Genomic DNA, 72089 nt, shown 5'->3' with positions numbered 1-72089 from the left:
TAATTTTCATTCCACTAAAGTGCTATAAAACTAACCTGATGAATAAAAAGTATTAAAAAAGGCTAGAAATGGGTATTGTTTCCTCTCATATCATTAGAGGAGCCTCTTTACAAGGCAGACACATGCTAGAGGAGTAGCAGAATTCCACTCTTCAAGTGTGATGATGAGTTGTCTGGACACTGAGAAAGCCTGAAAGACTGTGTAGAGCACATCAGCTTTTGCTTTAGTGTTTCAGTATACCCTTAGGCCTGGAATACAGTTATTTTCCTCAACTAGGAGTTCATTACTTTTGTTGGATAAGCAGCACAACTTTTACTTCAGTCATTAAAATAGTTGAAAATAATAAATAACTAGTTTCTATCTGGTTGCATTTCTAGTTTTGTAGTGGTACACACTGTTATTTCTCACTTGCCATCCTGCCTGAATAATTAAATTTGTGAGACTGATCTGATCTTGAATCAAACTAATGGCTTGTGGCTTCTGGGAGCTAGGGGCAGAGGTAGACTCTGTGTAGCTGACCTTAAAATATTCATGATTACTCAGGACTCTTTTGAGGCACAAGAGGAAGAGTGTGCCAGCAGGATGGAAACATTATGGATGTGGGAGTGAATGCATGGAATATCATTGTTATCAGTGTATGTGTATCTCCCTCTCTTTCTCTGTATAGATGCATTACCTTCTGTTCTCATTCATTCTCAACACTGACTGATTTTTTTAAATTCTTCTCTGAATTTATTCATACTCTCAATAAATCTGTCAGTTGAAAAGCTAAAATAATCCAGACAGGGAAGAAGAACGTACTAAATGACTGATATATCCAATTAAGATTTCTCTGTGGAGATATAAGATACTCAAAATGTAATGCTGGTAATCAGTCCACAGGGCAGAACTTAGTTAGATGAAATATTATTTTAATAAATGAATTCATCTTAGGAACCCTTGATCTAATGGCAAACTTTTTTTTTTTGTCAACAGGAAATAAGGTGAGATTAATTGAGAAACATCACTCCTATTTAATGCATTTTCATTTCTTTCTTGCTGGGCTTAAAATAACAGTTATTATATTATTTATTCTGTGAACTTAATTTTCCTGTCAGTTGCTTCCCTCTTCTCCTGATCTGCAGCTTTTAATTTCTTCAGAAAAAAAGGTAAATGTTCAGTTTCCTCATGCTCCTTTCAAACTAGGCACATTCTGTCCTTGCACACTTTGTGAAAACTGTTTTAAATATCTCAGTTTCTTAAGTATTCATTAGTCTTCTGAGAAATGCATGCAAGATGTTGATAAGAGCTGCAAATAAGGATGATGAGTCAGACACCTGTGCCACTGGATTGCCATCGAAGTGGTGTGGAGAGGGTTAAACTCAGAATTTCCATATCGCAGACAAATTAGTCTTTGAAAAGTAATTTATTTTGATTCTCAAAGAAAATCAGTCTTTTCAATAGAAAAATTTTGAAGGCGTTTAAAATATATTAAAGAAGACTCTTCCTAGTTTCCTTTTATTAATAACACATAATAAAAAAGAATGGAACTCTTTTTGCTATTCCTAAGTCGCTACTGAACCTCCAAAGGCTGTCTAGACTACCCCAAATTCACTCAATTTCCAAAAGCCAGTGTCAGCTGAGAGTCTACATAAGTTAAGGAAAACAGTTTTAAGACTGCAATCCAGGGGTCCAGGTCTCTGGAGGTGTGCATGGATAGCCAAGGATTGCTGTGTCTCATGCACCTCTGGGCACCTGGTGAACACTGCTCAGTGCATTGCTAGTTCCAAGCTCATGATGTGAAAGTTAACTTTAGCATCATGAAGTCCTGAAGTTATGAGGCAATCTTCTTGTTGAAGTTGTGGACAATAAGCAATTAGACTTTTGAGGTCTTCTCTGGATAATCTGGTTGGAGCTCATTTTTCAGCACCCAAGCCATGGAGGGGAGTTAAGTTCACAGGGCCACATAAAATATAGTCTGAGGTAAATAAGCTTGAAATGCTTTAGTGTAGGCCTCAGTTCATCAGCACCAGCAATGTAGATATAGCCAAAAGTACAATTCAGACTTGACTGAGTTTAACAACTGCATTCTGTTCCTATGAAGAAATCCTCAGTAAACTGAGGATGAGAGGTGATGAATATCACCACTCCAAAGTACCTCTGGCAGAGGGTCAGAATTAAACGGTATTTGTCATAGGGATTCAAGATTATTGCAGGAGTAAATATTTCAGATCTACGTGCTGAGTTCAGGGACCATGGGGAAAAATTTGACTTTGGTAGGAAGACTTGAGGTGGTGATTTTTCCCTTCTAACTTTGGAAATACTAAATCAATACAGGTGCCTTGTCTAAACCAGTAATTCCATCTCATCAGCAGATACCTACATAAATTTTTGAAGTTTAACTAATATACTAATCTATACCTATAACTTATTTATCAAATTCCAGTTTTGACTGATGTAGATTTGTTTGTTTGACAGAGGGTGACTACAGAAGTAGTCTCTTTACAACTGGCTGTTGTTGGTAGCCTTCTCTTTATACTGAGAAGGAAATTCTTTCATTTTTTCCTTAAATTCCCATGTCTTATTTCTAACTCCTGAGGACACAACGCATTTACTGATTATACTTGCTAACAGGTGGGGCTAAACATTCTTATGAAGTGGAATTGTTAAAGTTCCCTTCTTCCTTTTCTAATGAATATTTATTAATGTTGTTATTAATTGGTCATTAAGTGTTTTATTTTCATTTCTTATGTAGTTTCATTTGGAATGTTGAGAGACTTATTCAGGATTATTTCCCTGAATGCATATTTCCTCTCCTTATCACCTCTATCTGTGCTGCCGATTGTAGTGATCTTTTTTGTTTTCTTCTTATCCCTGCACTTATAATTTAATGTGAAACACAGAAACAAAAAGTGTATGAAATTGACTTTAGGTGCCCTTCTCTCTTATTTAGAATACAGTGATTAAATAATAATTCACAACTTCAATCAGGTATCAAAGCACTGTGACATACAATGGGTTGGTGACAAAATCTTTCACTCCCCAGTGGCCTATCAGTTTCTGTGTGTTTACTGTTAGAAATATGATGGACCTAAACTGAAAATACCTTTATCAGATTTCTATCTGAGTGCACAGCATTTGGAATTCAGACTTGAGAAACCTGGAACTGTTATTGTTTGCCTGGGCAGCTCTTGGCAGATTGTGTAAGGAGAGCTTATGATTCTAAAAAAAGCATTTTAAAAATTCTTTAAAGTGACTTGGTAGCACACATGTCTTATTTTGAGGCTTTGTTTACATATAACAGTTAATGCAACATGCAACATTGCTACAAGGTAAGACTTAAAATTCCTGTACTCAACAATTTGCTTATTATATTTCAACTTGTTGCATTTTTAGGGAAACAGAAAAAGGGCTGCCCATTCAATATGAAGACTGTTTATGTAGCTGTTTCTAAACTACGTTTTCTGACCCTTATTTCCATCATTTTAGATGCCATGTTCATTGTCCTGTGGAGGCTGAGCTTCCCTTGTTTCACTGTCAGCATGCCTTTGTTTTAGACATATTCTGCAGTGCAGTGAGTTACTGGCATCAGGACTTAGAAGAGAAAACTTTAAAACTATTAAATGAAGATCCTGTCCTTCCTCAAGGCACAAAATAGCTTTGTCTTACATACGCTTGGTTACCCATATGAAAAAATTCCTTGATATTTGCTTAGTATCATTGACTAGACTAACCACTGACAGACTAATTAAGGGCTTTGTCAAAGAAAAGGAGAAACAAATTAATCTAAAATAAATCTTACTTATTATAAACACAAAATTAGAACAGATAACTGAAGCTGTAACTTATAGACTTTGGCTTTCTTTTTTTTTTTCTTTCCTTCATCTGTTTCCTAAACTTTCTGCTTTCGTTGTTCATTTTCTTATCCAAATTTCTATTTATCCCTTCTATGAGGTTACATTTATCCATTCTATTCTGTTTTTATACTGTATTTTCAGACATGCAACTTTTTCCCTATTACACCAATTTGTGAACTCAGACAATAATGTTCTCTGATGAAAAAATAAATAAATCACTGTTAGTGAAAAATGTTAAGACAAAATTACAGGCAATAATTTAGGAGCAGGTGTATCTTTTTTCCTTGAGAGAGTTCTTGAAACCTGTTCTCAGATACTGGTATTGACGCTTTTTTATGTAGCAGAATACAATGAGAATGAGTTATGAAATAGCATTCATTTATTTTAGGGCAAAAATGTAATCAGTAGCCAGGAGCATCTGAAAAACAAGCAAAACAAACTAACTCAGACCTAAAATAGCTTTGATCTTCTGCCATATGAATATTATGTATTTACGAACAACTTCTACTCTAATGTATTTTCACTTGCTGTCCAAGATTTTTCCTTCTTTTTTTTTTTTCACTCTTTTTCTTATTTTGGCAGTTGTCAGATTTTTTCTTAATTTCCTGTTGTAATCATATTCCCATTCCTAATCTTTCTTTGTACTTTGAATTCTATCCTCCTGTCTCTTTTCTTTACATCTTTCTGTTTCTAATACATAATGGCCTTAGGCTTTCTGTAGCTAAGGATAAAGACTGCCTTTCACTGTAAATTGATACTTACAGACTGGAGATCTCAGAATACAGAACAGATTTCTCAGTGCCTGTCAAAAGTGGATATGAGCTGAAAGCTTACAACAGTATCTGATGTATCTGAGGAAAAGCACATTAGTGGTATGTGAACATTAGGTTCAATTCCCAGTGAATTTTGGTCTCATAGTTGCTTTTCCTTAAAAAGGAAGGCTGCATTATGATTATCCGAAACATCTAATTGTAAGGTAGTCAGCACCATCTTCAAGAAGTGACAGAGTTAGTTTGTAATGTTAGTTGGTAAGGACAAAAGTTCCGGTGAAGTGCTGTTTGCTTTCAGCTAAAACATCCAGCAGGTGAGAGTTTGACAACCACTGAATGCCTTCTGTGCCTCTATGCTCATATATGGGAACTGCTGAGTCATGGCCTGAACCACTGATTGAGCACCTGGAGGAAAGACCCAGTCAGCCCTGGGAGCACAGGTGAAGGCAATTCACCTGTGCAACCAGAAGAGGGGGCTCCACCCCTCTTAGGCCCCATTTAAGGGCTGACTGCACTTGAGGAAGGATCTCTTCCTGGAGATTCCTCTTTGGTGGGAGCCTTTCTCTGTGAGCGCAAAAACTTCCGATCCGGCTGAGTGCTGTATTTTCCTTCCACCTTTTTGTAACGCTATTTCCATCGCATTAGTCCTTCTGATCGCTACACTATTGCGTTAGTCCTTCTGATCGCTACAGCTCACCATCGTGGTTGAACAAGTGAGCATGAAGCAAAAAGCACTGAGAAATGCTTTTGCATGAATTATGATTCCTGAAGGATGTGCTTTGACAGTGCTCATATGCAGGAGGCTTTAGGACAATGATAGATACAATGACCTTCCATGAGCTCAACTCTGGTGCGCAATGATGAGTTGGAGATTACATTCAAAATTGAAGGTGATGGGATGAAGGAAGAAGATGCTTGATTGGCTGCAAGAGTCTCACAAAAACTGATTTAGACTAAACTTTTTCTTTCATCTCCTGCAGGTTCCTCTAAGTAATGTGCTTGTCTGATGACAGTCCTTCAGCTCCCTGAAGCTGTTTTAGAGCTGTTTGGTCCGTTACTCTCCGATATTCTCATCATGTATTTGCGTGAAGAAGGACTGTTAATTCATTTCCTCCTTCATGTTGTCTAGGGATCAAGAATTTGGGTTTTGTGGGGAAAAAAATAATACTTTATGTTCTTCCTTGCTCCAGGATGCATTTTGTTTGACTTTGCATTTAAACTCACAGCCCTAGTGCTCATTATAGCCCAGATCTCTTGCACACCTAAGCTATGCAGAACTACGCTATTAAGTTACAGATTAATGTCATGGTAATTAATTATTTCTCTTGCAAAATTGCAACATTATAGGTTACTTTTTTTTTCTTTTTTTTCTTGCAATCTACTTTTTATATGCTGATACAGTAACAGTTAGACAGTGGTAATCCTGGTGAATGAAGAAATCTTTAAGTCTGGCTTTGTTGCTGTGGAAGTACTTAAAATACACTAAAATACAACTCTTGACGTATATTTTATTGACTAATGTCAAGAGAAAATAGTATGACTTATTAAAGTACAAATTTCTTTAAAGGCATGTCTTCTAGCTTAAAGAATTAATTAAAAATTAGGTGCAAAATAACACAATCTATTTTGTGACATTTCTAGGAACCTGATTAAAGAGTTCTGAAATTGAGATTTATGTTATTTTTGTTTTTCAAGGGTTGTATTTCTCAGTAGCATGTTGACATAACATATTTCTTAAAAACAGCTGAAAATGGGAGATATTGTCAACAGAATCCTTCTGACAATGATGAAATCTAAGCTTTTCTTCCTCCCTGATTCTTCAGAAACCTGGTGACAAATTGTCCTATTGCCAGGCTAACCTGATGCTAAATTGCTCATGTCATGTCTTAACTAAAGATTGTGCTGAGGCTCAAGTCACATATTTGAAACAGAATTTCCTGGTGTCCATGAACATGTGTAAGTTTTTCATCCTCAAAAATACACGGTCACATTGGCTGCTACCACCAACCACTGAAGGACTGAGACTTCAAATCTGTATCTATGTCCATATCCAAATTTCACAGGTGAGTTTAGACTAGCTATTCTGATTCACAGCTATTTTTACTCTAATATACTGTAAAGCACATATTTATTCCACATTCTAGTCTACCAAATATACTGCACCAGGATTACTTCTTTTCTTGCTATGCTGACCATATCTCATTCTGTTTTTTTAATCCATTTACTGACTTTCAATTTTTTTACATCAAGTTCAATCTCACGCTATGCCTTTATCTTCAACATTTCATCTATTTTTTGCTCATCTTACCTATCTCTTCTTATAACTTCTTACACTAAAGAGTCTAAATGCTTCATAGGTAAGAAAGACCTTTGAATGTGAGACCTAAGAATGGATAAATTTTGTCATGTGATTTCAGTTTGTGTTTGCATAATTGATGGTAATAACAACACTCAGCTTAAAAGGTACATTGAAATCTAGATATGAAAGGGATCATACCACTTTCTATTATTTAATGTATAATTTCAGTTGCAGATCATTCATCAGAGTGATAGTCATAATACTAGGCTTGTTCTAATTAGGGTTATATATAAGGAGACTTACATGAGCAAAATTTCTTTATCAATGAATTTCACTATCTTTCATTTCTTGCAAGTTGTTCCATTCTTTCTTGTTAAGAAGTTATCATAGACAGACACGAATGCCAAGAACACTTACTTTTCCTGAAATGACATATTTGAAGGTGCAAAAAAGAGACAAATAGAAAATCCATCTATTTTGAGAGAGGAAGTCACTCTATTATCTTAGTCTGACAGAAAGCTGACTGGGTAGAAACTCATGCCTCCTTGAAGAAATAATCAGGACTTCTACCTAGGTTTTTTTGTTTGTTTTGGTGGGTTTGGTTTTTTTTTTGTTTTTTTTTTTTTGCTTTTTTTTAAAAAAAAAAAAAAACAATTTTGGGTTAAGTCCGTTTCCCTCAAAAAGCTCAATATTCTGGGTTTTTGTAGGGATACTCTCATGGCACCCATATTCTCAAAGGACATCTATATTGATACTAGTGGAGATTTGCAATACTGATGGACATTAGAGTTCTGAATTACCTCAAAGAATTTAGAAATTCAGTTTCCAAATTCCAAGCATCTGATTACAAATTTGGGTGTCCTCAGCTATGGTAGGGAATGAGCATTTCATTTGGTCCTCTGAAATACAGCACTTTACTAATCACCACTACCAACAGAAAAACAAGGGAAGTCTCAGGAGGAGGAAGAGGTCCTGTAATGAACTAACTGTATGACACAGAAAAAAAGAATTATGGCTTTTTTTCTTCTTTTTTTTTTCTAAAACTGTTTTTCTAAAATGAAAAAAAATGTTCTGTAACTATATATTTTCTCATTTTGTAACCTAGAAAGTTAAAAATGCTTGTGATAATTTCTCCACTATGCAGTTAATGATAAATTCTTAGAACTGTTTTTCTGTACAATTAAACTGTGTTGTTTTATATTTTCTCTGTTTTCTAGTTAGGCTTTTCAGCACAGTTGTATGTATGTGAAAGTTATTCACCTGCAGTAACTTGTTGATGTTTTCTATGCTGAAATGGCTTAAAAAATGTAGTAAGTCTCCAGGGGGAGACATGTCCCAAGTCAATGTTATGTATGCAAAATATTTACACAATTGACCAAAATGATTCCTTTATTCCCATCATGGCATTTTAAAAGCACTTTCTTCTTTATTTGCATAGCTGGCCAAAGCACCTCTGAAGCCAGGGTTATTAACTGAGTCAATAATTACTATTGTAAAAAGTCATTAAGTAAAAGCTACCTGAGCCTTTGGAGCAGTTACCTTTTATTCCTTATATGCAAGTCCTACAGGTAAGTTCTAACTGCACAATGTCTCAGAAGTTAGCAGTACTGATTTTGTGGTTTTTTTTGTTTGTTTGTTGTTTTTTTACCATGGAAGGAGTCTGTGATTTAAGTAAAAACTATCCAAATTCCTGTAAAAACCTAATGCTGTTTACAGCAGTGGTTACTGTTTCACTCAACTAATGAATGGAGTGTTACAAAAAGTGTCTTCTCTGGCTTTGCTGAAGAATAATCTGACCAAAGCAAATGAAGTGTATGATATTTGATGAAAATATACAGCTGGGGTGGGTGCGAAGATAATACCTAAACCTCTTGCCTTGTAAAAGCTGAGAAAAATAAAGAGCAGGAGTCTAAAATTGAAATGAATGCATTGTAGCTTGTCTGTGTTACAACTAAAGAGAAAATCAGTTCTGAAAATTGAGCCAATTTTTTAAATGTATAGTAACTGCTATTACCAGTTAAAGCTGTATCTGTATTTATTTTTGCCAACTTGGCATGCATAAAATGGCAGCATTTAATATTTTATTTGAAAAGATAGATGTTATTAAGGATACCCTGTCTTGTCCCTTCTTTAGGTGATGAATTTAGTATATTCATTTCTTGAGTTAAGGGCGTTTCTTTTTTTTCAAAGGATTATGTACTTGTTTTGTGAGGTTCTCCCTGAATTAAACATTCAGTTTACAGCAGCTAGTGTCTATACCGGGTTTAGCGAGAGAGCTGCTAGAAAGATGAACCAAAGGTTTTACAGTTTTAGAATTTATGAGATACTTGTGAACAAGATCTGTGGAATTTATAATCATCATTAACCAAAGCTATACTTGTATTAGGCTTATGCGGCAAGGGTTTTTGTGGGTGGGAAAAGGGGCACGGAAAATAGGAGGGTGCAGCCATGGAGGAGCGCATGCTGCAGCAGTGGATGAGGCCTGAAGGCCGCAGCCCATGGAGAGACTCTGCAGGATCAGGCCTGGGCCAGAGGTGCAGCCTGTGGGGAGGGGCTCCCAGTGTGGCGAGAGGGCTGGGGGAGCCTCTGCATGTGGGGAAAGAACTGGGGTAGTTCCTGAAGGGTGGGTCCCATGGTATGGAGCTGTGTTGGAGCACTGCTGGGAGAGCTGCAGCCTGTGGGAAACCTGCACAGGATCTGCTCGAGAAGGATGGCATCTGGTGGGAGGGACTCACGTGAAGCAGGGGCAGAATGACCATGGAAGAGCGGCAGAGGAAGTGTTGGGGGCTGACTACAGCCCCCATTCTCTGTTTCCCTGTGATGGTCAGGAGGAGATAGAAGAGAGTAGATGAAAAGAAGGAGTTTTTAGTTTGCTTTTAGTTCTCACTGCTCTAGTCTGTTAGTAGCAGGCAATAAATTACATTAATCTCCTTATGCTGAGTCTATTTTGCCTGCGACGGTACTTGGTGAGCGATGTCCCTATCCTTATCTCAACCCTTGAGCTTTTTTTTTTTTAAATCATATTTTCTCTTCCTTTTGAGAATGGGAAAGGAAAGAATGTGCGGTAGAGTTTAGCTACCTATTAGTGTTAAACCACCATATATTTCTCTTACAGTTTTTCAGTTTTTCAGTACCTTGAACCATGTAATTACAATTGCACAGCTTAAAATTGTTACTGTTACACCTGCAGATTGTAACTTTTTTCTTAAGCAAACCTCCTTATTAATTTTATAAAAATTCTACAAACTACTGAAGAAGCTTGTAACATTTAGAAAGGTAATTCCTATACTTAGCTGTTCAATACTGACCTTGAAAATTATTCTTACGGATGATAAGTAAAACTTGGAAACTACAGACTAAACCATACTGCAGATAAATTAAGACTACCTCTTCCTTCTTAGCTCCTGTAAAATACTACTTTTTAGTCATTTTTTTTTTAATTCAGACCCAACTAAGTGTGTTATTTTATTTGGGAGAGCATTATGTGTGTTTTAGTTAGAAATATAGTTGGCTATAAAAACAGAAATCTAGATACGATTAACAATGTAGTGAAAATATTTCATTTTCATTGAATAGCTATTTGTCTTAGAAAACTGATTTACAGTTTATAGTCTTTATAAGAGCACTTATGGAGTACACAGGATAATGTTCATGGGACTTTCACATAGCTCACAAATGTCAACAGTACTCAACTTCACTAAACACAGCTTTGACAAAAATATGCTGTTATTCTTCTATTGTTTGGAGACTAATAGATAAACCAGGCTATTATACCAACTTTTTAAGAGACTTTTGGGAAGAAACTAGTTTTTTCGATAACTGAAAACATGAAAATAGAAAGGGAAAGGAAAAAGAAGGGGAAGAGAGGAAAAAGGAAAGGAAAGAGGGGAGGATAGGAGAGGATGGGGGGAAGGGGAAAGGAAAGAAACTTGGCCATTCAGTTGCACATCCTTTTTCAGTATTGGTCAATAGGTCACAAAAAGACCAATATTTTGTGTTGTGTTTTGCATGGACTGCATTGTAAGTTTTTTTTTTAATCTAATAGTTCTCTATTCTACATGTAGCTTAATAAGGAATTTATGTTCTAGTAGAACATGCAGATTACATTTAACTGTCAGCAGGGGACAGTTTGTAACTCTGTCCCAGAAAGAAGAAGACTGAAAGGAAATACTAACCCCTGGAGTCTCTAATATTATCATGGGGAGGGGGATGCTGTATGCAAATATTCTGTTGATTTTTTTTTTATGGTGGGATGATGCATTAATGTAGTTAGCCATAAACATCTGAAACACTGAGGAATGTGTTTGATTTATTATTGTTAAACAGTGGGCATTGTCTTTAGGTTTGGATAAGGAATTGATTTTTGTAAACTTTTCTTGCAGAAAATAAAAAGATACGATGGGAGAAATCAATTTAGAGCTAACAAAAAATATTCCTTCAGAAGAATATATAAGAAAATCCTAATGACTTAAAAAGTTATTTGTACATCACTTATTGGTTTTTTTTCTTGTATTTGAATGGTTTATTTTCTGGTTATGCCCCCCCAATTATTTTTTTTTTAATGTGACCCCTCATTTCTTTACCTTTTGCAACTGGTAGCTTGATGTTTTGAAGTCATTTTTGTTGTTTCTGATGCATTTTGATTGTGGACAGGCAAAGAAATTCAGCATTTCTGATATGAGCTTATTTTGCTTAAGAAATACCAACAAAAATCAGCTTTTAAAATTTTCCATTCCTTGTATCTTGTTACTTCCTTTCAGTCAGAATTGTTGGAGATATAATCCAAATCAGCAAATAGCTTTGATCGTCCCTAAAATAGAATTTCTAGCAATCAACCATTTTCTTCCTTACTCTCCCCAATTATGTCTGTATTATTTTTACATAATTGTCTCTCCTTGAAAAGAACTTCCTGCGTTCCTGAGCATTATTCCTAGAAATACCGGATGCCAGAGCATCTCATGCATGTGGAAAGGCTGTGGGAGCTGGGACTCTTTAACCCTGAGAAGAGAAGGCTCAAGGTGATACCGTCAATATCTACAAATATCTGAGAGTTTAAAGAAGGTGGAGCCAGATCTTAGTAGCCACTGTCCACTGAAAGAACAGGAGGCAATGAGTACAAAGTGAAGCAGAGTTGGTTCCATCTGAACATCAGGAAAAGATTTTCACTGCGAGGGTAAAATCTCTTGCACAGGTTGCCTAGAAAAGTTGTTGAGTCTCCTTCCTTGGAGGTATTGAAAAGCCACCTGGACATGGTCTTAGCCAACAAGCTGTTGGTGACCCCTGCATAGGGTGGTCAGGGAGGAGATCAGACAAAATGACCTACAGAGGCCCCTTCCAACTTCAACCTCATTCTTTATTTCTGTAAAAGGGGATCAAACTTACAAAACTATATCTGATTTTCCCAATATTTTCCCATTGCCCCAGTGCTTTCTGTTGGACTCTCTTCATTTTTTGAAATTATTACCTAACTTGAATGAGTCCAAAGAGCTGAAATCCAAGTAACAACATGATTAAAAGGATTCAGAGAATTTCTTGTTTCACTAGAATGTATTTTCTCATTTCACTGGAATGTATTCTCTAAGGGATTGCATGTGCTGTATTACATACCCAAACAGAGGATGAAATAATCTCAAATTTTGATATTTCTAGAAAATATAAAGAACATTAGGAAAATTAATTTTAGTTCTTAAAAGTAATGGTCAAACCAAAGTCTTATCAGCACAGAAAAATCTTTGTGTTTGAATGCTTATCTGCACACTAATAATAATTTCATTTAAAAATAAATTAAAAAATGAAATTGCCCCAAAGCAAATAGAAAAGAGAAACTACATATGTTGATTTTGTATGTTCAAACAGTATATGCACAGATAATCCTTGCTTTTTACTATAGCTGATGCTATTCTATTTGAAGCCTTTGAGTGATTAGGACTACATGCAGAGATGAATGAGTCATATAGAGGAGTATGTCTTGATGACGAATCACCCATTTACTTAAAAAAATATAAAATGTAAGCAGAGCTGACACACATCTGAGTACTAGAAAAATTTGAAGAATTGAAATACGGAGCACCAATTTTTTGAAAAAGAAACAAGCGATTCCACAATCTGACCTACTGAAGAAGAGGTAATTTCTCAGGTGAAGACAGTGTTACCAACTATGGGATTTTTTGTACAAAGAAGGACTACTTGACTATAAAGAAAGGTAAGTCCAAGAAATATGTCCTTCATTTATACATTTAGAAGACTATAAACAAATGACCATCCTGTGAAGATTTGGTCTTTGAAGGAATGTCTAATTATTTCAGCAAAACCTCTATTCCCACATAGACAGAATTCTAGTGAATATCAAATGTCATATATCAAAACTTTTTAAAAACAGGAAAAGACCTTTTTGGAATCATATCTATTAGAGGTCCTGTTGTGTGAGAGGCTGTGTTGAGTTTCTCCATGGGTAAGTGTATGGTTTATAAAAGAAAATTTAGAAAGTCATCTCTTTCTTTTCTTTGATTTTTAATACCACTGTGATTATGCATTCTTCTGCCAGTGCATTTCTCAAAAAAAACCCCCTACAACTGGAAAGATTTTTCAGACACCAAATGTAACAAATCTACCAAAACAAGGTCATGCAGTCATGAAGAATAGCTTCCAAAAGCCCATTTGTAGACACGTTACATATTAATACATCTTAAATTTTTATAGGGGCTTCAGAGTCACACTTTGGAGCACAGTCACAACCTCAGCACTTTCTTTCTTTACATGTATAACACTGCAATTGGTCTGTATCATCTTACTATGTAAATAAACTAATAATGGCAAAATGCAGGTTTTTAATATTTTTTCTCAAATTACATCATAGGTCAAGATTAAACTGAGAACTTCTATGTATATTTGATTTAATAGAATTTATCTTTTTTTTTTTAAAAAAAAAACCTCTCTGAATTAAAAGACCTGTGTTAAAGATTGCTGTTTGAGGAGAAGACAGTAGGAAATAGAGGCAGGGAACCAGTATTTCCAATATGTATACTAGAAACACAGAAAAATCAGCAAGCAAATTAACTATAGGAAAAACAGAACAAAACAAAAAACAAAACCAAACAACCACAAAAAAAATCCAGCCTTTTTAATCTGTCTTTTTTTCCCCACGTCGAGGGTGTAAGCTCAGGGCTCTTTCATTGGACAGCCCTCCCAAACAAAAGATCAGACAAAACCAGAGCTGACTGAAGTTCCTGCTGTGGATGTGGAAAGAGAGGGCAGGCAGCTTCTCAGGGAGGCCACTGATGGAAGCAGAAGCATGCAACAATTGTAACATCAAGACAGGAGAGTTTGAACTCTTGCCTGCAATGACTGGCTTTGATGGAGCTGTAGTAAGCAATAGGCACAACCGCAGAATATGAAATTCTGGTTTAACTCTTTCTTTGTACGTACTTTTTCCTGATGAATCAGCAGGATTTTCTGATTTATTTCCTGAATTTGCTGAACAGCATACCTCAGAGGCTCAGGTGCTCAGTGGCTCTCTTGTGCTGCCCATCCATGCCCTGCTCTGGTGATAGAGTGCTCTATAGGCTGTAGTGATCTTGCCCAAGTTTGTATGTGCGCATACATAGCACAACAGATTATTAAGAGAACAATATTGCACAAAGAAGAAGAATCTTATTAAATTATAGTTAAAGATCATATATTGTGTAATCAAGATAACACAAAATGATAATATTTAGTTGGATGATGCTGAAAAACAGAAAAGAGAGCTATTCTCGTGTCAGAAACCATATCATTTCCTCTTACATTTCCCTTGTAGTGCTGAACACTGATAGTCACATGCATATTACTGTAAGATTGGGTATAGCCAGTAAAATCAATTTGAGGACCTCTACATAGATGAAAGAATGTGTGAGAAAACTCATATTTTAAATCACTGGCAAAAAAGCAAGCCAAATCCTACCTCCTCAATCTCTGAGGGAGATGGTTCCATATTGTAACTTTAAATACCTTCTAATGAGCTGATATGAGACTTGCAGTTACCACTTCTCACAAACTGGACATAAGTCTCCTTGGAGCTATGCTGCTGCACATGGTCACTCTTAAGACAACATGAAAGGGAAAGATTTTAATGAGGTTTCTCATGTTCTGATGGAGCTGGATCTTCTCTGCTTCCAAGACAACATTTGCTAATGTAGGAACATTAACACCTGTTTCAGTGGCAGAGTGAACATCTGGGACTGTGAAGGTCATAGCCATTCTGGTGAGATCATTTTACAATTCTGACTCACAACAATTCAACTGGAAGAAAGACGACAGTTTTTCTTGTGATGGTAATCAAGCTGTTTATAATCTTAGTAAGCTCCTTCTTAAAGTCTTAAAATTTTGTTGTTTTTTTTTTTTTAATCAGAGGATTTTTTTCAGTGTCTCACTATTTTGGTGGTTAGAATCATCTAATTTTCATTCTGAATCATGGATAGCTGGTGTTTATTTGGGTCAGCTAGCTGAAAAAACTTCCTTTCACCATTTCTGACAGTTTTGCACATCTTTTCACCTTTTATTTTGCAGCATTAAAAGGACCAATTGCTTCTTCCACCCTATGGGAAGAAGCATATCTTCTCTATGCAAACATATTGAAAGAATAGAACTGACAAAACTACATAAAAACTTAGTGATTAAGCAAAAGCTTAAGTCTTAAAATTAGATTCCATTTTTGCTGGTATGTGTTGCTTTCTGTTTGAAATAGTACTTAGGAATCCAGAAATGAAATAAAATGTTCTTTAAAGGCTATGCTATGTGTACATTTCAGTACACAAAATGTATTGGAAAAAAAAACAAAACAGTGAATTCATATATAAAATTAAACATTTTCTTAAAGACTGAACTGAATTGCCCTGAAATAACAACTTTTGACCTTACGATTTGTGGAACTCAATGGAACTTTCTCTTTCTTTCCAGTTTAGATTGAAAGAAGTTATCAATGGAGTAATTTAAGGAATGGTTTTGGGATGAGTCTTGATCAATGTTTAAACAATTGTACTACAGTTAAAACTCTTTTGAAATTGCCTGATTTATTTTAATTGTTCATTGTTAATAGAAAAGATATTCTAAGAGATATAAAAAGAGCGATTCTAACATAAAGTAAAAATAATAATAATAATAATAACAAGGACCCAACACACAGAGATTTAAGCGCTCACTGTAAGAGTCAATTGAAAGGTGAATGGGTGTAATCTTACCTAATCCCAGAAGTACCACAACTCCGTTATTTCATTTTGGGATGTTAGCACTCCCTGGAGTGCCTTCATTTTGGTTTTGCTGAGCAACTTTGTATCTACTTTGTGAAAGGAATACCAATATGTGGTGAGTCTTTTATTGGAATATCTACATGTCATATGTGCTAACACCAACTAAGACAAGCAATTTACAAAAATAGTGAAATGGCTAAATGGCTTTTATTTTTTTTTTTAAATATACATGTGTAAACTATCAAAGCTCTAAGGAGTGTGTGCATGGGGACACCTGGATTCATTCCCTGGAGGAATACCATATTGTACAATCTCATGTTGTTAGTCTTCCTCATACACAGCTTGTTTTTCTCTGACTCAGAGAATAGTGAACACTTTGCTGCACAGCTCTGCGAAACAACTGGAGACTGAACTAAACCCTAATGTGGCTCTGGTGGCAATGGCATTCTCCTGGGAGAGGAGTAGTAGATGTCAGGGCAATGTGCCTGGGCCCCACTTCCTTGCTGTTTCTCTGGGAGTGGTGAGCAGCATATCTTCCCACAAAAATGTGTGTCAGAAGAGAAAGACTGAAATCTAGCTCTTTGTAAAAAAAAGTTATCACCATTCCCAGGGGGTTGTAGCAAGCCAATAGTTTATAGCACTTCCCAGCAACCCTGCATGAGGGCTGTCATTTGGAAAACATCTCTGTTCTCAGCAGTTCTTATCTGTATCCTGCTCATTATATTGCTCACTTTGGATCTCATTTTAGTCTTTTAATCTCTTCATAGTGTCAACTAAGGAGTTTAACCTTTTAACTAGGAATTTTGGCTCAGTGCAGGGTAGATTCAGATGCCTCAGGCATTTGTTGAATCTGGTACTCATAGAGGATTAACTGTAATATGAACCAGAGTGGAAATTGGCAGGGAAGAAGATCTGGATCTTACAGATTAGTAAATACGCTATTGAGGCACTAACTTGATATAGAAATATAAATGTGATTCTAAGTATGATATATGTCACACGATATTTCCAGTAGAGACAGATATACAGGAACATTAATGCATTTATGCATTGCACTGATAGCATTACATTCAATACTGGCTAGCATTTCTGTGTTTTAAAATGTTTTAAGATGGAGCTTCATCATTCATGCTTGTCTTTCATCCCAAGGACAGAACATAGGAGGTTTTTCTGTAGCTACCTAAAACATATTCCAAAGCAGAATGGTCGGAAGCACTTAACTGTCTCTCTCACTTGGGAAGTCCAGCAATTACCTCACTGTTATTAACACCATCTCTATGTTGATTGTAAACTTGAAAGTTTGTATTGAAGTCTCTATGTATCCAATGTAGAAAAAAAGACAGAAAGGAAAAATAAAAGTCAACAGCACTTAGCATGATGAAATTTAAACTAAAAGAAGCTTTTTATCTTCTGAAGCCTCAAAGTAAAGGGACATTTTTTCATAACAAGTTTTTGATTCTTTTTTTTTAAGAAAAAAGAGAAACATTATAGACACATTAGTGTGACTGATAGAATGAAACTAACTGAGAATTACTAAATTAGAGAAAAATGGATGGAATTTGCTTAATTAATCTACAAAGTTTTAATTAACCTCTCCAGTGGCCCAATTAAGGTTCAGGAGATATATCAGCAGATATCCTTAAAATAAAACCACAAATTACTTTAAATTACACATCAGTTGATTCCACCAACTAATTAGTTTCATTCCTGGTTTAACAAGCTAAATTAGAAACATTCGATATGTGGAAGAAGAAAGAATAATCAAAATATTGTGAAAGAAGCTTTGACTAGAAGAAAATATGCATGAGTTGCTCCAGCTGGATGGAAACACATTGAAGATTACTGGAAAGAAAAGGTTATTTTAGGAAGGTTATTAGATGACAATAATAATATAATCCATTAAATTTGTAATGTCATACCTGTTCCCATTTTGCGTAAAAGATATTAAGGTTTTGCAGCTACACAACACTTTCAAACTTTGGTTGCTCAGAGAATCAGCGCTGTTCTAACAGCATTTCTGAACTCTGCCCTTGTGACTTATCTCTTTTACTTTGCTGTAAACTGAAACATTCCAGTTGATTTATGTTCAGTGTACTCTCAGGAAGGTGAAAGTTTCTGTCCTCAAGTACCATGTAGTCTGATATGATTGCTTCTTAAAAGCCCTTGATCTCTTCTAGGTCTTTCTTGTTTTGTTTTTAATGATTGGAGCTTTTGGTCATGATATTTGTTGAGGGTTTATTATGAGAGGTTGGAAAAATATTTGTATGGACTGCTATGTGCTCACTTGAAGTTTGGAGAACAGAGGTTTGGCAAAACCCTCTTCAATAAATATTTATTTCAAGGCGATCTTCAACTGTGGAGATCTGGACTTGCTGTCCCAGCAGACCATGAAGTTCCTGTGCAAAATCTACCACATAAATGGTGTAGTCAGGCTCGCGTTCTTCAAGTGAATGTGTTAGCAATGCTAAGATAAAAGATTTGGTTTGGGATTGGATGTAATATAATTGCAAGTCTTCTGAGTGCTCAAAATTTTTGAAAACTATTCAGATTGCTATTATGTGCTTTATTTGGATCTAGGAGATTGACTTACAGTTGTAGTTTTTATAATTCATTTGTAGACTGGATTTTTTCACTCTTGAATGATGGCAATAAACAGTAAATTTTCAGGAACTACAGGCTAAGTAACTCAGAGTTGAAAATAGAAGGAGGAGGAGAAGCTATTGCATGATTAATGATTTTACTTTATATTTTTAGATTCTGGAAGTTTAATTAAGGTTAGCACTTAGGAATCTTGTCTCAGCAGGACTGAGACATGCATTTCCATTGGAAATGAAGTATTTTATGATGTCAAGGGGATTTCAGAAACATTTATAACAGATCATTTTCACCTTTCTCTTTCAGAAAATATCAGAATATTTGATAAAATTTAAATAATTGGCATAAGCTTGGTAACATTTAAATAGCTACCTAAAATTCATGTACGTATCTTGCTAATTTCCTAAGATTCCTTAATAAACAGTGAAGATACAGAGGCAGAATGTGAATTATTGCGCTTCTCTGAAATACGTTTCTCAAAGTGACATACACGATTCCCTGCAACAGTTGATCACTGCTTAGCTGATGTAAATGGAGCATAGATAACTGGGTTTGATTGTTTTTGCCACTTATCTTTCACTAGAAATATAAATTTTTCTATGTTTAGTTTCAAAAATATACATCTTGGTCAACACCCAGCTGAAAATGCCAATTTTTCTGGGAATAGCTGGCAGAAATCGATGCCACCAACAAGACCGTAGGCACGAATTCTCAGTATGTTAATATCTGCTCAAAAACAGTAATGATAAAAATACTTTCTGTCCAGGCAGCAGATACGTGATCTTACACCTCCCGCATTTTAGTTGTTTGTCTCCTGTCTCTATCAGAAAATTAGAATGAAATTATAAGAAACTGTTGTCTAGCATATAAAGGAGAAATTAAGACACTGTAAATACAGGGTTTGGACTGTCACTCAGAGACTCACAACTTTTTGAAAGCTTGTCCAACAGAACTAAAAGCTGGAGTTTTTTTATAATAAATTTTCACATACAATGAAATGTTAAATTTTAAGAAATAGTAAAGATACAACCAATATCTCTTGCATGAAAACAATTAGATGCATAGTAAGAGAATCAAGATGTGAAACAACCTTTCAGCTATTTTTTTAAGCTCTGCAAAGGTAACCCTCTTCTTAGATTTGGGCTCATAATAACTAGACTATGGGTCAAGTTAGCAAGGACAAATTCATAATTTTTTTCCTAAACTTTTAAATCCAAGTAGTGTCTTTTTATTTTTAAAATAGTAAGAATTTCATAATCCCTTACAGTAAATATATATTTTAATAGAATTTGCCTATAATGTAAATATATTTATTGCATAACGTATGGTAACAATTGCATGGATTTACTTGACTTAATTACATAAAAATAGTATCAGAGTAATAGGATGACCTCAGTTTTTTCTTTGAGAGGATGACATTGTTAATCAATGCATTGTACACTAAGGTGCAGCAAGTGAATGTCAGATACATGGATTTTTGTCAAATGTGTGAAGCAGGCAGCTAGGCTGGAACGCAATAAACTCAATTTTCAGTATTTCTCCCCATGCTTCCTGATGTGTGAGTTTAAACTTGTACTCTTCCAAGAGTCACAGAAAAGTTCGTTACTTGTCAAAGAACTACCGGAGGCTCTCTCTGACCTTGCATGGCCAGGGAATAGATAGTACTAATGAAACATCAGTGTCATTCTAAAATACTATTATTACACCTAAACCATATACCTTTTCTTTTTTCAATGTAAAATATATTATAATTACAATACAAATTACATTGTAGAGGAATGAAGCAGTAAACAAAGAACTAATTTCTGTGCCTTCTGCACTTATCATTTGTTCAGCAATTAGTTTCTCTTTAGGTTCTGAGTGACTCTCTCATAAAGAAAAATCTCCTGAGTATACAAAGGTTAACTTTGAAGAGATCACAAATATTCAGCTAATATTATAATTAATAGTAATGCTTAAAGCACAGCAGTCATCTGTCATCCTAGTACGGAACCTTTGCTAATTAGCTAGGGTATTGGCATTATTCAGGTTATTTAACTTATTTAACTTTTTGCTATTCAATCAACTGGGCTCATGAAGCTGAATAATACCTCTTTAAACTGTAAAGCTAAAAGAAAAGTTAAACTGCTTCAAATGCTTAATAATCTAAACAAATAAATCTTATACTTAATTTCATCCTGTTAGATCCTCAGACACCTTATAAAATATTGGCCAGATCACACTGTTACATGGATATAAATCTTCCATGGAATCACAATCATTTTTATGCTGTTAACCAATTAAAATAAAAATAATTATAGGCCTACAGATTAAATAGAATAATTTTTCTACCACAACAATTTGTTTAATAGCAGCAGAAATGATTGCAAAGTGAGAGAAATAGTGATACTAGGCATAGTTTGATATAAAAATATATTCATTGTTTTAAGATGGAAAATATCACATTACTTTAAAATTAGTTGGAGAAATGAAGAACTTTACTTTTTTAATGCAACATACATGCATTTTATGTTAGTTCCTACAAAGTGCTGTGGGAATTTCTGACTGTGGTCAGAGTAGGTGCAGCCTGGCCTTTTTAAGTTTGGACTAACTCTATTGGCCAGCCATGAAACAGAAAATGTGTTTAGATCATCATGACATTCAAAAGTCTTGTGAATGAATCTAGGTAAGCCTGAAAGAGAATTCTGCTCTAACTCAGAGAGCAGTTTGTAATTCCACCTTTGGGTGCTGGTAAGCAAAAGTGTTGTAAATTCTCATTCCACATAAGGACTCATAAAAGAGAAGCACCCATAGCAGCTATGTATTTCTGGTCTTGGCTAGTCCACATTCCTTGTTGAAGAAGAAGGGCTTATGATGCACCTGCTTGGATTTAGGGATGCATCTCATTAAGGGAGACAGCAGATGTAGCTGTAATATCTAGGTGCTTTCTTCACAATCTGTCCAGAGATTGAGAGCACATTTTTTTCAACTATCTTTATTAAAATTTCTCAGTTATTTATACTTACTAGTCATCCTTTCAATAACAAGTTCAAACTTCCAAATTTTGATTTTCTCTTTTATTATTTATTTCAGTTGTTTGAAAAAATCATTAACAGAATAAGTGTCAAAGGTTGCAGTTGCTTGCAATGGACTTTTTTTTTTTGGTCTTTGCCAGAATAAGAAAAGCATGAAATGTGTGCATGCTTGACTAATATGAATCTTATTGTAACCTTTGTGTGGAAAGGTCTTTTTCTGATTAAAAGCAAATCAATTTGAAAAGGTAATAATCTTTTTTAATGTCAAATAGAAAGACAAAACTTGGAATACATATTTTTTTATAACGTTTTAAAGTTCAGCCAGAAACTGCAATAGAAATAAGACCTGCACAAAGCATCATTTATTAAATTATTTTTGTTATGTTTTTATTTTCTGGACTTATGGTATATCTATTTTTTTTATAGGTATTTTTGAAACAGTTGAAAATTCATGAGAATCGGGCAAAAAATTACATAATTTGAAAGCAGAAGTTGAAATTACTACTTAGATAAATAATGGTGTTTGTATGCTAATTATTTTGAATGCTGCATGCATATGGAAGGCATTGGCTGGAACCTGACCTTTTCAGTAATATAAATTTTATATTATAGCTTTAAAACATACTGCATGTTTTCTTAATAGTAAAAAAAAAAAGATAAATTCAATTGGGAATTAACAGTTTATCTCATGGCTGAGGTACCTTACCTTTTAACTACTGAAATATCTCTTCTATTTGTTTGGAACTGTAATGTCTGGTGCCTTTTTTCTCCAAGTGTGGGAGCTGCTGTAAAGCTTGGGAAATTGATACTTTTAATTGTCGTTTAGCTTTGAAATAACATAAGAATGAAACTGTTATTAAATAGACAACCAAATATCACATTCTGTAATGCAGTGCCGCTATGGGATAGAAAACAGTTATTTTCTCTGTGGTAGGCATTACCAGGTTGCCCCTTTTCAAACTGTCTGTGAATATTAATACTGTCCTTTACACAGATTGAAGGGTTTAGTTTGGAACATTTCTTAAATGTCACAGCTACAGATATTAAAAGATCTGTGCCAGATAACTTTTCATCAAAATGTAGAAACTTACCTCAGTACAGTTGTAGGGTTAGGTGGGGAAAGAAACATGGATCTAGGATTTAGGGGACTTAAGGCAGATAAATCCAAAATTGTAATTAGAAAGTCCCAATTTTGTAAACAAATATCCAGATGTCCTAATGCCTGGCTGTACCCAGAAAGACAACAAAGTAGCGCCTACATCCACAGACATCCTACCTAAAGGTACCTTTGACTGTTCCTGATGCATTAATAAGATAGAAGATAAGACTGGCTTTTTTTTTTTCCCTCCCAACATGGATAGTGATAAAGATGCTCTGTAGGAGACATCTGTTCAATTTTCTTCAGTTTGAATGTTACCAAGGATAATTTTCTAATTACTGTACTAAATATGGGCTTACTATTTTATCCAGTCTGCCGTTCCTCTGTAAATTCAATTTTATTTTGTTACTTGATAGTTTGCAGCAAATGATTTATTGAGAATTGCAGAATAGGAGTAAGCAAACTTAAAAAATAGATTTTTTTTCTGACAAGACATACATTTCAAAACTCTAAGGCTCAAAGTTTAGAGACATTTTCAAAGTGGTTGGAGTAAAAAAAATATGTTTACAGCAAGCTTTGAAGAAATGAAAGGTAAAATGCTCTGCTGCAGAAGCTGATTTTGTAATTATGTATTTATTTGGCCAGACGGCTTTATGGAGCAAGCAAGATGATAACACGTTCTAATAAAGTATTTTGAGTACCTAGAGTAATTATGTCATATACAAAGTGTAAAATAAGCAAGATAACTTTTTCAAAATATAACATAATCTCAGTGGGTTGAAATGCCATACCTAAGCAATACAAGTATAGTATTGGGCTGAACTGCTGGCTGACAGTGATGGTAACCACAACATGCTAAGGGAGATTTAGAGGGTGGTTAAGGCGGAAAATTAATTATACTGGAGACTTTGATTATTCCTATGCTGACTGTAACAGAAATGCATGATGCAGACGCTGCATTTTAGAGCCCCTGAGTACTTGTTGGAAAAACTCATCTGTTAACAGGAAAGGAGAATCAAGAATCTCAATTTACATTTTTTGTTGTGCGTAGGATCTGCTTCTAGGTTTTCAAGCAGTTTTTTGGGAATCTTGGTTGTAACACATCCTATTTGACATCTGAGTAGGAATGGAAAAGCACCTAAACCTAAGGCAACTAATTTAACGTAGAAAAGGAGAATTACAGAAAAATGTTTGTATGAATTACAGAAAAATGTAGGTGAACAGTTTAAAGAGGGAGCTAAGAGGGTAAAATATTTGGATGTAGCATAAAGTTTACTTTAAGAATTCCACACGATGTAAATAGAAAATAATAAATAGACTAAGTAAGTCACAAGAGTCTTGGCTGAGGCTAAAACAGAGCAAACAAAACCATTAGAAGAAAAAGCTTTTATTTCTTTGTAAAAGTGAAAATCTTGTCTGAATGAGAAATAATTGAAAAGAATTGAAAAGATTTTGTCAAGTTCAAAAAATAGTATTTTGCAAAATCAATAAATATTTTGAGCTGCATTTTAAAAAGCCAAAAAGCTAGTTTAAAGAACATTTATACTGCTTTTAAATGATGGAGAACTGATGCCTATAAATTAAGACACTGCTGCACTAGAATCATTGGATGTCAAGCAAAAATTCAAATTAGACCAATACAAGAGATTTTTAAAAAAAAGAAAAATCAATGAAATATTTGGAAGGAAATCACTGAGTGGATGACATGTTTCTAGAAAGCTAAAGGGGAGCAACAATTAAAATGCTGAACTAAAATTATGTATATTCTACAATTTAAATCAGCATTAACAGAAATATCATAGATTCTTTAAAAATATGAAGTCAAGATGCATCTATGCCCCAAATATCTAGTAGAACATCAGGAATCATTAGGAAAGTAGTTAAAAGGAAATCATAGTTATGAAAATAGGTTTGGATGGTAATGGTGCACTCATATGCAGAATACTGAGTGCTCTGTAGATTGTTCCATGCCAGAATTGAATCAGTAGAAGTAGAAAAGTTAGAAAGATCAGGGGTTATATGAAGAGAGATCCTGTAGCCTAGAATTGGAAAACTGGTTAAACAGATACGATGAAAATCATAACTGGTTCATAGATAGAAAGAGATGACTGCAAACAACTATATTATCAAACCACTGGTTTAATATAAGCAAAAATAAATATTTTTCAATTTTATTGTGGAACTTCTTGTCATGAGGGCAACCACTAGTCAAAACTACAAAAGGACTACAGTGGGAATGAATAATTTTGTAAAGTGTGGGTCAGTCAGTATTTTAATAATAATTTTCTGAATATAACCTTTTTTCCTAATTGGAATAAGACAAGTTATTACAATTTCTAAAGCTGTGTTGCAACAAATACTAAATACTTCCATTTGCATTAATATATAAGATCATTTTTATTTGACCATGTTGAAATAGTTGTGCCAAAAACTCTAAGTAAAATGAAATTGCACATTGGAAGGGATGTGAAAAGGTTGTGTTCTTTTTTTCTTCCCTTTATTAAATATACATCCAGGAAATCAAGACATTTTGTTGGTTTTGAACAATTATTACTGACCATTTTCCAGTGACATTTTATCAAAACCGTTATTTCCTATACAGAATCCTGTTTTACATTTAAATTAGACTTAAACCCAGAGAAGTTGTGGAGTTTCCTCTGGAGATACTCAAAACCTGCCTGGATACTTTTCCATGCTTTTCCTACTGTAGGGAACCTGCTTTGGCAGAGGGATTGGGTGAGATGATATCCAGAGGTCCCTGCCAACTCCTATGATTCTGTGTTTCTGTGTAAAAGTACTTAAAGAAAAAAAAAATCCTCAAATAGCTTGACTATCAATAAGTAGAAAAACAAAGAAAGAAAAATGATACCATAACTTGCAAAGAAAACAAAATCATTTGAAGTTGTTAAAGAAATTGTTAAAAAAAATAAATGGAAATGTCAATTATAGAATAAAACAAGAATAGAAAATCAGAAATCTAGTAAAATGCAATTTATCATTTTAAATACTATTTACTGGTCACAAATGAATTGTATAAAATAAAGCAAAATCTGTGGATGCAGAAACTCTAGTATAATTACTTAATGAGATATTCCAGTTACTTGAATGCCTGAACAATTAGCAACACAGGAAGCAGACTGGATATGCACAACTACCTGTGCGAGAAAAGTAGCCAGTGACAGGTGAGAACTTCTGCAAACAAAGCCTACTGTTTTCAGTGTCTTATTAAATTGCACATATTACTGTATGATGCCTGAAATCATGTTCTTCAGTTTACATATCTATAAAGTTATATGATTTTACACCAGCAAAGACCATGAGCCATGAGAATTGAGTCTTTATGAAGTACATTGAGATTGTCAGATTAATAGGATTTTATAAAACCAAAGATTATGATTGAAAACCTTATTCTTGAAGGCTGTAACCTAAGTATATAATCACATGGTTGCTACTGTCTATATCCACAGCTGGAGCTGGAATGTTTTGAACATTCCATGACCATAAAATACTTTCTGTTCTGTGGGCTGATTTGTTTTTAAAAATTTCATCAGTAAAAGAAAAAATGTGGATGCTTGGAGAAGGAATAAGCTAGATGTGTTATTAAAATCTGTATTCTACAGATGTGCTACCCTACTGGATTTGGCTTACCTATGGCTTTGGTAAGTTTCCCATCTTCCTGTTTCTTATTTGGATTAAAAGTTGTGCATATATACATTATTTATGTTCATACAGATAAAAAGCTCTGTGTTTGCACAAGTATAGTTTCTACATTTTCTGTCATCTTTGACTTCCACCAACTCAACATAAAAATGATTTGCTGTATGAGAAAGTAGGTGAAAGTAGTCATTACTTCGCTGTATGGAAGAAAGGAAGCATGGGATGTTTGGCCACTCCTGAAAGACTGAAAGGGGCATAAGAATAAAATTCATTGGTAAAGTTTCTTGCATCTACTGCCGTGCACTGATTGTCCTCTACCTCTTCTCATATTCATAACTCTTAGTTGGATGAGTGGAAGAATTGAGTGGAACTAATAAGAGTAATTTCTCTTGTGAAAGCATGAGACAATTATTTGTTGCAAAGTACTAAATCCTAATACTAGGTCAACTTCTTGCCAGCTGGAGGAAAAGCAGGAGTAACAGACTGCTAATGTATTATGCACATGGTTTATCGTTATGCAGAGTGTTTATTTGTCCATTTATTTAATTTTTTATACTTTTCAGTTTTTTTGTCTAGAGGGATCAGCTGAAATGTAGGCTGCCTGCCTGAGAAATCGTCACTGAAAATGACTTCTAGGAAGGTGGGCTGATTGTATGGGTTAGACTCAGCCATATGAGCCGCTTTGTGAGTTGGCCGTTTGACACCTACTAATGCCTCAGTCTCAAAGATAAAATGTGCCAAGAAAATCAGCTTTAAAAAGTTGTTTTGCAATGCACATAGAATGAAAGAGGTAGGGAGAGAGAGTATTTGTCTGTGTGAAGTCCGAGGTGTAACAATGTAGAGGCAATTTCAGTGAAAAGAAAAAAAACAAATCAAGCAAACAAACCAAAAGAATAAAGAGAAACACTCATGGTACTTCTTGGATAAAATTCAAGCTATAATCTTTTGTTGAGAGGAAGAGAACTTCTATAGCATAGACTAAGGTCCCAAGCAATGCTTGCATTCTACTTTTGCTTGTTAGAATCCCCAAAGTGGCTTGGTAGTACCTGTGTATTTTAAATGTATTCTTTATTTCTTTTACCTCAGACTGTGTTTAAACTGAGCTGCAGATTTTCTTCATACCCCAGTCATCCTTAGACACTGATCGAAACAATGAATTACACTACTTAAATCACACAAAACCAGATATTCACTGCCTGTTGTGAGTTCTCAGAAGCCCTTCCAGTCCATATGACTATCTTATGAAGATTTGCAGCAATTTCATTTCAGTATTGATCAGAATACCCAATGGGGGGGATTTCAGAGAGGAACAGTTGCTTTAAACTATTGCTTTTAAAATCTTTTTCAAAGCCGCAGAAAATACCCCTTGAAATGAGCAACATTCTAAGAAAATTCTTATTTTGATGTGAATTAGGAGTTTGCACTTTCTATTAATTACAATAAGAACTTGCTTATTTTTTATCCTGTGTTGCAACCTTCAGTAGAGGAGAATTACATATAATAATAACTTCTAAGTGGTGATGACTCTAAGCAAGCTAACAGCTGCTGAACAAAATGGTGGAAATGATTTTAAGTCAACAGCAATTTTCTTAGTCACACCTTAAGAGAATCGAAGCTAGGCCATTCACTTGCCTTTGTTGTTCTACCTACCAACACAGTATCTAGATGATTTATAATTAAAATATCCAACAATCTGAAACAGTGTTGTATACTCTAGCTTCTTCGGAAGAAGAATAGTTACACGTTTTGTTACTTACTACTAAAAATTGTATGTAATGGTAGCATAAATGTCCGATACCTACTGTTCTAGATCAAACAGAAATAAGAGCACACTCATTCTGTAATAATTACCCATAAGTTTTTGTACAATAAATCTTTCTAGGCTTACTGGAATACCTTGTCTCTTTTGGTTAAATAGGATATTTTAAGCAGCTACACTATTAAAGAAGCTAAACTGTAAATGAAAGTGTTCACTCTTCTTGAATACAGCTATTTTGAAACTATTCTTTCTTTTCCAGTCATGTCTCATTATTTCCTTATGTGCCCTGTTCATTATATTCTATTTTTATGCTTCCTTCTGAGATGTTAGACTGCAGACAATCTGTCCTTTATGTATAATCAGATGCCTCATGATTGTCACCTCTGCAAGGGCCTCTAACATCTAACACAATATTAGGAATAATTGGTATTAGTGACAACAGTGTTAGCAGTAAACGCCTACCACATTCACCTTATAAATGCGAAAGGATAGTGCTCTTTGGAAACTTCTTTTAAATTAACTTTGAAACAGTGAATTTCAGAAAACATTGGGAAGAAATTTATTTGAAAAATTTCTTTGCCCGAACTTGAAGTTTCTTTCCAAGTCTTGTCTGTGGGACACAGTTTGGTAAAAAGGGAACATTTTGTTAAGTCCTATCAACATTTGGAACATGAGCATTAGCACCTGTTTGCATCTTTTGTAAACATGTTTGAGATAATCATAATACCAGATGTTACCAATAGTTGACACAATATGATTAACAGACAGTACTAGCTCCGGTCTTATACCACTTAACTGTTACGTAGTTCTTAGCATCATTTCACTAAACATTGACAAGAATTTTATTTCTGAGACATAGCATCGTAGAATTGCTCAGGTTGGAAAGGACCTTCAAGATCATCAAGTCCAACCACAACCTAACCATACTGCTCTAACAACCCACCACTAAATCATGTCGCTGAGCACCACATCCACACAGTTTTTAAACACACTCGGGGAAGGTGACTCAACCACCTCCCTGGGGAGCCTGTTCCAGTGCTTAACAATCCTTTCTGTAAAGAAGTTTTTCCTGATATCCAACCTAAACCTCCCCTGGTGCAACTTGAGGCCATTTCCCCTTGTTCTGTCACCTGTCACCAGTGAGAAGAGACCATCCCCACTCTCACTGCAATCACCTTTCAGGTATTTGAAGAGAGCAATGAGGTCTCCCCTCAGCATCCTCTTCCCTAGACTAAACAGCTCCAGTTCCTTTAGTTGCTCCTCATAGGACATATTCTCCAAGCCCTTCACAAGCCTTGTTGCCCTTCTTTGGACCTGCTCCAGCACCTCAGTGTCCTTTCTGTACTGAGGAGCCCAAAACTGAACACAGTACTGGAGGTGAGGCTCCACCAGTGCCAAGTACAGGGGCAGGATGACTTCCCTAGTCCTGCTCACCACACCATTCCTGATCCAAGCCGGGATGCCATTGGCCTTCTTGGCCACCTGGGCGCACTGCTGCCTCATATTCAGCACAACTGAAGTGAAGAAGGCATTAAGTACCTCAGCCTTATCATGATCCTTGGTCACTGTGTTGCCCTCAGCATCCAACAAGGGATGGAGATTCTCCCTAGCCCTCCTTTTATTGTTGATGTATTTATAGAAACATTTATTGTTGTCCTTCACCTTAGTGGCCAAGTTCAGTTCTAGATGGGCTTTGGCTTCTCTAATTTTCTCCCTGCACAGCTTCACTAGGTACTTGTAATCCTCATAAGTTGCTTGCCCCCTCTTCCGAAGACCATAAACTTTCCTTTTGTTCCTGAGTTCCAGTTTAAGGTCTCTGTTCAGCCAGACTGGTCTTCTACCGTGATGGTTTGTCTTCCGTGACTTGGGGATGGTCAATTCCTGCACCACTAAAATAACTTCCTTAAAGTATTCCCAGCCATCCTGGGCTCCCAAGCCCTCCAGAACTACCTCTCAAGGAACTCTCTCAACCATGCTCCGAAAGAGGCTGAAGTCTGCTCTTTGGAAGTCCAGTGCTGCAGTTTTGCTGACTCCTGTCTGAGGTTCAGCAAGGATTGAGAAGTCTATTGTTTCCCAATCACTTTGCCCCAGATGGCCTCCAACCTTTACATTCCCCACAAGGCCTTCTCTGTTAACAAACAGCAGGTCCAGGATTTTGCTTCCCCTTGTTGCCTCCTTCACCAGCTGTGTCAGGAAGTTGTCTCCCACACACTCTAGGAACCTCTGGGACTGTTTCCTTTCTGCCGTATAATTCCAGCAGATGTCTGGGAAGTTGAAGTCCCCCATGAGAACAAGGGGTAGAGACCTCGAGACCTCACCCAACTGCCTGTAAAGTATCTTATCCACCACTTCATCCTGGTTGGGTGGCCTGTTCCCACAGTTGGGTCCCACAGTTATGTCAGTCTTATTGGCCTTTGCTTTTATCCTAACCCATGAGCTCTCAACCCTATCATCACCATCATTAATTTCCATACATTCGTATTCTTTCTTAACACAGAGGGCTACACCACCACCTTTCCTGTCTTGCCTATCTCTTTTGAAAAGTCGGTAGCCATCAATCACAGTATTCCAGCTGTGTGTGTCATTCCACCATGTTTCCGTGATGGCAACTATATCATAGTTTTCCGACCGCACAATGGCCTCTAGCTCCTCCTGTTTGTTACCCATGCTGCGTGCACTGGTGTAGATGCACCTGAGCTGGGCCACCTTATAAGTGGGAGAAGCCCTAATACCCTCTTGACCATGCTCACATGTTTCCATAGCCACCAACCTCACATCATCCCTTGTGTTCTTCCTACGAAAAGGTATGTCGTCCTCCTCCTTCACCCCACAAGATTGTGGAATCTTACTAGCACAAGCCCCTCCCACAAGCACTGGCTCATTACATACAGGCTCCTTACAAGTGACCCTGGTTTCACCACCACCCCCCTTCATACCTAGTTTAAAGCCCTATCTATGAACCTTCCCAATTCCCATTGTAAAACCCCTTTCATAAAAATGAAATAAATATAAATGTTGAAATAAGAGAGGAAAATTTATTGAAATAGATGCTTCAATAAACTCTTTTTTATTTTTTACTTTTTTATGTAACTAAGATAATTTAGTAATTGTCCAGTAACTAAATATCTCAGAAATGTATATAGCAAATACGCAAGTTTCTATATGGTCCTATAGTACTAACAGAAACATGTTATAAAGCTCTTCAAGCTAACAGACTACATGCTTACTTTAATTTTCATTCACTCAAAAGGACTTCAAGCTATCTAATATGCTATGCATTTACTTCTATTTTCACTCACACAACTGTTTTTCATGTTTACCTGTGGAGTTTTTAGTTTTGTAATGCATCAGTAGCTTATCCTTATTTAACTATAATCATGGGGTCTTGATCCTGCTGAGGTCTTTGGTACCATGCATAATAAAAGAGATTCTAAGCAGTGTTTGAAATGGAAATTGAGAAGTCTTGGCAGGAAACCTCTCCTGCAACATATTAGTTGTTGTTTCCTTGGGAGAAGAAGTGACAGTATGTACATATTGTGCTCTGAGAATTTCCACAAAGGCATATTTGTCCATTTTCACTCGTGCCATGAAAGATGGCATGAATCTGATGCTGCCTATGAATAAATAGAATGACAATGCTGGGAAACAAAGAATATAAATTACACGTTGTGGAATTTTGTGGAAGATATCAGGAATGTTCTGGATATATTTTGGAGATCTGAAAAGCAGTATGTATTTCAATTCTTCAACATTTATAATCTTACATCCAGATTAATATGAATATCCTGGATGAGGGCATATAAAAGTAAATAAAATAAAAAACTCACCAGCTTTTATCTTGACATAAAATGCAAGCTTTCCTTACAAGCCTTTAATCTGATTGCCATCTCTTTTTCATTCACAGCAGTGAGCTTGTAAAGAGCTCTGCCTCTGCAGTGAAATGCTACTGTATAGAAAGAAGGTTATCAAAAAGCAATGTTTGTTTATTTAAATCCTTATCAACAGAATGTCAGTTTTTTTGAGAATGTAACATTTGTACTCTGAATTCTGTGTCTGAGCAAATGGTTTCTTTTAGATTTAGAAACGATAATGTCTGTTGTAATAAGTCTTTGTCTGCATGTTTTTCCCCTAAGGACAGAGAACTCTAGCAAAATAAAAAAAAATAGTACCACCTAACTACTGCTGCTTAGTCTGCTTTAAGAAAATCTATCCTACAACATTCTCAAAACTCCTCAACAAAACCAACTGAGACTACTTTTTGTCTGTAAAAATGTGCATTATTTATGCTAAGAGTCAGCCTTTATAACATGCTTTACATATTAAGAATCACAGGAACATAAAGACCAACTTCTGACAGTAGTTGTCTCATTACAACTGAAAATAAGCAGCCAGAATGTTTTGCTCTATTTCAGCTTTTTCTCTGAATTCCATTTCAACATCAAACCGCAGGAAGGAGAATATATATTAAGAACAAAAGCAACTTGTTGTCCAAAACACTAGAGATGGTTTTGTGAGCCTGATAAAACAAACACAGACAAGCAAACCAAAATCTTGTTGTTACATGAAGAGCATCTGATGAAACAAATTGAATAATTTGCAGATACCTCTTAGGTCAAGGAGAACAATGGTGCCCTCTTAGTGAAAATATACTGAAGAAAACATCTTTTGCTTAAAGCAGAACATTTTCCTTGTTCTTCTATCCAATTAAACATCAGTTTATCTCCTTGTTTGCTCAGATGAACGGTCTCAATGCTTTCACATGGAGTTGCTCATGTAAAAAAGGTTTCAAGACAAGGTTCTGTGTTTATTCTTCAGTTAGGAAGTTTTCCTAGTAATTCTTCAATGTCTGGAGGACACCTTGTTTATCTATACACTGAAGACAACCCTGTGCAGCTCTGAAGTCTGCAGCCTCTCTAACTTCAGAGCAATTGGAATAGAAAGATGTTTGGTGCAGGTATAATTATGCCTACATTTTAATCATCCAGCTGTCAGAGGGAGGGAATGATGCTCTTGTCCTTCACAGATCAAGTATCTATGTTTTCAGTAGTCATTTGTGGGAGATAGTTAATTGAAAATCCAAAGAAGTCCATCTGAGGCATCCATTACTTTGTAGGAAATGTAGTTGCTATTCAAACACTAGCTATTCTACAACTTTTTTTCCTATTGTAATAAGAAACTATAAAATAATAGATGATTGCATATAGTATGAACATAGTTTTCTTAAAGAAAAGTATTTCACTGGAGCAGATCAGGCTCCTATAACAAGAATGAGATTATAGAATCTATCACTCATATCATTTTCTAAGCAATGCCACAGATAAGGCATCCACTGATAAGGTGACTCTTATTGGAATACTTTGAATAGCATCTGTAGTTCTGAGGTTAGGATAAGTTACTTTTATCTTTTCTCATTATGATGGTCTTGCTTTACTGGATGCACACTCATTTACTATGCCAAGAACTAATATTTAGACTCTGGACTTCTGTGTTGGTTACAAAAGTGATTTCACAAGGGCTCCATGAGTTGAAAAAACTTTGCTTTTCATCCTCTTTGCTTATAGCTAGTAGATACAATCAGATGGAAATTTTACTAATGATTTCGCTTAGCTAAATCTGATAAAATTTCTTTTTAGTAAGGTATATAGATAGCCTGCACTAAAATGTCAAACTATCATTGTCCTTCTTCCTAAGTAAAAGTTATTGATCACAATGACTGTAATTACCTGATGTATTAATATTTTTGTTTATGACCTTCATAATTATCTCATTTTTAAATAGCTTCTTATGGTGTTGCAATTATAAATGAAATCATGGAATTTACTCATGAAATCAGTAGACAGTTTATTTACAACTAGGCTAAGAAAGGACTGCAAGATCAAGTTGGGAGACTTTCCTGTCTGGACAATTACTTACCTTATGCATCTCTACATGGAAGGAAATAATACCAATTTCAAAACATATCTGGTGAAAATGAAGAAAACACTGCATAAAGATTAGAATAAAATAGTTGAAATAAGATCCTCTGGATCATTTATGAAACCTAATCTGACTCTGAACAGAATACTCTTGTCATTCATCAGGGTTTGACTCTTGTGCAAAAGATTTTTAGCTTCTATTTTCTCTGCTGGCGTCTGTAATCAAGGTGGGGGGAGCAGGAGAGGCAGGTCCCAGTCCTGGAAGAGCCACCCACTCACCTTTCTCTGAGAGCATGAACCAGATCCTCACTTTTCCACCTACTGTTACCTCTCCCTCACAGAGACAAATACAAGGTAGGACAGATTATCTTCACACTCAAAAAGGTGCCTGAGCTAATTCACCTCATGCAGTAATCGAATACAAAAACTTAACTATAAGAAAAAAAAATGTTCTGGTAGCCCTGAAATTACAGCCTCTGTTGCTTTTGTGAAAATTAAACTGTAGCTGGAAAATGACAAAGGCAGCTACAACACCTGTATTCACAAGACATCACTGTGCATGATAATGTTTTGTTTTGTAGCCAAAGCAGACACCTCCAAATGAAAGGCAAAAAACATTAGAGATGGATGACTGGAAAATATTCTGAAAACTGTACAACCTAAAACCTAATTAAAATGAAGACTTTCACAGAATTTTGCTATACTGAAATACTGAGAATAAAGTGCAACACTTTAAATTCTACTGCCTGTATACAGTCTAAATGGTGAAAATTGAATTTATTTAATTTTTATAAGCTGCAAAATTTTCTTAAAAAGACATTTGTCTGGCATCCTACTTCTGTTATTTCTTTGAATTTTCAAACATATTTTATTTAATTTAATTTTTACTTTTTATTATTTTTATTTGTTTTCCTAACTAACTTACTGCCTCTGTTCTTCAAATAGACATAGCAGTATGCCTAGAAAAAATTGCAGTTTTTTAATTTAAGCACTTGTTATGATACAGAAAGTGTACAGTGTTCTCTTTTTCTTTGCATATTAGATAAATGATTCATACACAAATATATAAAAAATGGAAAGGTTTATTTTGTTGCTTCTCAGTAGAATTCAGTGAAAAGACAGAAGAAACAAAAGATTTTGTTAATGAGAATGAAAAATCATTAACAATGATTATGGGTCTTATAGTATAGCATCCTTGTGATATAAAAAGTTGTTTTACTCAAAAGTTTGGAGAAAGGTGAAAATTCTGTCAAAAATTACTTTGTTCTTCTAGTATTATTGGCTACCAGTACAATATTATAGGCTAGGTAGATAGTAGAGTCTCTTCATTAGGGTACTTCTATGACAATATTCCTCCCTAATTTGTCTTGACTTTTTTCCACAATATCTATTTTTAACATACAAATAACTTTGAGAAATAGGTTTCAAATTGTTAATTTATTAAAGAATGTAAAACTGGGAGTTTAGACAATTGATTTCTTGCACTGCATGCTCTCTTCTTTTTAACTGTCCTAATCTCCAGTCTTCTGTATTTCTGAACTCCTTCTCCCTTGGGAGCATTAGAATTAGGGTTATCTCTTATTCATTTCAGATGATTTACTCTGGAAATTAATATCTGGTATGTTTTGCAAGACATTTGGCTCTTCAGGTTTATGTTTCCTCTTGAGAACTTCTCCAGAACTCTGTATCTCCCACAGCTTTCAAAGCTTCACCCAAATAAATCTCTTAACAGCCCCAAAGCCAGTGATTGGGGAAAAAAAAAAAAGAAAAAGAAAAAGAAAAGCTTAGAAAACACAGAAGAGTAATTTTTTGGGGTCTCAAATTCTCAAATTAACAAGAAAAATAGTATCATTTTTCCTTTCTATATGTGTATCTATTTATAGTTCCATGTTTAGTTGGCGGCTTTCATTGGGCAGCAGCTTGTTTTTTTCTTAGAAGTTGTAATGTTCTCTGATATATTGAAGAACAAGCCCACTGTCAGTCAAAATAAAAGCAATTTTTTTTATTTTTCAAATCATGCAACTATATGTCCCTTTGCTGACATGTTTTGTGAATGTTTGCATGCTTCAGTTTGTCATTGCCAGTTAACACTGAAATACTGTTTGGCTCTCTTGTTATTTTCCCTCTTCATCCAGATAATGACTTTTCCAGCTTCAAAATATGAAACAGTTGAATTATGAGTTTTGTCCCTCTCAAAAAGTTCCTATATTCCTTTTTTTTTTTTTCTAATAAGGATCATAGTAGCTTATGATTGTAAATTCTCTGTAGCTCTTGAAACATTGATTAGGGTATTCATTTTCTGTAAAGCAGAGTGAGGATAAAGTTGGCATAAAATCACTATAATCAAAAAGAGGACACTGGAAATTTGTTTTGTGAAACAAGAATGAAAACATTCTTATTTTGCCCAGTTATGAATAGAAGTTATAAAGCACTGGAGGAGAAAGGCAGAGCATATTGCTTCTACCTACTTGTAACTGAATTCCCTCATTAAGATATTCGTCTCTTCATTTTAACGCCATTGCTCCTCCTAGAGTCCTGCTGTGGTTTTCTCTGCTACGGGATACCTGATAGTCCCTTTAGTGGAACTTGGAATTATTTTCTCCCCATTGGATGGCATCTATACTGCCTCTGAGACCAACCTGCAAATTTAAGGTCCCATCTGTCAGCGGACAGATTTGCCTGACTTGCTGCAGTCTCCCTTTCTCTGCTGCAGAATGCTTTCTCTCACCTTCTTCTTCAGCTTGCAGTCCCTTCTGTCTTCCCAGATTCTTTCAGATGAATATATGGCCTTAATCCATCTCTACCCTGTTCCTGCCTAATTTCTGCCCCTCTCTCAGGACCCAGTCCTGACCTTTTAGTACTTTCTCTGCCTGCTCAAATAGTATCTTCAAACTCAAGTTACTTAAGGGCATAACTCCATAGATTAACACGCTTATTCTAATGGTTTTATGTGCTAACTTCACCTTTATGTTCTTTAGGGTTCTGACCATTGTCTTCAAAACAGTTCTGATCTATTTTTTTCTATCTTCCTTTATTTTTTCCTGGCAGTGGACTTTTCAGTCTCTTTATCTTAATGTCAGCTTTGTTTGTCTTCCCCATTGCAGTCTGCAAAAGTCACTGGCTATGCTCAGCTCAGTAGCATTAGATTGTATTACAAGCATCCTGACATTTTACGTAAATAATATAAGCAATGTGATGTCCTAGAGCATAGGATTCATTTCAGAAGCCTTTTTAAACCTTTGCAGTGAAACTGTAATTTCATCCACTTCTCCTTCTGTCACTTGTAAGTTGCTATTCTTCTAGAAACCACTTTCAAACAGTTCCTTACAGAGGGAGGGGAACACCTAATACAGGAAGAGAAAAAGCTATCATTCTAAACAAATGCAGTTATGCTTAAGGAACACACTTCCTAATGAATTTATGAAGGAGGAAAATGTGTGTCACTACTCTGAGGTCAGTATCCTGAATTTAAATCCTGGAGTGCTTATATTGAAATAACAATCCAAAATTTGTGATCTCATTACTTTGACCTCAGATCTCAAAATGTGATGGTTGCTTGTGGGAATACAAGAAAGACTATTCAGAGTAGAAGCTGCAGAGCAAGATAAACAGCATGAGAAAGCAAGGCTGAGAACAAAGGACACCTCCAGAAAGAAGAGAAAAACAAAGTCAAGTAAGCTGCGTAATGGCTGCACGATAACGACCCTGATTGGAGGAAGAGTGTGGGGCTAGGAATGACTCATGGCTCTGATTGGATAAGTGCCTGCATGCACAGTTAAGGAGTGTTTGTGGAATGTTTTGCTGACATGTAAAGGTGGGTGGGAAAGTTAAAAGAGAAAACTTGTGAATGTATATAAGGGATGTTAGAACCTGGATTGTTCATATCTGAGTCCATGCCTCAGATGGTGCATGAGCACCCTCATTAAATTTGCAGACGACACCAAGCTGGCAGGAAGATCTGCCAGAGGGTAGAAAGGCCCTACAGAGAGATCTGGACAGGCTGGATCTCTGGGCTGAAGCCAATGGGATGAGGTTCAAGACCAAGTGCCGGGTCCTGCACTTTGGCCACAACAACCCCAGGCAAGGCTACAGGCTTGGGACAGAGTGGCTGGAAGGCTGTGCGGAAGAAACGGACCTGGGGGTACTGGTCGATGCTCGGCTGAGCATGAGCCAGCAGTGTGCCCAGGTGGCCAAGAAGGCCAATGGCATCCTGGCTTGTATCAAAAATAGTGTTGCCAGTAGGAGTACGGAAGTCATTGTCCCTCTGCACTCAGCACTGGTGAGGCCACACCTTGAGTACTGTGTCCGGTTTTGGGCCCCTCACTGCAAGAAAGACATTGAGGGCCTGGAGCGTGTTCAGAGGAGGGCGACGAAGCTGGTGAGGGGTCTGGAGCACAGGCCTTATGAGGAGTGGCTGAGGGAGCTGGGGTTGTTCAGTCTGGAGAAGAGGAGGCTCAGGGGAGACCTCATCGCTCTCTATAATTACCTGAAGGGAGATTGTAGTGAGCTGGGGGTCGGCCTCTTCTCTCTGTTAACTAGTGACAGGATGAGGGGGAATGGCCTCAACTTGCGCCAGGGGAGATTTAGGCTGGACATTAGGAAATTCTACTTTTCTGAAAGCGTGGTCAGGCTCTGGAATGGGCTGTCCAGGGAGGTGGTTGAGTCACCATCCCTGGAGGTGTTCAAGAAACATTTAGATATAGTGTTGAGAGACATGGTTTAGTGGGGTTATTGGTGGTAGGTGGATGGTTGGACTGGATGATCTTGTAGGTCTTTTCCAACCTAGCTAATTCTATGATTCTATGATTTGCTAAGGCTCTGATTTCAAGAAAAAAGCAGAGCAGCTGCCACCTCTCCAAACCCATCCTTTTTCTGTTCATTTGTTTGTAAGATTAATTTGCTGCAAGTTCACTAGTCTGTGATGCCAGAAATGTACCAGGCAGGTAAGCACCATCATTAGAGTAGGCAGGAACTCTCACTTTATACCACCTTTCTTGAAGCTTACTGCAAAACTGTGCCTCAGTTCCATGTACAAATAAGAAGCAGTTTATGCTACTGAGTTTCAGGAGGTCTTATTCATATATTTTTAGAGACTATGAAATTTTTTGTCTACTACTTCACAAGTCAATAGTCACTACTACGGTGCTGTGAAATCTCAACCCTTCCAACTTCAATGTCTGTAGAAACGTAAGTGGAATGTTTGCAATTTGCTAAAATTTGACCAGTAATGGTCTTTCTGGATGTGCAAGAGAAATGTTATTAATCAGTAAGAAAGGCTAGATGAAATGTACTTATATCTGCCATCTTTCGCTACAGTTGATAATAATAAGAGCTGTGGCTGATGAACGAAATTGTTTTTTTAACAGGACCACAGCTGTCCTTATCAAGTATTTCTATATTTTTTTGTCTGCATTACTATTTTGTCACATACCTATGATTTCTATTTGGAAAATCAAATATACTTTCTACAGGTAATGCCTATGAATGCACCAGTGCACAGACTGGGGCAGCTTACAGCCCTAGGCAGTATGTGTTCCACTTGAATGGCAGATGGATTTCATCCTGATCCTGACCTGTTCTTGCCTGCTTTCCGGATAGTTTTGTTAGTGAGTCATAAAATAATTTACTTTCCTGAGATACTTCAGCCGTAGGCCTGGAAGGAAAAGGCCAGTGCTTAAGAACAACCTTCACATGTTCACCAAGGAGACTTTTACAAAAGATTCAGAAAAAGTTCAAACAATACCACATTTAACACTTCGGTCTTAACAAGGTAATTTATTTAAATATGATTATGCAAACAAGAGATATATCCTTAGAAGTAGAACCTCAAAGAGTATCTATTTTCTACACTAATAAAATATTGAGTATTTGCACCAGAAATTCAAAGTAAATTGATTAAATGACAGTTTGAGTTGCAAAGCTCCCTTGCTGATCTGGTGGAACATTTGTTGTGATTTAACCAGGCAAGCAGCTAAACACCACACAAGCAAATTGCAGTGCTGTGTTTCCACACCTGTGGCAGTTGATTTCGGGTGTACTGGATACCCCTCCAAGTAAAAGCAAACTGTGTCCTGTACTCTGCCACCAAAGGGACTGAGAAAAATGCATCGGCGATATCAGTTGTGGCATACCACTTAGCTGCCTTTGACTCTAGTTTGTATTGAAGTTCTAGCATGTCTGGAACAGCAGCACTCAGCAGTGGAATGATTTCATTCAGGCCCTGGTAGTCCACTATTAGACTCTTCTCCTTATTGGACTTTTACACTGTTTATATGGGACTACTGAAGGATGAGCAAGTCTTGTTGATTACTCCTTGGTTCTCCAGTTGATTGATCATGGATTAATCATGAATTAATTATGGATGGGAATCAGGGAGTCCCAGTTGGTGTAGTATTGCCACTGGTGCACTTCTGTGGTAGCAATGAGCACCTGTCCTTCTACTCTTAGCAACTCCATGACAGAAGGATCCTCGGAGAGTTCTGGCAAGATAGACAGCTGCTTAACATCCTCCATCTCCAAGGTAGCTATGCCAAAAATCACCAGTACCCTTTTGGGACCTTGGAGTACCCTATTCTGAGACAATCTAAACCAAGAGTGCACAGAGCCTCTGGGCCAATCACAATTGGGTGTTTTTGCTACTCATTCCAAGTTAGGCTCACTTTGGTCTCCAATACAGTTAGCCCCTTTATAACTGGATGGCATTAGGGTACACCAGTGTCCACTAGAGCCTTATACTCCTGTTGTTCTGATAAGCCTGGCCATCAAATCAATACAGTCCAATAAAACTGATTGTTCCTTTCCTCCACCTGGCTGGAGGCAGGGCCCCTCTATTTCTAGTTATTGTATTTGTTACTCATTTCTCATGTATGAAAACTAGAAGGGTCATTATCAAACTCAGAAATAAGATCCATCTACTTTGTCTGGAGAACTGGCCACTAGTGGAGCAGCCATTTTCCTGGAAGAAGCCTCTCTCTTGTGATTTTTTTCCCTTGCAACTTTCATCCTGTGCCTCTAATTTCAAGGTGTTTTCCATCTCACTTCATCAAATCCTCTCCATGGTCATGCAGGTAAAACCACAGAATGGCACATAGTATGTCCCCACTATATCTCCTCTCTTGAGCAGAGGAACGCTTGCTGCTAATATCTGGGATACTGGTCTGTATAGGTGGGGAGTAGAGCATGCTGTCTTTGAATTGCTGGAATTCCTCAGACAGTTTCTCCAGAGCCGAAATCCAGGCCCATAGGGAGGAAGAGAGACTTTCTTTGTATTGCTGGAGCTGATCAGCCAATTCATCCACCATTTGTTCCTCTCCATCTTTAAAGGTCATTACAGCCAGTGACTTGATGTACAACAGTGGTGAATTGTGTACAAACTTCTGCTGCGTGGATTGTGTGCACTTGAGGCTATCTGGATTTTGAGATAATTGGTCATTGTTCAGGTCAACATTATACCTGACCTCCAGCACTTCTTATTCCCTCAGATACTGGATAGCTCTTCCCATGGTGGTCCACTTGCCTGGATGACAACTAATACTGTCTCTGTTGGGAAAATTTACCTTCACAGATGACAGGAGTTGTGTCCAGAGAGGGAGAGAATTTTCATGTTTTGAAATTGCTTTGCCAATGTCCCTTTTCCTAGAGAGGGATGCCAGCAGCCTGGCTTCTGTGCCCCTTAAATCTGGGCTATCAGTTCCATTATCCCAGTATCATAGCAGCCAGGTGACAGTGTTCTCGCCTGGATGATGGCTGAAATCTTTCCATATGTCTCTCAGCTAACCTAAGTATAGGCTTTGGGTGTTTACTGACTCATTTATTACCTCTTCTTCCCATTCTCTGATGGCCCTGATATGGAGTAGTCTTTCTCATCCTGTTTTTCCTTCCTTACTAAATGAGTTGACTTCCACCTCAATAGTTTCTGCTTGTGGACAGGGGTGACAGATGCTGGTACGGATTGGTTCTCTGGTTCAGCCCCGGGGTCTGTTGCAGGAGTTGAGTTGGATCCAGGCATTTTCTTCCCTTTGAGAGTACTGAACAGCAGTGAATAGTGTTTGATAGGTGCAGGCCAGATCCTAGCACAGTGCAGCAAGCTGTAACTCTTTGGCTTTGCCAGGATGCGGGCGCAACATTTTAAAATATACTGTCAGCTTTTTAACACTCTGCCCTTGTTTGAGGGTGAGTTCCAGACCCATCAGAGGTGATAAACTTGATAGATACCTGCCCATATTCTCCCCCACACCTTGCCACCCACAACCATCCTGCCTCAGGGCAGATCTCTGGGTGGTATTTTTGAATGGTTTCTTAACTATGTTTCTACATTCTGATGTTACACATGAGATGATATTCAAAATATTAAAATGTTTCTTTTCTATTTATCGATGGGTTCTTTGTTTTCACCATTTATGCTGTGTTTTGTTGCTGTCTAAAACAGTACATTGCTACTCCATGGGCTAAAATCCGTGCATTATACTAATCAGTGCTGTCTGAGAACCATGCTTACAGAATCCCCAAGTTGGCCATAACTCATAGAGTTGTTGAACCTGCCTCAGACTGGAATGGTGATAAATCCTGGTTTACATTTTTTACCTCAGACTGTTTCTGATTTCCCCTTTTCCTATTATGCCCATCTCTGAAAACAGAGCACTTCAATAGAATTGAAAATACAAGATATAAGAGGAGCCCAGAATATGCATGTTCAGGTTACTACAAGTGTTACCGTTGTCATGTTAGCCTGTGGTATCATCTAAGTCATCAGTTTAACTTGTATTTTGAAGAGTGAGTTAAGATACCTCAGTAAAGTGAAGATACCCGAGGAAAAGAAAATAGAAAGACAGCTTCATGTTTCCCTGTGTTTGTGTAGCTGACAAGTTCATTTGGAAAATCCAGTGGTGGATTACTCTGCCTCAGAAAGCTGTCCTAAGATTTTTACAGCAGTTTTTTCTGTGGTTTCAACAGAAGTGTATCGGTATAAAATGGAACATATATTGTAATAATTCAAACTGACATAGGTGCAATAAAAGATTTTTGATATTTGCCTAGAACTATTAATATTTAAGCACAATTTATTATTCAGTGTTTTTTATTACTTTGGGATTCAGGCAGAATCATCATCTGGCTGAGTAACTTCAGCGCTGGAGACTAAAAATATGAAAACTAATTACTGAGGAATCTATTTTAAATGGAAATTGTAACCACTGAAGTTTTAAGTACACATTTGTATCACTTTATTTCTATTTTTACAACTTTAACAGATGTTCACTTAGTCTGACACTTGTCTGTTAAAATAAAATGATTGTTTTTTACCTCTTCATATCTCTGTTGAGATTCAGTCAAATATTTTTAACATTGAATATGCTAATGGAATAAACTGTGAAAATAACAGAATTTCAGTGTACTAGAATTTAAATTCTACTGGAAAATGAACCTAGTGGAATACATCCTTTAAAATGAAAAACTGGATTTCTATCAAGCCAATTAATAGTTCTCATAAAGTAATTTGACACTAAAAAAGAAAAACACGTAAGTTCAAAAGGTTAGAAGTTTAATAATTGCACACTGCAATTTGTGAAATAAAGAAGCAGTTTGATAAAAGCAGGACAAAATGAAGTAGCAATAAAACTTTTTCATTTCTAATTTGAGACTAGAGTAACCTACATTTTTTGAAGCAGTCTGCCAGCTTACTGATAATTTTACAGACAAAGGTAAATTGTTACAGACAGAATTGGTTGGAAATGAAACTGATATTACAGCTAGAAACCAGGTTACTGATCCTCAGATTTGTACTCCTGTGGTAATAATTAAGTCTGCCTAGCATATAAGGGTGTTGGTTTCGCCTTTTCTAAAGTCAGTGCCACAATTCTTATGTTTACTTAGTATTTACTTGTTCTTTTATCCCTTAGATCTGAAGCTGCGAAAAGCAGTGATGATTTGAATTAAAAATTTGGTTGTTTTCTTTCAAAAATAAGAAGATTAATGAACATGTTACTTTAAAGGTCTGAGAGGAGTTTTAATCATTTATTTTGAAAACACAAATGCTGCAGTCCTTGTAGAAAGTTTATAAGAAGTTTGCTGTGGCTCAGTGTTAGACATCAGCTGATTTTTATTTCATGATATTATTTTCTGACATAACCAGTTCTGAATTTTTATTCTTCAACATTTATCTCTTGATCAAAAATAATGATGTCTGACTTCTTGAAGATTAAAGATTGAAAAAATTTTGAAATTCTGCCTTTTTTACTTGAAATTGATTGATTGATAACAGTATCTTACAGAAAAGAAAAAGGGCTAGACTTTTACAGATATACAGAATGACAATTGATGTAAGTTAAATACAATTATTTTTTTCTGGACTGCCATCATAAATTAAGTTCAATCAATGGAACTACCAATTCAATTCATTTTTTTTTTTTTTAGCAGTGCATATTACTCCTTTATTCAGAAAACAGTTTACTTTTCTCTATATTTAAGCAGTGAAAAACTGATGCTTTTTTTTTTTTTTTTTTTAACATATTGCCTCTGTTCTGTGTGACTTAATATGGGGGGATCTGAACAATTTCTTCTTAGGAATGTTCTTTGTCTGAGGCTTGCACCAGTGCTACAACTTCATGGAAGTGCATATTATTTTAGAAATATGAGCCAAAAGAAGAAATATGTATTCTGCAGAAAAATCATAAGTGAAAAGACCAAGCACAGAATAGTCAGAAAGGATGTTAAATGGGAGTCTATATTTACAAGCACTTATATTTTATTGTCTGCTAGTTGGCTTTATTATACTGATGGCAAAGTGTTCATTTTCTTCAATTTATATGTCAGTAACATTCCTAATATGATATAATCCCATATATTTTCATAGGGAAGGCCGTGCTTTGACTCCTGCCATAGTGCTCTACTGTCTCAGAGAATTAATGCAGTTCTTTAGTAGGGTGCCATGCCCAAGATAACATGCCCTATCTCTCTCACTTGGGATAATGAGCTCATACACAGGTCTGGGGATGCATGGTCTAGGTGTCTCTGTGCATAGCACTCTGCACTGTGTACAGAAGTGTTTTCAACTTGCTGGCTGAGAAATTAAACCCAAAACAAAGCTTCTCAATCAAACTGGCACTGGGACCCTATTAACATTCTGTGTACCCAAACAAAAATGTGAATTCTCTTCTTTTTCAGGGAATAATTTAGATCTAATGAGAGCAAGTTTCCTGAAAGTAAATTCTAAGGGAGTTGCCATAGTGAACTGAGCAATTCATCATACCCAGCAACATGAACAAATGGAAAGAACTGGAAAAAAGTCAACTGGTGAATGAGAATCCTCTTTCCCAATATCTTTATACAAAATCGACTTCACATCCTAAGTCACTTGATAACTGTAGGCTATGCTGAAATAGAAATAAAATGTTAGAAGTAAGAATCCTTATTAAATTTGTGCACCAAATGAATACCAGGCTCCTAATATTGACTCCAGTCATTAACAGACCCTAAATGAAGGGTGACATTTCCGAAAATAAAAATGGCATGATCTCTGCTCTAATCTTAAGTTCTACAGGATATAAAAGCTTCCTGCAAGAAGTGAGGCAGGGGTGAATTAGCCTTTATTGTTGACTAGATCCTCACTAATAGAAATATTCTTTATTTAAACACGTAGTCTCCATCATTTATATACTATACAAAAGACAATTATCTGCAAAAGTCAAAAAACAAAAGCAAACAACAACAAAAAAACAACAAACCCACACAAAACCATTTCCCTGGGACTAGAATTTATTCACCAAACAACAACATCAAGAAATATTTCCAGTTACATTGAAGCTTCCCTTTAACTAAGTCTGTGTTTCAAATCCCCTCTTCTCCAAGTCCCACTCACAGAGTAAATCAGCTCCAGCTGATTTTGACTGCTTCAGATACAGAAGGCAGCTTGTTAAGTGAGTTCTTTACCCGTACACTACATTTTAGTTTATCCTTAAGTGAGTCAGCAAAAGCTATTTAGGCTTTTCCCTGCAGGATTGACTCCTATAAATGTTGTTATTGTTTCAGTTGCTTGTGTTTTTCAACTCCAGCAGCCAGGGGCTAAAGGTAACAATTCACAATAGAGCAGTTGGAAAACCTCATTAAGGAATAACAGAAAGAATCAAAATAAAATCATGAATTCTACCCATCTTTTTAATGACTTCTTCTTACTGTATGTGGCCAGGATCAAAGATCACCTATTAAATATTGCTGAAATTTCTCAAATTCCAGCTTCTTATATTCCTCCTTTTGTGCTGACAGTGATATTCCTTGTTCCCAAAGCTTGCATTCTGCCCTTTTCACACAAATTCTGCCTCTGTCTTTTCTTCTTTTCATCCTCAAATGCATGCCAAACCACATCTCCATGTTTGCAGAACATAGGATCATCATTTTTCTTCATTTCTTTCTCCCTACAATCATGCTTTTCAAGTTCTTCCGCTGACCCTTAACGTTTCTCAAAAAATCCCTAAACCATATAAACTTTTACTGAGACATTGTTATATTCCTGCTATGCCTCAAGCAATTTCCTGCTACCTATTCCTCAAATAGCATTGGTATGCTTTTTCTCCCTTAATTTTCCTGAATTCTTCTTATTTCTGTTCTTGTCAGCAATGATCCTGCAGTAGTTGCTGGCATTTCATAGTACTAACAGAGTATGTGCTTAGGTTCACATTCATCTTGCCTATCATTACAATTACAAATGAAGAGATCTGCCCTATGGACTCTGTTAGTCTGATGTGAGAGAAAAAGAGATCTAAATTACCAGGTGAAGCTATGTATTTCATTTGATTACCAAGAGGAATAAAGTGATTAGTCACCTTGTTTAGGTGCCTGAAAAATGAGACGGAATTAGTCTGGGTTTTGCCTTTACATTTGACTGTATGGTAAATAATTGCATTACTGCAGTGAACTAATTAATTCATTCTGCTAAAATGGTCTCAATACAGTTCTGTATGAACCTCATTATAATGAAAAAGGAAGCACAGTCTTTTTGTAGACAAGATTAAAAATAGATATATAGTATATGTAATATTAGAAAGCTGGTCGTTTGTAGGAGTCATATTCCCAATTGTTCAAAGTAACAAGTGAAGTTAGAGTTTCCTACAGTGAAGTAAATGTTATCTGAATTACCCATATGTCATGCTTGATTTTTTTTTTCTCATTAAAATTAGTGTAGAAATTTAGCTTACAGACATTCTAAATGTCACCTGGAAACAACAGTGCTGTGAGTGAGACAGAGGCAGAAAGGGCAGGTTAAGCACTTGGATGAGGTAGCAGGAGGGTGACGTTCCCTCAAAAAAAGAAAATGTCTGATACTTTTAAACTTTTCTTTCAATTTTTAAACTCTCCTCTTTTCAAATGAGATTTTATTATTGCTACTAAATAAGTCCAGCAGCTCTGAAAATAGCAAACTTTGCCAGATATCGGCATTCTTTTCTGCTACAAATATTTTTGATATGATTAGGCAACTTTTCTCAGAGATGTCCGAGGGAATGAGTAATGGTTAAAGGGAATCATAGAAAAGAGAGAAGAAAGTAAGATCATAATTCTTGATAAGACCATTTACTGATTGCAACCCCCTATGATTTCTGAGTTCTGTACTATGCTTCCACCCTGATTTTACTTCTCAGCTTTGTATTTTCTGACTTTGATGCTTGCAAGAGAATATCCTGAAAAAGGAACATGGTTTTCATTGATACCTCTTAAGGACTCCCAGTATCAACATTCGGCTTGAACTGGCGTGAAGGGGCCAAAAACATCAACAGGTCTCAAGCTCTGCTGCGTCCTTAAACTATTCATGGGTCTGAGTGATCTTTAAAGTTTTGGTAAATGTATTTAATTTTTCAACAAGAAATATATTAATCTACTTTAGCTCTTATTTACCTAGTTTAATTTGGGAGGGGAAAATTGGAAAAACTGACATCTAGGGAGAACCTGTCTTCTGCATTTCAGGTACGCTCAAATGCTATATATCCTTTAAATGTTATAGTATAAAATGCTGTTATGTCAGTTGTATTGGAGAACTGATACTATGCTGGCCTTGAAATTTATTTGCACAGATTGATCAAAAGTGAATGTCAGAAAATGATGTGTCAGTCACAGCTAGAGATATCTTACAAAGGCTTTTTAAACCTTTTAGGTTGATGAGAACTTCACATTTCTCTCTCACATGTCGATCTGTTACATGGATCTTTTTGATATCATGGTTGGATTGCTGCATGTACTTGATTGTGTGCTGCCAAAAATGTTCATCCATCACCTGCAGCTAGAGCAGATTGCTGCAAAACCTAAATATCCCCTTTATTTATTTCTGATTAATAGAATATAATTAGCTTGGCAAATTCTAATCTGACCAAGATTTTCTCCAAGCAAATCAAGTGATAGTTTTGGCAGTGCAAATGGCATAGCTCTGTTTTCTCTTTTAAAACTGGTAATTTAGATAAATAGGAAACAATTATATTAATTCACTTCAATTATATACAATATGCAGATCTTGAAAGAGTATTCACAATGAAGGGATTATTTAGAAAATATAACAAGTCTCATAACATGATGAATGTTTGCACAGTAGTATGTTTTAGTATTTGGTACTTTCTAGTACAGACCTTTGTACTTAGATTTCTTGTATATACTATTCTTTTTTCACTTCCATGTGCAAGCCAGATTACAGTTACTCCCACATTAAACTGAGACAAAGTTCATTATTTACCACTTGCACTTGCATTTATTGTACATTTTTTTAAATATAAAAACAGCTAAAAAGTTCCTTAACCCTAAACTTGGATTCACGAGGAAAATCTATGAGATCTTGACTGATTCATTGCAGATCAAATTTGACACTGCAGACTAAGTGATATATTCAGGTGAATATGTAAGCCACATGGCTAAAAACTGATACAACTTAAATACATTAGGAGACATGTGATATGAAGTGTTTAAACAGAAAAAAAGAAATCTGTGACTGCAAAATATAATTTTGGTAACCAAATTATATATATATATTTATATGTACATGCACATATAATTCTTCTTACCTCCTACTCCATCATAACTATTATGTACTTTGTATATCCTGACCTTGATCTTCCTAGAATCAAGCAGAGTGAGTTAAAACAAACTCATCATTTGTTAGGAGACAAATATTGGGGAGACACTATGTTTGAAACAGATCAGAAAGAGACCTTGTGCTAAATTTAGTAGGGCTAAGGTTAAATGGTATTGATCAAACATTATGGCTTGAGAGAGTGATTCTGGAGAGGTTTCATATAATTAGTATTATATAAGCTCATTGGAAAGAACTGTTAACAAGGAAGGTATTGGAAGTAATACTAACAGCCTTTGCAAATGCTATGCAGATCTTTGATTTGCCTTTGCATGACTTTGCCTATCTCTGCAAAAAAGGTTTTCTGATGCTGAGAATATTACGGCATCCATGTTAATTGTGAAATTGTTCTGAAAAACTGCCTGAAAATAATCCTTCTCTGTAACGCAATATCTCCACATGGTATTATAGAAATAATCAATAATAACAAGATAAATATGTAAGCTCAGTTGTGGGTATTAAAGGAAAATTGTAAGATAAAAGATAAAAAAAGATGCCAAATTAGAGTGTAAAAATTTCTGTGTGGTATTTCTGTTAAACTGTGCTATTTGAAGAACGTAAAACATGACTAACTACATCAGCAGGTGTGGTGTAGGTGTAGTGCAATTATACACTGACATTTTTGCTGAAGCCTATGAAGTGTTATTATATGCTGGCTACTGATCTAGATGTAGACCTGATTAGATACAACTGAATTATCAGTTATTAGCTGACAAATACTTTTTCCCTTAAATTGTAATACTAAGCAGGAATGGATTGATTCTGGTGAAAGTTCAGACAAACAATTTTAGTTCAAAAGGGAGTATTACATCAGGTTTAAGATTTTTTATTCTTATGATAATGTTCTCTATTTTTAATAAAAATATCTCAAAATTCATTCAGATTGTGTTTTACTGTTTACCATTGTATAATAATGATATGAAAATAATATTATTTGCACAATAGCAGTATGTAATAGAACAAATTCTCAGCTACAAGGCACAACTTTTCAACATAGCTACCACTGTTAGATACGCATTTTCATCAGCAATGAACAAGAGCCTGCATTACACACTCATGAAAGCCTGCATGGCCGTCTGGAATGTGAATTTTCTTTCATCTTGCTGTTGCCACTGCTAAAATGCACCACTCACCACCTCACTGAGCTCACATCCACTGTTTGGTCTCCATAAACATTCAGCAAATACTGATGAATGTCAGAGGGTGCCATTTGTTCCTCATGGAGGAATTCAGTGACGCACCTTTGCTTCATATGCGCTTCCATGTCAGATACCATTATGTCAGACTGCCTCTGCTACCATCTGCCACATGGCAACAAAATGTAGCAGGATATTGGTGGGAAGGTTCAGCCCCTACTACCACGCCACCAACATCCGCCTCTTACATTGTGAGCCATAATAATAAAATAGGAGGCATTATTTTTTTGGAGCAGACCTCATAATATGTCATCATCTTTTGTAAAGTAGCAAATTTTTCTAGGTAAAACTAATTTGCTAACTTCCTTTCCGAACTATTTTCCTGCAACTATATGTTGCGACGGTGGAATGTGTCAAAACACTTTCATAGTTGTCACAAAGGACTGTAAAATAGTATCAACAATACCTGTAACTGTCACCAACAGCTGGCAGACTCCAATCTCCTGTCACAGATAATGTGAAAGTATTGAGTAACTCAATAAGGGAGTGGAATATTTTTTATTTACTCCTAAGGAATTAAAAATAAAATGCAATTACAAAAATAATTCTGAGAAGCAGAGGAATGTAGAAAATTTTCCATCCATGTTTGAGTATTTCCAAGCGATCAGAAAAAGTTGTAGTCTTCCGAAGGCATAATACATGTAAGTTCCAATAATATGAAAATACAGTTTTGTTTTTCACTCACTATAATGATTTGCTGCGTTTCTTTCTCTCTCTTCTGGGTCACTAAATAAAAAGGAAAGTGATAGCTGGAAAAATATAAAAAAGAAAAATCTTCAAAACACCCCCAATAGAAAAAAAACTTTTACCCGCAAATATTAATCTGTCTCTAGACTCTGCAGCTCTTGATCTTATGTACTTTATCATAGAAATCATCTTAGAGATATAGACTGAAAGATAACTTTAAGCAAATAATCACAGAGTTTTGGCAGTAGTAATTATGCAGGACAACTTATCATGGGTGTAGATATAATACATATAATCAAGTATTCTTTGAAATAAAGAATGATATGAACAAATATTAATTTAATGAATAAGGATTTCTCCGTATTCATTTAATTTTCTATTTTCAGTTTTTAAAGCGATCACAAACCAAGGAAATAGCTTTGTAAGCCATGCTATACTTGAATAGCTTATTTCAGGAAAGCTTCCACATGGGCAATTTTTTCCAAGGTTTAAAGAGGTAAAACTTAACTCTCAACTAAGAAAGAATGTTATTTCTTGGGAATATTTCCAGAAATATGTGGGAACTAAACTTGACCCTGTAATAGCAAAGAACATTTGGATCAAGTAAATTTCTTCTTTTCTTTAACATGGAATGAAAGAAAGCACATTAAGGTGACAACTGCAGAACCAGCTTTGTCAAGTGGCAAGAGAATAGTGTTTCCATTATGTGAGTGATTGTTCTTTTGGTGGATCTCAAGACCCTTTCTAACTTTCTTATGTTGACTCTACAGCTACTGTGATGTGATGCAGACCTAGTTCAACAGCAAGCATGAATATTGGTGGTAACAACAGTGCAGAGCATGACCACAAAAGCCTTCTAAGGTGATAAGTGGATTATTAGTTGTATAATGCAGCGGGCTATTATGCCTAAAGTTACAATTATCTGAGTTTAGAGATAAGGTGGTCATGTACAATTCTGTAGATGAAAAGCCGTGGGCTACAGTCCTACTGTGGACCACTATGGATTTTTAAGTGAGCTTAGTACAGTACACTCTTTTCTTTCCTTTGGTGGAGGGGTCAATCTGGAAATTAGCTCAATCAAGTTACAGGTGACAGCTGTCAGATAATACTGATAACTACCTGAATGCCAGCAGAAATGTGAATAGAGCAGGTAATGCAGAGTTGCATTCCCTGTAAAAACTGAGGAAGAGAAACAGGAGAAAAGGTAACAGTGAGGAGGGAAGTAGGAACATAAAAGGGATTGCGTCACAGAAAGTGTGCTTTTGTTGAGATTCTTCACCATTAATTTGGTAGTTTTGCTTAGCAATATGTAGATGGGTTCTGGTACAGGAGAAAATTCAGTCATGAAACAGCAGTAGAACAGAGATGGGAAGAGATCTATTTTTCTAAGAACACTCAGTAAGTCTTATTCTGTGCAAAAGGCCCATTAGCAAGGTTTTCTAGAAACTTTTCAGGTCCCAGCTACCAAGCAGGAATCATGTGACATGAAATGCGTATTGTCCATTGGTTTTATCACAGAATAACAGGATGGTCTGCAACAGCAGCTGGTTATGTGAGTGAAATGATGTTCCAGAAGCAGTTTAGCTGGGTCATGATGACGTTATTGGAGTGCAGTTACCAACGTCGTAATAGCATGGTTATGTGATAAAAAAAGAATGGAAGGAAAACAAAGAATATGGCTGTGAGTTGGTGTTGCTGTAGCACCGTTAGTACTCTGGAAAATGAACAAGGATAAAGCATACAAACAGATCGGTTTCAAATAATGGCACATCTCTGTCAGGCACAGGATCTATTAGTGAGTTAAACAGCACGAAAGACTGGGTTGATGAAAAGAATGGAGCAGGGAGGGACTAGAACTGAATCAGTGCAGCCAGAAGGTCAAAGATCAGCCTTCTGGAGTGAGTGATCTGGTACACTATGGCAAAAGAGCTAATATAGACTAGGCCTGTACTGACTAGAAAACAGCACCAAAATAAAAGTGTATGCGTGCTTGTTCTGCTGTCATCCTTGTTAGCCCATTCTCTGGCACATATTTTCCTGTGCCAGATAGCAGCAGACCAGAAAACACTCAGCCATGGTTTGTATTACTACACATAAGATATTATTTCCAGTAGTTCCATTCTCTGCTTAGATCTGGCCCTCCTGCTTTGGAAGAAGACAATTTAGGTGTGAGAACATGAGCCATACTGGGCCAAGGAGTCACAAGTTTTATATATTACACTCTCAAATCCTCTTCGTCACAGTCCTGAACTGAGCTGTGAGATTTTGATACATTCACAGCCATGGAACAGATGAGAGACTGGTACCCACACATAAGACATAATTTATACTGAGACTATTTTTATGTAAGATTTATTAACAGTCGCCTACTGCTTCGTGTCTGTGCTTTCCTTTGTCCTCTATCAGTCAGTAAATGGAAAGAAGACCATGGGGAATTAATTTCCTTACTTGTTATATATATTTTAGGTCTCCCTTGCACACACGAGGTAGTTTGGGCTTGTGAAAAGTAATTGATTGAAAGAGAAAGAAAAAAAAATTCTCGTATATAGTGATGATCCTGAATCAAAATGCCAAGTTCTAACACCTTTAAATTCTTCAGACTCTGAAAAACTGTATTATTTTCAAAAAATATTTCTACAGTAGATTCTCTTATTCTTTGGAATGTCTCTATAAAATACACCAGAAAATGACAACAAATATTATATCATATTCATTTTTGTTGAAGAGTTGACATGTTATTTCAAAAGGCTTCTCATCTAGCAATTAATGATCCAATTTAATAATAAACAAATAAATCAACAAATCCTCTTTTCCAGTATGCATTTCTCCTGCTTGCTCTCTCAAAGTTTATAGTAAGTGTTTACGGTTTTAAAAACTGACGGTTCAAATCTAGCACAAACCCAAGTGGCACTAACAAGCAAATTGTTTCAATTTCTGAAACCTATTGTAGTAATTGCTACTGACTCCAGAGACATTCCCTAAGCAAGAGCAGTAATGATAATTTGGTAACTTTCTTTTAAATAGACTTCGTTTACAAGAGTTAGCAGATATTTCTGCCTTTAGGGCTGAGGAGAGGTTTATGGACTGCAGTAATAGCTTCTCACTTTTAATTTTTCAAAAGAGGTTTGCTTTAGTAGTGAGCAAACAGCCCCACATTTTTCCAGATGTTATTTCTTAATCATTAAAATTAATACATATTTTTTCAATCCTGGTTCTTTATGAGGTTCTTAAAAATATATGTGTCAAAATCCTTGTTGAAATTTCCAGAGAGACTATTATTTAAGTTTCATATTAAAAAATCAGCAGGGACAGATTTATTTATCTCTATCGGACTGCTCTTGTTTCTGTCCCAGTTGCTGATGATGACAGTGTGTTACATTATTACTCACTGCACAGACTGGAGCATCAAGAGTCATATTTGCGGAGAAAAACCAAGTTATAAAAAAACTATATTGAACAAAAGACAGTATCTGTATTAAACAATTCATAAATGTATGCTAGTACAACGAACAGTTAATTGATACCTTTAAACTCCTTTTCTGCTCTAAGAGGCCTCAAGTACCTTTGACAGACAGTTTCTCCTAAGGACCCTAGTTTAGTTTACTGTAAATAAAAAAGCAAAAGAAATGATTGAATTAGAAAAGGATCTTACTCTGAGGAGAGACATTCTGTTTGTAAGTGTTTGTAAAGACAATGGGAATTTTGAATCTGGCTCTTAATTCATACCTAAATCATTTTTAAAGTAAAAAAAAAAAAAAAGATTAAAATATTTTAATGGAACAATGCATTATATGCTCCTGTACTTTTTGGAAACTGACTATATATCTTTCCCTTCCATGGGAGTCTTCGAAGATACAGCAGATGAAATAACTTGTGGAAGTCAATTACCAAACCATGCTTCAGTGTCCAGTGTTTACTTGAAACTATATGCAAGTAAATGTTTCAGTTCTTTTTGCTGAGGGCTAAGATCTTTTTTTCTGATACCTAAGTGCTAATAAAGCAAATGAGATTTTTTTTTCCCTGTAAATGGAGCTAATGAATATGGAGAAGTAGAACTAAAGAAAAATTAGAACAGTAATATGAAATCTAATAAAGAATGTTATCTGCTTCATCAAAACTAACTTGAACAGTATGACTTCTGATACTGATTTATAAGAACCAAGCCATGTGTTGACAGTCTACAACTGTCAACTGGGTGAAATGTTTAAATTAACAGACTGATTTAATTGCAAAATATTACTTACTCATTTCTTCTTTTCTCATGATTCATATAAAGCAGAGACCGCTTTCCAGCCTGTTGTGGTTACGTGTTCTCTATATTTAAATAAATAAACCCCAAGTCTTCCCAGCTCAGTAGATACTCTGCAGGAATATTTTGAACATCATAGTATTTTCTGCTGGAAGTACTGATTATTTCTTGAAATTGCAGTAAGTGTAGCCTAAAATGCCTAAGTCCTGTGGGCCTTTATGTAAAGCAAGTACTGGAAAAATTATTATTTCAAGGAAAGTGCATACAAATTGTCATTTCATTTTTTCATATTTGAACTTTAGAATTTCTTGGTTTGTTTTGATTTGTCAGATTCTTATTAATTTGGTATCATAGAATTAGAATCATCTAGGCTGAGAAAAATACCTTCAAGGTCATCAAGTGCAACCGTCAACCTGACCTAGCAATACCCATCACTAAATCATGTCTCTTAGTGCCACATACACATCTCTTAAATACCTCCAGGCATGGGGATTGCACCACTTCCTGGACAGCCCATTCTAATGACTGACCACTCTCTTTGTGAAGAAATTCTTCCTAATATCCAGTCTAAACCTCCCCTGTCATAACTTGAAGCTGTTTCCTCCCATCTGATTGCTTGTCACCTGAGAAAAAAGACAATCACTCTCCTTGTGCAACCTCCTTTCTTCAGGAAATTGGTAGATAATGATGAGCTCTCCCCTCAGCCTGCAGTTCTCCAGTCTAAACAATCCCAATGACCTCAGATCCATATAAGCTGTGTTTTCCAACTCCTTCACCAGTTTTTTTTTGGTCTTGTCAGCACATGCACGTGTACATCATTTAGTATGTAGAGGGTATACAGACTGGAACAAAAAATGAAGAAGTTATTAACGCCATTTCTCAACAGATCTTGCTCCTCATGTTAACTCTGGACTTAGAGATAATTAAAGGTAACATTTGATCTTTTAAATCACATAATAGTTAGCATTTTCAGAACAATTTTGAAAGACTTAGACACTTCCTGTTAAATATTCTAATTCTAGAGGGGACTTTTTAAAAAACTGTTTCCATTTTTTTTCCCTGTTAGTGAGAGGAATGCAAAGCAAAATTTTTGAAACATAGACCACGTAAAAATTTGTGCTACCAAAAGCTTATTAAAAGCAAGAATACTGTTCTAATCCCTTTACTGCTTATCTCTCTCTCTTTTTTTTTAATGTACCCTCATTTACTCTCCCCTTTGTTCTTGAAAAAGATATCTAAATGATAGCCTTTTATGTACAGTGGCTCCAGTTAACTTCCTAGTAACTGGTATATCACAGGATAATTCATTTTTACCCAATTGCTCTTCCTGTTGAGCAGAAATCCTGAAATGGATTGTTTGCGTTGCAGTTAAAATCATTCTTGGTAAGAACAGCAGTGTTCAAATTTAGCACAGTGGGATTAGCAGCGTCTCATTTTCAGAAAAGGTTAGACATAATAGTATAAAAATTTGTGGACCTGTTTAACAATTGAAAGAAAATATCTGACTTGAAACTGAATTCTGGAAATAAAATGGTTCTATGTCGTAAAATATAGAACAAGATTTCTGATGTTGATGACAGTATCATGTGTGTATATGCTATTTATTTTCTCTCAGGCTTCCTTTTTTTTTTTTTTTTGTACATGTGTAGGTCTACAAAAGGGGCACCAATGTATCTTCTTACAGATCATAGTTTGGGAGTATTCAGCATTCATTTATGAAGGGGAAATCATGCCTGACCAACCTGATAGATTTCTGCAATGAAATGACTGGTTTGGTGGATGAGGGGAAAGCAGTGGATATTGTTTGTCTTGATTTTAGTGAGGTTTTGACACTGTCTCCAATAACATTCTCATTGACAAACTGATGAAATGCAGTCAGGAAAAACGATCAGTGAGGTGGAATGAAAACTAGTTGAACTGCCAGACTCAAATTGTTGTGATCAGTTGCACAAAGTCCAACTGGAGACCAGTTGCCAGTAGTGTACCCTCAAGGTCAGTAGTAGGGCTGGTACTGGTTGACAGCTGCATTAATGACCACAGTGATTTTGTGATTCTGTAACCATTGCTATTCTTGAGAGGCTATCACTGGGAAAATTATTATCTAAATTAAGAATGTGTTTTAGGAGTCTTCAATATTGGAAACTTAACTGTTTGTTAGGTAAGTAGGTGTTTTCAATCCAAGACAACACCAAAATTTGAAAAAATATTATTATTACTAATGATATCTAAATTGCCCAATATATATACTATCTTTTCAGAAACAAGCAGCCACAAGATGGAAAAATTTTGTTATTAGTGCCATTATAAAGTCTGCAAATTTATAACATGAAACAAACATATTTTTGTATGATCTATAACTACAACTCTATGTTCTACCAGTGTGTTTCATGAAGGTGAGTAATAAAAGAGAGTATTTGTACTTCATGCTGTAACATTCAGTTTAGTCACCATACTATTTCAGAATAATCTTTTGATCGGTCTTTGTATATTGATGTATTCTCAAGAAATTAGGGAAGGAATTTGGTAGCCAAGAAAAAAAATTGAGATTAGAATCAGCTTCAGCTTTAAATGCATAAATTTAGACATTTACATGTGCAGAAGGTGCATATTCTTTTACTATACTCAATTCCAAACATGTTTGTAGAGCTCATGGACCCTACAATCACTAAACCTTCTGGCTAACCATATGTGTGCATTCCCTCGATTTTACTGAATATTCACCTAGATATCTACTGCCTATAATGGGAACTTGGACATCAAGCTCACCTAGATGTAAAAATTGTATATATCTTATTCTTGAGCTGAATTCTATCTATGGAGATACTATCCCAGAAACTGTAGACATAAATCCCTTATATCATAAAAAAAAAAAAAAAGAAAAAAGAAAATCAGGATTCCTCTGTTGTGATCTCTACTCACTGAGCTGGAATTATTAATAAATTTATTTGCTTTATATTTAATAATCCTATCATGGCAGGATTGTACACTGATGCTGAGAAGAAAGTCATGCTAAAGTTCATGGCATTGAGTTGTTTCTGTTTGATTCTTTTCCAGGAAGATTTCCATGTATTATCCCTAGTTGTTTTTTTTTTTTCTCAGTATAGAGAGAAGTTGTAAGGGAAATTATTTAGCACAGACTCTTCTGAAGAAAAAAAAAAAGAGCAAAACTATCTGATTAAAACCTTCTGTTGTTCATTTGGGCTTGCATAATGTGGGTGGCACTTGGGGGCTGGTTTGTTGCTGCCTAAAAAAAGATCTGCCTTTTACAAATGAGAACACCGATACATGACAACACATTGAAAGATTCAAATGAAGATTTAATACTTATATTCTTATCACTAAAAATCTATATGAGATCAGCAGAAGTCATGCTCACTTACTGGGCTGGCCATTTTTATTTTATCTCAGAGAGAAATTTCAATTCCTTGTCCCCTCCTAGGCCTTTGCATTGGCAAAGGCAATGTGCATTAATAAATCTGCAGTGAAAAATTCATTCATTTATTTTTAAGTAGTGAAGGCTAATCCTCAGTGATCAGCTGGAATAAGCCACAGTTTGTCCTACCAACATACAAAGATAATGGAGAGACTGGAATATTTACATGGAGAGTGTCCAATTTTCAGGTTTGTTGAGCATCCTGAAAGAGGCAACACAACTTTGGACCAGTGTCTGCTTTTTCTCTCTCTCTCTTTTCCCCTAGTTTATTGGTGAAAGTATTCAGTAGTGCTAGCAAAGGCTGAGTAGGAATCCTCTCAATTCTGTTATGCCTGAAACTATTTTTTCTCCCCTGTACCTTGGGAAGGTCAAAACGCCTCTGGAGATCATTTGTGGCCTTTTGTTTCTAACAGCATTGCAGCTCTACATTATGAAGGCATTCTAGACACTAGGACTTAGACAAGTTTTCTAGTCTGAGGCAAGATTTTTACAAGCCAATTTGCCTTCACTTCTACTTGCAACAAGATACTGAAATTTCTTTACCTTCATCTCCTCTACACTGAGAGTTCAAAGCATTAGTTAATAGGATTAAAAGAAAAGCTCCATAAACAAAAAGACCCCAGGGAACCAGGGGAAGTATAGCAGGTAGGGGAACCCCTATAAGAAGATAATTAGTGCTAATGGAGTACTCTGACTGGTTTTTCCAGTGCTATCAATGGGGAATGATCTCACTCTTCTCATGGTGGGAAGCTCACTGAGACAAGCCCAAGAAACTGCTTCCCCAGAATGCCTTACATACTAAAAGGGGCTGCCTACAGGCTATAGGACCTATCATGGGATGCAGGGGGAACACAATTTTGGGAATGTTTAACATCCATCACTGGATGTTTAGTGAAAGGATCAAAGGCCAGGAAAGGAGGGTGTAAGGATGTCCTGGGGAGAAACAACCTTGGGAAAATAAAGCGCAAAAGGCAAAAGGGATGATATCAACAGGCTTGAATACAAACTGGGACTGGTCTGTACATGTCTGGCTGAACCTTGTGCCCAATCACTGCAAGCTCCACTATATTCTCAGTAAATCCTATCTGTTTTGTGTGTCTATATGAATGTTAGGGAAATTCAGGTATGATTAGCTGATGCTAGATCTGGTTACTGGCAGCTAGAGTGGAACCACAAACCTCAGAGCCCTGAGGGCCCCAGCTGCCAGGTAGTCATGAAGACATAGGTCCTGGAGACAGCTACTTGGTAGATGGAATGTCAAACATTGGCTCCTGGAGAGACAATTAGTTTGTATATATCTCACTGATTGATTTTGATCCTGCTCAATTGAAGAAGAGGAACAGGGTTGGCCTATCTGCCCTGATCATGCTTGTGTGGACTTGCTTTTGCTTAGGTGAATGCCACTGTTTCTTGTCTGTGATTATCTGTGTTGCTGGCCATTTATTTAAAGTGCATATGTGCAGGTGTGCAGGTATGGTTTTGGGCTTAGTTTTGAGCTAGGGACATAAAACTGCAACAGTCCTGCAGACCATTGCGTTCAGCAATCTCTAATACAGAGACCCTAACAAATTATTGTGTGTCAGCAGATTCAGATCTGCTTGTAATCCAAGCACAAAGTAAAAAAAAAGTAAAAATTAGACACATAATTCCCTTGAAATGTAGTTTAAACAAAGATATTTCACTCAACTCTCTCAGTTTATTATCTAGACACTATTCTGGTGATTAAGTCAAACAGGAGTAATCCCATCACCTGCAAAAAGAATGGAAAGAAACAGATACACAGACAACGTGTTTTCCTTTTTGTTTTGAAGTTGCATATGACTTCTCATAAGCCCACAGTTGTTACAGATCTGTTCAATGTCTAGAAACTTCTTTTATAAAGTGTAAATAATTTTTGGAACATTCCTTAGCTTTTTCTTGTTCCTGTTGTGTTGAGCTCATGGAATCTGGGGGTCATGTTACCAGTATGTTTTTAAGCTGCGCACAATTACCCTTAACCCCGTAAAACACTGCACAGCAGGAAAGTATTTATGACCTGTCACAATGAAAGCTGAGGTCTTATGCAGCCCAACAGGAGTCCAAGTATAATGCAGTGGTTATAAAGAATATGAAGGTACAACGTAGGGATAACATGTTTAAACATCACATCACATGCCTTTGAAAATAGCTTTTTCCAGTCCCTATTTTCCATCAGAAGTTGAGCTGCATGTGTCCTCGGTGGCTTGCTGAAGTAGAAATTTTGTTCACTACCTATTATTTTCTTAGCAAAATTATCATCCTGCATCACATTATTTTGAGGGTTTATTAACCTTAACTACTGAGATCCAAGGGCACTTTGCAGGTTATTGCTCACTTAGTCCTCATGATGTCAGATAATTTGTTTTGAAGATTTTTTTCTTTTAAGAACAACCTATCACGTAGTTCCACATAAACTTCAAATTAAGTCTTCATGCAACTGAAGTCGTTGAGGTTATATATAATGAAATGGATATATATTCACACCATGTGAAAATAAGACAGTCGTTAAAGCGATGCAGCATATAAGAAAATGTTACTTTGCTTGATAGCAAAGCCCTTTTGCAATATGGCAAACAAATGTCGGTATGATAAATGCAGAATTTTAGTGTCATTTAATGATTTTTTGAAAACACCACACCACTTTTGCCCCACAATATCACTTTCATTGCTCCAATTAGAAATGTGAACAGTATTAAAAGTGAAAATTATAAAAATAAAGTGGAATATGGTAAAGTACGCTCTCAGTTTCTTTTCTCTCATTTTGATGTTATTCTGCTGATCTCTTTCTTTCTGTTTACAGTCTTGCCAATTATCAAAAGTGATTTCTTGGTTCTACTTTTTTAGTGGTTCATATGAAACAACTTTCATGAAGCTTTTATTTTCCCACTTCTTTTTTTTCCCCAGGATGATAATTAACATCCATCCTTTTAAGCCTATCATTTTAAAATTGTTAACTCCAAATTATATAATATTCTTAAAGCGTCATGGGCTGTAATTTTTTTTCACAGTAGTTCTAATACAAACATTTTGTAATGAGTACTTCTTAATGCATTTGTCTGGAATCCATCATGCCCATGATTAGTTCCATGACTTCAGCATCAGAACGCATCACATACTGATAGTTTGTCCAAGCTGTCAATGATTTACAGCCAAACAAGTAAATACTCTACAATGCTAAGCACTCTCTCTAATTTACGAGGGGATAGAATATCTGTTAATGATTTTGTCTCAGCAGACTAACAACTTAGATCAATGTCAGCTGTCACTTGATTAATTATGTACATAAGGCAGCTGATCACAGAAAATTTCCACCTTTTCCCCTCAGTATTTATATTTGTTCTTCACAATTAGTCATAGTCACTCAACAGCTGCATATGATGGAGTCAGCAAAACAAATATTAGCAGGGTGTTAAATACTGGGCAAGATAAATTGAATTTGTTTAGTGCAATATAAAGAAGAATGATAATGAAGACATCTGTATTTTTGAAAGTTAAAGACATTTATCCCTTTGTTAACTTGGGAGAGCAAGACTTTCCCCTTAAGAGGTTATTATATAGCCTTTTATATATCATTATTTTTGTTAATACTTAATTACTTTGATTCTTGCCTTTGCTAATAATGTGTTCTCAGCTTTTTCTTAATTATACTTTTTATTAATATAACAATGTAGAGTTCAATGTGGTGTTTGTTTTTTTTTGTTTTTTTTTTAAAGCCTCCACGGGTATTATGCTTTAAAAACTGCAATACGTGATCAGGGTAAACCCCAGCATATGTTCTGTTACTGCAAAAGAGTAAGGTAGCATTTTACAGGTCACTTTGGCCCAGTATGAGTAGCATTATTCAATGGCTCTTTGGGAGCACTGTGTTTACTGTTGGTCATAGATGCTGTCAGTATTAAGGAGACAAAATATAGGTAAGAATATCAAAGACTTCAGAGCTTGTATGGTATAGCATTGCAGTAGCACAGCTAAACTGTATCCCATCCTGCATATAGAGCTTAGGTACCTGTCCGCTTTCTACAGAGCTCACTTCTGCATTCCTCATCCCATGCTCTCTGTATCTAGTTAAGAGAAACCTCATTGCCTTAGGCCACTGAGTTTTAAAAACTTTCTCTTTGTGAGAATTTTGTGCTCTCCTTAACTATCTGGCTGAGCAAGTAGCACCATTGACATGGTTTGGTACATTGAGTTTTGCACAAGTTTGTCACAGCCATAATGAGCAGTGGCTTGTGGTATGTAGGAGCAATACAAAAAATTGTGTTGCATTTTGGAGTAGTGAAAGAGCAGCTGTTCACATATGTAGTGGAAATGCTAAGTCTTGGCTTGAACCAGTGATTGAGCACCTGGCGGGAAGGCAGGGCCAACCCAGAGGAGCTCTCTGGGTTGACCAGAAGCGGTGGAGCCAGGATCCACCCCTTCCCAAACCTCATTTAAGGGTTGGCAGTGGAGGTAAGGATATCTTGCTAGAGATTCCTGCCTACCTATGGCCTTTCAAAGATAAGCAGATTTTTCCTTTTGTTTCTGTGTCCATAGCTGCTGTATTCGAGCATATCATCACTTGCTGCAGCGTAGGACTTTGCTACTCAGCTGTCTTTGTTGTGTTTTCCATCATGTTACAGCATACAACAGCTCTGTGAAGAGCATGCCATTTATGCCCACTGTTGTGATTTCAACTGCAAATGAACTGTTTGCCACTTTAATTAAAACAGCACAGTATTCACTGTTAAATTTTATTTCTGATCATGCTGCAACTGCTTTAAGTATTTTCTAAAATTGAGCTTATAAACCCTCTCAAAATGAGGACTGATTCATTGAAAATAAGAAATCCTTCTGCTGTTTGTTGAAGGCATAGAGCTCCATATTATTTTAGCATTGTTTATTATTACTTTCCTTCCAGTATGTTTTTTCTTGAATCTTTTTTTTCCTCCCCTCAAGTAACTTCCTTTCTTCTAAAACTTTCCCTTTTATGTTTTAAAGCAAATAGTATTGAAATTCTCCAAATACCCTCTGCTTTCATACACATGCTCTTCATAGCACCAGCAGTGCTACGAACACTATGATAAACATTTTGGAAGTTTTTTTCCAGCTTTGCTATTCTTTCTTTCCTGGCTGAATTGCTTTATGAACAGATAACACTGGTATGAAAACTAAAGCTCTGGAATCAAATTTTTGTAGCACAGATTTGTACACGCTCTTTAAAATTTTATTTCCCACAATAGATACTGAAGATTTAAATATTAATGTGATTTTAATATTGCATAGAAAAAGACAGAAGGTTGAGACCTTCTTATATCTTAACATAATTCCTACAAAGTAAGAACCAGTTATGTATTATCAAGACTTGATTTAACTAGTGGCATGTCAATGAAACATTACAAATCTGAACACAGTGCCATAGAGTGCTGAGTTACTCTTTCATTATTCACTTCAATCTCATAACTTCAGTGGCATGCGAGGCATGGAATACATTGTCAAAAATATAATGTTCAGAATACAGTGCCATTAAATATTTTATCCAATTGGCAACGGTGCTCCAAAAGGATTGAGCATTAAACTGAGCCCTCTTAAAAAAAGTGTCACTGAACTGTGCTTCCCAGCTCTGTTTCTACAGATAAGTCTTCTGTCAGCAGTTTCTTTTTAAGTAAAGCTATCTCCTTCTTTCTTAGTCTTTTGTGGAGTATACTAGAGAATGTCTACCTCTGCAGAGAGGCCGTTGAATTCCCTAAAACATGAAAGGGATCTCTTAACTTCTTTCTGGCAAGAAGTGGATTTGACCTTTAATTAGCAATTGTTTTCTCATAAGGTTAAGTTAGAATATTTTCTTAGATCGATGGACAGTAAGGAAATCCTAAGTTATAAATAGATATGTAGACTACACAGAGGAGAGTTTACATATTGTAATTAGTACTTCAAGATTTCCTTATTTCCTCAGCTCTTATTAAATCAAAACAATTCTGTTCTACACTAGTTTCTTAACTGTGCATCTTCTCTGATTGTTCATGCTGCTTTGCTTATGGCAGTTGGACATTTCATGAAGATCTTTGCTTCCCTTAACTAACGATCCAGTATTTTCTCTGGAAGATCTGTCCTAACCTATTCTATACCACTGACACTTGTGTACGTTATAGCTAATAAGTTGTTTTTGAAGGCTGTCTAAATTTCTTTTAAAGTCCGTATTGCATTTGATACAGGCAGAGAACAAGAGAACATGCTGTTCACACAAATAAATAATGAGATCCCCATAAATCTGTAGTCAAGATTTTGGTAAGTTTTGTGTAGAAAAGTATTTTTAAAGAAGGGATAATTCTGTGGTGACTTAGGTAAGTTTAAGGAATGTTATTATTATTATTATTATTATTTTTTTCCCAAATGTGATGGATACTGTGGAAGAGTTTGTCTGAAAATCTTTCAGGTCAGTTCTGGAGGAGATTATGTAGAAGCCCACCCAGGCTTAGATTACTATGAACTTGCATAACTTTGCATGATATTATAATATGAACATATAACCTCCCTGCTTTTTAGGAAAGAGTCCCTAACTTGCTTAACCTATCTCATAATTTAATATGTAGCCAGTTAGTGACTGTAGACAGGGAAGTATAGAAACTTTGATTAGTTTGATAGCTGGTCGCATACAAAGATTATATATCTGATATTCATGTTGCCAGCATACATGTTCTGGGGAGTCTTGACTGACCAGCTGATGAGGCCTCCACAAGGAAGGCTGCATAAAGGACTTCTGTCAGCATCCCTCACATAGTAAATGCTGTCCTGTCCAAGAGCTTTCTAACTGATCTGTACACATTTCCAAGGATCCCAGTGCATTGCTGCAGTTGTTAACATAATAATACTGCAATGTAGTAGAATATGGAGTAAAAGATCTTCTCTTTTACTAGCTAGATGCTATATTTTAGAGCTTTGAAAGGAAAGGATAGCATCTCAATAACACAGTGGCTTTCACTATTATAACTTACTGAGTTTTTGCTTCCCAACAGCTAGCTGTGATGTGATTTCTAATGACTCTGAATTAGTCAACAGTATAGATGTTAGGGAAGTTGATTATAGCTTTTTGACTAGATTTTCATAAAGCTAAGTGTGACTTCGTAAAGTGTGACTTTGTAAAGTCACACTTGGTGGATGTACTTTCTGTGTGGCTATGATCCTCTAGCTGCTACATTATCCGCATTACTCCTATTAATAAATGACATATTGCTATTTCTGGGCTTAGAAAATCTTGTTTAGCACTCAGTAAGTGAAATAAACTCTTTTGGGGTCTTGGGGCAGAGCTTTAATTCAAAACTGTTGTAAGGCTTTTTGATTGTACAACAATTTCTGCCAGGTCAGAACTGTGCAGGAGCGATTAGAGGAAGCTGACATTTCTATTGTTTATAGAGGGATGAAAACTGGTTTAAACAAATATCACTCCAGCCTCTGTGCATGCATCTATTGCCTATGCAGACATATTAGGTGCATGGGGCAAGGATTTCATTTCACTACATCAGAAGCAATGATTTCCTACCTTGTCATTGCAGTTCTTCACATGTTTTCAGTTTTCTCTGTTTTCAGTACCCTAGTAAACTCATCTCTCCAACCTATTGCCACAGGCTACAAAAGATAGCAACAAACCTCAGCTGAGATTCGCACATAATGAAAACATAAAAGGTAGAGCTAATAGCCACAGCCATTCAAATGGACCTTTTACCCATGGGCTTTGCATGTTTTGAAACAAGCTGAGACAATGATATGATATTGCTTTTACTTATTTGTGGCCTATCTTGTCTGTAGTCACTGAGGAATTTTCCAGCAAGAAATAAAAATATTAAGAAATCCAGGAAAGGGCACAAATTCAGTGGCAATTTTGAACATTTCCGATACCTACTATACTTTTCCTAGATAGGGATTTGATTCCTGCATTTCTGATTGCAACATGCAAAATGACTTACTCTAACAGTACACACGGTAGCAGTATGTTCGGTATGAGTTAGAAGCATGCAAATGAATGTATTTCTATACAATCACACATTACCTATTAAAGAAATTAATTCAGTTGGTTTGTGCCTATTCTGTATTTTGCTTTCGCAGCATCTCTTGAAATTCTGTCCTTGGTGTTGTATAAAAACAAATTAAGGCTTATTATACAAGTGTATAAAATAGACTTTCTTAAAGTAACTTTTTATGAATATGTATATGCATACACGATTACACATACTGTTGCTTTTAGCTAATTTATCTGCTTGCTTACTGCATGATGCCAGAGCTTTTCCAATTATGGGATAGCCATATACTACCAAAAAGCATCTACTAGGTTGCAGCAGCCAGTCTGCTCCCCAAACAGAGGTTGAGTAGGCCTATATTACAGTAGTAACTTAAGTGATAGACACCCTCAGAAATGCTGAGTTATGTTTAACCAGTCAGGCAACAGAAAGAGTATAATGTCAATAAGTAACTGTTAAAATGTGTTCTGATAACAAATACAGTTTCAAAAGAAAACTACAAACCAGGGGAAATGCTGCTCAAGTCTGGCTTCTACGCTTGGATGAACTAAGGTAATTGTGACAAGAACTCTTTAACTTGGGTATGGTAAGCTACTGGGATGCATGTGCTGCAATAATTAGGTTATCTTAGGACTCTTCTTCTTGTCCAGTAGAAGAAAGGTGGGGCCTTGTTTTCATACTCGAGACAGCCCAGGAATGTTGAGGTCAATGTATGCTGAGTTTTTGCCCAGGAAATGATTTTTGCATTATAAGAACAGGAAATATGGCTAAGTCATCCAGAGAGTAATTATAGTTAGTGAAGAATAGTAGCAAGGTTTATTTAGTGAGATAATAGCAACAGTTTGTTTGAAGGAATAAAGCTCTGTTAGTTTGGATCACAGTAGGTTTAGGCTGCTGCTGAGAACTTTTGTAAGCGTTATCTGGAAGCACTGTTCCACCTTGCATATGCAAATATTTAAGAGAGTATCTACACATTGATAGTCTCAACATCTGTTAACAACCAAAATAACACTCTTGTACACAATGCAGTTTGCCTTCTATTTTCAGTGTTTTACGAGGGGAAACAATCCTCTAAGACAAAAATGAGCTAAATATGTAATTATTTGACTTATTTTTCTAATATCCACAATTAAGCCTCCCCCTTAATTTTATTTTTATTTTTGCAATGTATTTTTATTACTAGTACATTATAACCATGATTAAATATAGTGCCATGGTCAGGGGACTTGGGTATATGGGCGCTGGCAGACAGAAAGTAGTTACCCTTTTACCCTTATTCTGTTCAACTCAATAAAATGAAATAAGAGTTGTAGGAGGATAACAGGATTATTGTAGAGTCATCATTTCCTGCAGCATTTATCCTTTAAATTTGACCTTTGGAAGAGTTCATTATGCCAAAATTGATAGATCATGCACACAGGAAAAAGTCATCTGGAATACCTGAGAGATATTGAGCTAGCTAAATAAACAGCTCCAGAGATGGTGCATGTATTAGATACACGAATATTTTTAGGGATGTGTCTCTGTAACTTTCTCTTAATGACTGTTTGTGAATATAATTATATATTTAATTATAACGGATACTAGCAGAGTTGAAAAATAAATAATTAGTAGAAGTATGCCAACTCAACATGAAGACATGTCTTCATAGCTGAGGGGAAATAGAATAGGTTTTTCCTTTTTTTCTGTTCCTGATCTGGTAACAGATCAGGTGAAAAGCAACAGGAATCAAGGAGAACTGATGTGACAGCTTCAGTGGAATGGAAAGACTGTGGAAAAAGTAATGGACTCAGTTTGATCTATCCATCAAGGTATCTGCTTCCAGGCTTTCAATGAGCACCAAGCCTGAATTCAACCTCAGAATTCACTTCTGGAGAAAGACAGAATATTCACAATGCTAGTGCCTTCAAACAATTGTAATATATCCACCTTTATAACCCAGTGGTCCGCATTAGCTGCTGCAACAAACTTGGCTTTAAAGTTCAAATCACCTTTGCCGTGCACAACCCAAGACATTTCAACTCTTTGCAGGAAGAATGAGGGCCATACATATGTGTCTATCACTCACATTCTAGCTTCTGTAAACAAGCGTATCACTGTCTAATTCATTGTATCAAAGTTGCTATCTGTTTACTTTAATGATTAAATGTTTTAATCATTTGGTTCTTATGTGAGAGTTAAAAAATCTTGCTGGGGATACCACTTTTTAGAGAATTCTATCTCCTCTTCAGCTTGCTGGTTCTCTACTTAGAGCCTTAATAACTGTTTTATTAATCTAGTTTCTTACTATACAACACCTATAAGTTTTGAGGTTGAAATAACAATGTCAAGCTGTACCATAATCTATCAGTTAACAGTAAAAGATTGGGAGAAGGTTGTAAACCAAACAAAAACCTTCAAACTTGAAAGGAGTTTGCAAGTTGAGTGATCAAAATGCTTATTTTATCCATGCCATACACCCCTCCTAGTCTAGCATGGACAAACTCCGTGCTGCTTCTGTGAAATGACAGCAATGGAAATACCCTGAACATGCTGAAGCGTTGATGGGTGCCTTGGAGTAAATGCAGTGAATAATTGTTGATATATCTGAATGTTTTGGAAATAGTTTTGTTTTTGTTTGCTAATGTCATAATCAAAAAGAATACGACCAATAATGTCACGCAGCAGTGTGCTGATTAGAGCTCCCTAAACAAGCAGAAGAGAGACAGGACACAATGAACGTTCATCTGCCAACAGAGATATTCACCAGATAAACCTACGTGATTCATTTTCTACACTTTTATTGTAATATTTTCTGGTGACCTATGAAATTAACTAACATTAATTGTGAAAGCTTCCTTTCACTCATTTGCAGATGAATACTTCTTATAAATTCACATATACCTGTTCGTTATAAAATAAGTACAATTTTAAGATATTTTGAGGGATGTACAGAATGCCTGACTTTAATTTTTAGAATGCAGTACTAATCTGCATTTGTGCTTTATATTTTCTTATCTCTCTTTATAGGTTGTACAGCAAATGAAGAATCCCACAATAATTCCTGGGGACCAGGTATTTCAGATTACCCTGGATGATGAAACTTTTTCTGGAAATGGGCTTGTAAAGTCAAGGTCTCAGGCAGATTCATTTCTGCATTAAAACTGAGTGTCTTGCAGATTTCATCATTTAAAATTAGCTATGTTAAGACTGCTTCTTCATTAACATCTTTGCAGACTTTAGTATAAAATTTAGATGAAATCCCTTTCAGCAAAATTTAAAGACCTTTATGGTGGGGCCTCTACTAATATTTTTCAGATTTTTTTTTCTTTCTTCTGTGTTCTATAGCAAAATACATAATTAAAATGGATACAGATGAAATTTGAAGGTGATTTTAAAACTGAGATGAATGAAGACTACAGAAAGATTGAGGGCAAAAAAATATTAATTATTATTAGAGATAATGGGGCTGTATCTTGGGGCTTTATCATGCTTCATTATTTCATCCTTCTTTAGATGACACTCAATAATTTTGACGGGAATGCTATTCTGGGAAGAACACTGACTGTGGAAAAGCATCCTTGATGGATTCTTTGTGAATTTTATTATGCAGCTCTGTTTTTTCCTGTTTCTTATCTTAAAATCTGCATATATTAATTTCATGTGAACTCAGCATTGTTAAAAAAAGAGCATATTATAGACATTTTTAGTTAATCATATATGCATCATAATGGCAAAATCATTATCACTTGGGAAATTTTCTTCATTACACCAGAAAACATTTATACTCCTTCCTCATACATCATAGCATTTTGAAGAACTACAATCAAAAGTAATATTTATAGAGGTCTAGCTACATTGTTCCTGAAATCTTCAGTTTTATGTTGCATTAACTGAACTTAAAGGAGTAAGCCTATGGAACAGTGATAGTACCTGATCACTCAAAAACTATTTGAGCTATCAAGATCAACACCATATGAAAACTTTATATGAAGTGTAACTGTATTTGAAAAGTCTCTTATTTTAATACCTTGATAAATGTTCAGATGTTTTTCTTCTGTAGTCAGTACGCAAATGTCTTTTTCATTTGTAGTGTCTTAGCTGTAATGGCAAAGGCAGCTGATTGTGTACTGGGATGTGTTAGCACAAATGAAACCAGCAGATTCAGGATTTGGTTACCTCAAGTTTATTTCTCTAGAATATAAAAAATCTGATAGTAGAGACAATAGGGAATTGGCTGGATTTAATCAACTTTTGTGCAATGAAAGAGATCTAAGGAACTTATGTTTTAATGGTAAAATAGGGCATAACTGTGCTTTCATTGAGGCCAATATCCAAGTTCATATTAACTTGGAAGATTCTGGCTGTTCTGGGGACTACTCATCTACCAAAGTAAAATTGCAGAATGAAGAACTCAGGTCTTTTTTATTACTGAATGTCTTTCCTTCCAGATGACAACAATAGAAGTCATATAATTCGCTTTGAATTTCATAATGTACACATAGCTAAACGCTTGTAGCTCTCTTCCTGACAAGCTTTAAAAGGTCCATCACATAAGAGAACTGGATGACACTTGTCACATTGTTGCATATGTTCCTGTTTACGTATCTGAGTAAATGACAGCATCTACAGTTTACGTACACAACTCATGCACTACAGTCATGCATTGAAGTCTACTTTCTTTTACACAGGCACTAATAGCTTCAAAATTTTCTGTGATTTCTGTAATTGCTTGGAATTCTGTCATTATTATTTTACCTTAAGAAATATAGAACTCCTTTAAGCATGTGAAGAATAAACTATTAATTAATTAATGCTCATCATTTATTTTCTACATGGAAGATATAACAAAGATTTTCTCTTCTGGTTTAGAATATTGGGCTGCTATACATAATTTTTAAAAAAGAAGGAAGCAGATGTTGTCCAACTATATATAGATTAGTGTAAAGAAGTGAATATTTTTCTATTACAATAGTCCTTTAATTGAAAAGCAATGAAATTCTTACAGCAAAGCAGAGCTGTGCATATGTTTTTTTGAATTTTTTTCCACTCTATGGAGTGCTATAACACTATATTCCATTTGTGTTTTTTTCCTTGTTAATTTTTTCCCACCTCTGTGTGGGAAACACTTATTTCTCTATTTAATGAGTTTTGCCTTTGTAGAAAGACAATTGTAATTTCTTCCATATTGGGTCATAAAAACCCTGATATTCTTGTTCATGGAATTGCTCTGGACTACAGGCTTGTCATTCGTGAATCAGTATTTCT

Source organism: Numida meleagris, chromosome 1 (assembly GCF_002078875.1).
Source record: "Numida meleagris isolate 19003 breed g44 Domestic line chromosome 1, NumMel1.0, whole genome shotgun sequence".
NCBI lineage: Eukaryota > Metazoa > Chordata > Aves > Galliformes > Numididae > Numida > Numida meleagris.
This window is presented reverse-complemented; position numbering follows the sequence as displayed.